The sequence below is a fragment of the Polypterus senegalus genome, chromosome 10 (genome assembly GCF_016835505.1).
Source record: "Polypterus senegalus isolate Bchr_013 chromosome 10, ASM1683550v1, whole genome shotgun sequence".
Classification (NCBI taxonomy): domain Eukaryota; kingdom Metazoa; phylum Chordata; class Cladistia; order Polypteriformes; family Polypteridae; genus Polypterus; species Polypterus senegalus.
Window position 1 is genome coordinate 668,555 of NC_053163.1, and position 61,422 is coordinate 729,976.

Below are 61,422 nucleotides of genomic sequence, written 5' to 3' on the forward strand. Positions count from 1 at the left end.
GTATCAATTGTGTGGTGTTCATAAAAGGTACATACTGTATATAAATCCACAAAAATCCAATAAAAAGTGGGAATAAAATAAGCAATAAATAAATCCGTTAAAAATCCAAGGTTAAAATGCAGACCACCTTCTCTTTCTCCCCGTCTCACCCATGGCTCGCGTAGGCAGCAGAGACTCAGCAGACCTCCATCTTGGCTGCCTCCGGACATCGCAGCCAGACTCTCCGAGGTCGGCTCTCCTCCCTTCTTCCATCGCGCTCAGGTGGTCGAACCTCAGAGGTTTAAGGTGGACACCTGCCATGCTCACCACACTCCACCCGAATGTTCAGTGGGCCGAATGAGCCTCTAGGGCACCACAGCCAACGCTCCTTCACAGACCCCAGCTCGTGCTGTCACCTCCTTCCAGGTGGCCAGATCCTCCTGCTGAGACCGCCTTTCACGTCCTTTACCCTCTATTTACCTTTTCTTTAGTTTCCCATCTTTGATTTCTCCCTCTTTCCTCGTGCCAACCCGTATCTATACACTCCTGTCTCTGTAGGCACAGCACTTTAATCACATGCTACAGGAAGCCAATGAAGGAATGAGAACGATCGCGCCTGTACGTGTAAGTGCGACTCGCTCAAACTACTTTATTAATTCCCCGCGGTCGTTAAATCGCGCCCATGGAGACGGACACGGCTCTGAAGATTTAAAACTGGGCCTTTTCTTTTTGAAGCCGCAGACCCGCTACACCACACCGGTGAAGACTCCTGCTCTGCACAGGCCTTCCTGAAATGCCAGCAGGTCGCGCTGCTCTATGCACACCAGGCCATGTTTTTGTGTCTTCAACTGTCCAGTTTTGAACTTTGACTTTGACAAAAGTAAAATTTGATTTTTTTAATATATTCTTGGTTTAAGTGTGCTGTAGTGGTTAAGGTTTTGGATTTCAAAACCCTGAGTTTGGGGGTCCAAAGCCCACTATTGACGCCGTGTGACCCTGAGAGAGTCACTTCACCTGCCTGTGCCCCGTCTGGTTAAACAAAAGAAATGTCGCCAGTTGTGTCTCAAATGTGACGAGTCTGACAAAAGAATAAACTCCGTTCAACTTCAGATCATGAAGGTAACGAGTCACACGTAATATTTTCAATCTGAACCAACAGAATTCTTTTTATCTTATTGAACCCACAATTCTTAAGTCGAGGCAAATCATTTCGAGTGACTGGGTGTAATTCACTTGTTTTATACTGAAGTCAATCTGTTTTTTAAGTTCTTACAATTTAAATGGTTTATTGGTCGTAACCTGTTTATATGCTATTAGAAATATTATGAAGCTTCTATCTGTGGCACCTCTGCAAGAGAACCACCTCTTTCAACCTTCACAAACATATGCAGTTTTTAATATCTGGAAAAAATTTGGAATTAACTTGCTTAGAGATCTTTATATAGACAACGTCTTTGCATCCTATGAACAATTACATTCCAAATTTAACATTCCAGCTACACATTTCTTTCACTATCTTCAAATCAGGAACTTTGTTAAACAGAACCAGCCCAATTTTCCTCATCTTGCACCCTCATCCATGCTGGAAAAAGTATTGCTCAATTTTAAGGAGTTAGACTCCATCTCTACAATATATAAAATTCTTTTCCAATCCCTTCCTTTCAAAGATCCAAGAGGACACTGGGAAAAAGATCTCTCAATTAATATATCAGAAAAGGAGTGGAAAGTAGCAATGCAGAGAATTCACTCGAGCTCCATATGCGCAAAGCATACAATCATTCAACTCCAAATTATATATCGAGTCGAGCACATCTGTCTCGACTAAAACTCTCCATAATGTTTCCAGGGCTGTGATGATCCAACCTGCGAACGTTGCAACCAAGTCCAAGCCTCACTGGGTCACATGTTCTGGGCCTGCACCAAATTAACATTATTCTGGATTATTCTAATGACCTCTCAGACAGCCTTGGACTCACAATCCCTCCTAACCCATTAACAGCTGTGTTTGGGGGTCTTCCAGAGGGGCTTAAAGTGGAGAAGGACAAACAAACTGTGATGGCATTCACTACACTGTTGGCACGCAGACTTCTTCTGATAAACTGGAAGAACCCAAACTCTCCTCTTTTAAGTCAGTGGGAAACCGATGTGTTATATTATTTGAAGTTGGAAAAAATCAAATACTCAGTTAGAGGATCCGTGCAGACTTCAAAACATGGCAGGATCTAATCAGTAATATTTTGAAATGATTTTATAAAGCACAGAGAATTTGTTGATTTAGGTATTTTTAAAAGCCTTAAATTTTACACCGTTTGGCTTGCTCTCTCTCTCAAGGGTGGGGATCGATCTGTTCTTAAGTCAGTTTTTCTTTTTGTAAAATCTTGATTGCTTTGTATGGATTGTAATAAAATTAATTAAAATAATAAAAAAAAAAGAAATATTATGAACATAACACATTCCAATGCTGTACTTTTTACATTTATTTAAAAATCTAGTTTAAATATTCAAGCATATTGCAGCGTAAATCTAAAATATATCACAAAAAAAATATTAAACATTTCTACACCTTTCTTGAAAATATGTTTTATTATGAGTTCATATACTTAAAATGAACAGTTGACAAACAGAGTTACATACTCCATTATAAAAGTCTGCTGCAGAAAATGACCAGACCTGGACAGCAACGTCCACTCCACTCAGGAAAGTCTTCTTCTTTATTGCAGTTGGAAAGCCAGCACGCTGGAAAGTTCGACCGGAAGAAAACACAAAGGGCCCCTCAAACACAGCACACGAACACCCTAAAATATTAGGTTAACTGAAATAAGATTTTTATGTTTATTTCCTCCACCATAACTTACTTTGGTACAAACATTTTTTTTTTTTACTTTGATTGAGATGTGAAACCAAATATTTCAAGCTACAACACTAAATGACTAAACTTAAGTTGAATGAACAACATCAATGTTATACTTTTTTCAGTGTTGGACGAAGATGTCGGCCTAATTAGTAAATTTACGTCACGTAACCTTTTGGTTTTTTATTTGAAATGATTGCTTCAAGCTTCTGTGCATGTTATCTAGAGCAGGGTTTCCCACCCAGTCCTTGGGGACCCCCAAACGGTCCAGTTTTGCTCACTCCCAGCACACTTGTACCAGGTAATCAGTAACTGGGTACTGAGCCACATGGGCACGTAACATCCTTGGACTCATTTAAAACACACAGGGGGCGCACATGGGTTCCTTACTTGGGATAATGCAGGAAAAAAAGTCAAATCGTTTGAAAATAACAGGAGAAGGTTAAGCGTTTAAAATACACAGTCGACATTTCTTATAAAGATTCATCTCACGCTAATGAATTTTCTGAACGACGAAAAAGAGGTGGAATGACGACGAGCTAATTAAACGATGAGATCAGATATGAAGCCAAATGTCCATCATGAACAACAAAAATCAGCCAGCGGACAGGCGCACGAAGACCCCTTTGAAAAGGAGCAGAAAATGAACTGTGCTGGCACAGCCTGGCAAAATGAAATAAAACGGAAGGACGGAAGGCAGCCTCGCTCGCCCACTCGACTCGATCTGAGGCACTCGGTCCCGCCGAGCGACTAACAGACCCCCAAAGTCCCGCACACACACACACGCACACACACACACACACACACACACACACACATATCCTGCCATCAGCGGATGGCAGAAAGTGAAACTAAACTGAAACGAAAAGAACGCGCTGGCTGCGCACCGGCCATGAACTTCGTGCTGGACTTGCTGCTCCTGATCGCGCTGCGGTGCTGGGGTGAGTTTAACAGACCCTCGGAGACCCCGAAATGAGGTGACGCTGCTCCGGTCAGACGGAGGACCTTAAGATATTCGTGATTTGTTGGTGGCCCTTCAGACGAGGACCGTGTAGGGCGACTGTCCCGTTAAATGTCCGACATGCAGGGGTAAGGCGAATCGTGAAAGCCCCCCCGTTGTGGAGGTCCAGCACCTGAGCCGTGTTGGGGTGGGCTCGGTACCGTCCACGCTGCACTTCCTGTAAAGCGCCTTGGCGTTCGGGCAGCTGGCACCAAATATGGCGAAGTCAGGGAGCTGGCTTTGCTATTTGTGGAACAGGCGGAGCCCCGCGAGTCTGAGATACCGGACCGTTAAACGTGACCTTGGAGTTCTTCTGATTTTAATAAAATGATGAGTTGTGAGTCTGACGGTAGAACTTCTAACCAGAAGGAGGTCGCTTTGGCCGCAGGGTGGAGAGCTAAGTGACTGACCACCCTGTTGGATTTACTTTAAAGACGTTCACAGCGACAATTCAGTCAGAGAGAGACGGCAACATCTAAAATATCAAAGCAGCAGACCTCTTTATAAATAGCGGGTATTCTGTGAAGACCACTGGTGGGCTATAGCGCCTTGCACTGGCTGCACACATCTGCTGCTTTTCTGCGCTGGGCTCCTGTCACCCCGCCGTCGTGAAGGTCTCGAGAGATCAGACTTGTACGATTTATTTTTAACAGTGATCTTACTCCATAAAAACGTGTCCTTTCCTGGTGACGTCCAGATGAGTCTGTGTCACAGTCAGTCACTTCTGCTTACCAAGCGTTAAGGAGTAGATGAAGCCCCTCATCAGCTCAGCACCGCCTCGGTGTTGAATGTTTGGGCTCAGAAGAATCAGATTTGTTTCATCACGATGGTTCACCCATTTATGATTTTTAACTGCTAGTGCAGTATGGTGGTGCGGGGGGTCCAGCTTGTCCTTCACATTTTCATGTTCCTGAGTTCAACTACTAGCTCAGCTGGTATTTGTGTGGAGTTTTCATGTTTTCCTCTACTCCATGTGATGCTCCTCAAAGGTCAGGACAGGCGTCCTGATTCACCTCCAAGTGAGCCCTGAGGTGAGACATGGCTGCTCCAACCCTTCTTGTCTGTATGTCTGTCTTTCTGTCTGTGTGTCTCCCTGCAGGCTCAGACAGCGCCCTCACAATCTCCGCATCAAATCCTTTCCTTTACGCTCTGAGGCATGACGCCGTCACCCTGCCGTGCTCCTTCTCTGTCACACCGGGTTTCATTGACCCCAAGAAGCTGACGGTCACCTGGTATCAGTATGACTTCCTCGCAGCAAGATTTGTGAATGGAGAGGCCACAGCGAGAAAGGAAGCCATCCTGTTTGAAAATGACATCCGAAACGGAAACGCATCTCTGCTGCTCTCATCTGTCATGAAGAGAGATGAAGGACAGTACAGATGTGAGGTCAGGCATGGAGGCGAGAAGCAGGAGGTCAACCTGGCACTGACCATAAGAGGTGAGTGGTGATTAAGAAACATCTGAGAATAGACAGGAGTGGCCGTAGGACTGTGGAGGACAGAGTCACTTTATTAATGTCACCCTGTGACACCACACCTGTCTGCTCAGCCCGTCCTCATCACTTCTCTTAATGGTCCTTCAGCTCCTCTCTGCCCTCATGCAGGTTGGCACACTAACTCTCTGTACCTTCCTGGACTGTCACATGTGTGAGACCCTTGTGTTTTCTCAGCCTGTCACTGGACTATCTGCCTGTCCAGCATCTCCTCATGGCTTGTCCTCCATTGCTTCTCTGCACCTTGCTCTTCATTTCCTTAGTCAGATACACTCAATTTTATTCAATGCGCTGTTGCCAGGTGTTACACTTTATCGGCACCTCCTCAAGTTCACGTGTCCCACAGACTCTACTTCATCCTATGAGCCTCATAGCTTCATTTGGTGGTCCTGAGCAGATGTCTCTCTATTCCTCTTCTCCTTGTTTGACGCTCAGCATACCCTTTCCTTTTCTTCCACAGCTCCCATACTTTGTTATCTCCACTGAGCTCTGAGTTTACTTAGACATTTTTATCTCCATAGTCTTCTTATAATCTTCACCTTTATGTCATCTCGCTTCTCCTACCTCAGGCCCTCAAGTATACTCAACCTTCCTCTTGTTTTCATGTTTGACAGATGGTGGCCTACGAGACCAGGACGTGCTCCATTTTTACTTTTCTCACGTGTGCAGGTTACGTGACTGAGGCCTGAAATGGTGGCCGTGTTCTTCACAGTTCTGGACCTTCACACCACCTTCTACTTGCATGTTCACACTGACTTCACCTTCATGTCTCCGCAGTTCCCCCTGAGGTCCTCATGTATCCAGAACGAGTTCAGCTTCTGTCTGAAAACTCAGTGACCTGCGCGGCCAGGAGTTTCTACCCCAAGGTCATCGCTTTCAGCTGGAAGAGAAATGGCAGGCGTGTTAATGAGATGATCAGCACAACACCGCGGCTCAATCCTGATGGCACCTACAGCTCGGAGAGCGTTTACCACGTCACGCCTTACAGTCGAGATGAGCTGATCTGCGTGGTGGAGCACGAGGCCCTGGACAAGCCACTAATGATGTCTGTCATATGTGAGTAGATGAGACCACCACGCAGTCCCATCCAGAGTTAACAAATTCTCAATCAATGTTGGCTTAGCTGAGGTAGTGCTCAGAGATCCCACCAGGAGGCCCTGTGACCCCTGACCTGGCCAGCGTGCTGTTCATAGCCTTCTCCATACAGAAGAGCTGCTCCATTAGGGTTAGACAAGTCATTATAGTGAGAGATCAGAGAATGGATGGACTGAGACCGCCATTGCCAAACCGATCACACCCATTCAAGTGGACTGTGGTGGCCAGGGTCACTAGTGACATGTTGTTGACATCGCGGTGTGCCAGGCAACTGCAGTGGGCAGTCGGCTTCCTCCTTCTCCTCCTCCTCCTCCTCCTCCAGTCTCCTCACTGGATCACCTCTCGGACCCTCACAGTCCACTCTCCATTTACTGTGAGTTCAGGAGGTATTCAGACCCCAAAACTTGAATGCATTTCCAATTTTATTTTAAATGGGTACATCTGCCATGTTTGCCCCTCAATCTGCACTTAACAATCCATCATGACAAAGTGACAACACGTGTTCAGAAAGGTTTACAAATTTATTACAAATCAAAAACTGAGATCTCTGCTTCCTAGAAGTATTCAGACCCTTCACTCAGTACTTTATTGAAGCCCCTTTGGCAGAAGTTCCAAATGTGGGTCTTCTTGGTAAGCCTCCACCTGGATTTGGGCAGTTGACCATCCCTAGCCCCATGAGACTGGATGGGTAGAGTCTGTAAACGGCCATCTTCATGTCTCTCCACACACGTTTCCAGGGGTTTGAGTCTGGACTTTGGGTGGGCCACTCAAGGACACTCAGACTTGTCCCCAAAGTCACTCCAGTGTTGTCTTGGCTGTTTGACTTGGCACTGGTCATTGTTTTAGTGACAGCTGAACTCTCACCCCAGACTGAGGTGGTTTTCTTCAAGGACCTCTCTGTATCCTGCTGTATTCCTCTTTCCCTCAGTTCTGTCCTGTCTCACATGTCTTTCACCCACCATAGATGCTGTTGAGGGGGATGGCGTTAAACTGCTGATGAGCTGTGCCTGATCTTCAACAGACGTAGTTCTTGGAGTTCTTCTCAAAGAGTTCATTGAGTTTGAGAGTTTGTTGTTCCCTGGACTTCCTGAGCCTGACAGGCAGAGTGAATTGTCGGACCTCCCATACACAGGTACATGTGGGCCTTCCTAGATGGCATCCAATCCATTCCATGGTCCAGAGGTGGACTCTACTCAAGGAGAAGCAAAGCCAGCAGGAGACACTTGAGCACAACTTGGTGGGCCAGAGCCAAGGGTCTGAATAATTCTAGGAGTAAGAGATTCCACTTTTGATTTCTAATAAATTTACAAAACTTCCTGTAAACTTGTGTTCACTTTGCCATTATGGGACATTGAGTGTAGACTGATGGGTAGGAGGGTGGCACGGTGGTACAGTGGTAGTGCTGCTGCCTCACAGTAAGGACACCTGGGTTCACGTGGGTTTCGTCCCACAGTCCAAAGACATGCAGGTTCGGTGTATTGGCGATCCTAAATTGTCCCTACTGTGTGCTTGGTGTGTGTGTGTGTGCCCTGCGGTGGGCTGGCGCCCTGCCCGGGGTTTGTTTCCTGCCTTGCGCCCTGTGTTGGCTGGGATTGGCTCCAGCAGACCCCTGTGACCCTTTAGTTAGGATATAGCGGGGTGGGCACTGACTGACTGATGGGTAGGAATGGCTGGTTAATTCATTTCTAAATTACATTCTACAACCCAAAGTGTGCGGAGAGGGACTTTGTGAATCCGCCGTATGTTCTTCACCGTTTCATGTGACAGCCTCCACAGTTTAGTGGGTGATTCTCCTAAGTGGTGGCACTGCTTGGGTGTCACTCGGCCCTGACCTGCGCTCTTTCTCTGTTTGTCTCTAAATAACTGCAGATGTGGGGAGGACCATTACAGAGGTCATGACCATCATTGCTGTCCTCCTCCTCCTCTTTGTGCCCCTCATTGTCTGCTGGTGGTTCTCAGGTGAGCATCTCTCCTTCTTCTTCATCTTCTTTAACAGGGTTGTGCGACTGTCTGTTGTTGTTGTCTAAGGACATCGTGAGTAAGGTTTTAAAGACAGCAGTCCAGTTGGAGTGAAAGCACGTGGAGATTTAAAGGTCCAGGTAGGTTTAAGGGTTTAAACGTTTATGATTCTTACTCTGTTGTTAGTGGCACCCAATGTGTTAACTGAACCCCTTTTAGCTTTTATAGCAAACACCACCCTAAAGCAGGAGAAGCAAATGAGTAAACGACGTCCAGTTGGGTGACGGGCAGGTCCAGGACCGAGATGAGGACTGAATGGCCGCCCTGTGCCATTCCTGTCCTTTATGGGAAGTCAGACCTTCTGGTCACTTTACTTCCTTGACTTTGTGTTGATGGCGATGGCAGGAGGTGCACCTCAAGGTCGGAGTCAGACCTCATCACTCCCTCGTGGTGTCACCTCTCCTCTGAGCCCCAGATACCCCCCTGCCCAGACCTCGTGGTCATTGACTTGTTCAGGGTCCTCCACGGTTAAGATGACCACCGAGTGTTTGATGTCACAGGCTTCACCTCAGCAGTTCCTGCTTTCATGACACTTCATGTCACTTTAGTCACCACTTACCTCTTTATTTAGTCCCCTGCCCTTATGCCAGGACAGACCTCGTCACTTCAGTTTTTGTACTTTTAATGTTTGTGTTTGTTCGCCTTTACATTTTCAGTTTCTCTTTTCACGTCTGATTTCGTGAGGTTTACTTCAAATGTCTCTGTATTGGGTCTTCTCTTCAGGTGTCACTTGTGCTCACGTCTTGTGCATTTGTGTTAACACGAGTGACCCTTAGGACACCCACATGGATGCTGCGTGTCCATCTCAGTGGCACCCAAACTCTCTCTTGCTATTCAGCTCACTCAGACTCTAAGGGCTCCATTGTGTCTTTGTGCCTAATGCTCTCTCTTTCTCTCGTCATATTTTAGTGTCCTTGTCCCCTCTTGTCCCTGTAACATTAGTCCACGGTGAACAGGGGGCAGTTCAGTTCACCCTCAAAGGCTGGACACTCCAAAATGTCACTCTCAGTTGCTTTGTAAATGACGAGGATGTCGGATGTCATGATAAACAAAGTGACTGTGAGGGTGGGCTCTCTTTGGACAACAAGGACCCTGCTAACTACACCCTGGAAAGAGGCCCTGTAAAGAAAGGCATCTGTCTGAAGGAGACCCCCATTACTCTGCGGTTTTTAATAAATAAAGCAGACCACCAGGGGGCAGTGCTTAGGTGTCGGGCGACTCACAGGCACACGAAGAGGAGTGTGGAGCGGTCGGTGACATTGGAACAGGTGTGTGGTAAGTGGCGGGGTTTGGCTGCCCAGGTCAGTTCCTACCCCTTTCGTATTCTGCGTTTCCTTCTCGTTTTCATGTATCACATTTGCTCGCTGACCGATGTTTCTTGTGATCCTGGTTTCCAGTTCGCCCTCGACTCTCAGAAATCGAGAATGTCACCGAGAACTCTGACACTAAAGTGAAGCTCCAGATTACAGCCGAGGACTTTCAACCACAAGCCATCAGCTTCTCATGGACCCTGGGAGAAGAGAGAGGGACCAGCGAAACACCTGAGATGATAGAAAACCCCAATGGGACGTTCAGCACTAGGAGCATCTGCTCCGTCCCTTTCTCTCAGATTCAGACTCCTGGATTCAAGGTCCTTGTGGAGGTTGAGCACATTTCAATGGCAAAGACCCAGAAGGTGGCCACTGGTGACACCCCAGGTAAACCTCAGAAGCTCAAAATGCAAACTCATGCCAGTCAGCCAGACTCAGTTTAACCTGTGGGCATCTTTCAGGTATCGACGGGTGCCCCCTGCTGGCTGACATTGAAGTGGTCAAATTTTCAGAGGTGGGTCAGCCCTGCACTCTCAGCTGCAGCATCTCCAAGTTCATTCCCAGCGCAATCACCGTGACCTGGCTGAGGGTTCAAGCAAAGGGTGACAATCAGCCTGTCACTGCAGGGTCACTTCAGTGGAACGCCACAGTGACCACAAGCAGCCCAGAGAAGCAGAATAACACTTATGAGGTGACCTCCGAGGTCCACTTCACTCCTAAAAGCATTTGTGAACTGCAGGAAATGGCCTACATCTGCAGGGTGGGACATGTGACGCTCATGAAGAAGACCATTGAGAAGAAAATGGCAAAGCTGAAGTTAAAAGGTGAGCCCAACTATCCTGTCATTTGTGTAGTTGTCATATATTTGTAGTGTCACATTTACACAGGACTGTCCTCCCTCCGGTTATCTTTGTGTCCGAGAGGTGTCACAATTCCAGGGTGGCCTGATGGCTCTGAATTTGGGGCCTTCAGATTGCACAGAAATGGTGCCACCTCAAGGAGCTAAAGATGGACCTCCATTGCCCTGCAGATGAGGCAGCCTCTAAACTGCAATGCCGCCCACCGGGGTGTTTCACGTCAGTCGGGGTCCATCCCAGCCCTCCACACCAGTTTGCTCCTGGACTGTTAGAGTCCTAGTGGAGTCTGATTTAGGATCATCTGCTCTGTCTAAACATGAGGGGACCAGGATGAGCTGTCATGACCAGTCTGCTGGTGCGGGTGGCACGTCTTAGACTGGGCTTGAAGGGGGCTTTGTGTTTAAGGTGTGGCCTGGCTGGCTGCCTGAACTGCTGAGGAGCCTGTTGGACTGATAACAGTGGCCATCAAGGTCCATTAGAGCTCAGATGGGTTATAAGAGACATGCAGGTCAATGTGATGATGATGATGATGATAAGAGGGCCAAGGCTGCGTATTTGCACTCAAGGATGTTTCTGGTTCCATCAGTTTATATCGCGTAACTCTTGTCACTTCCCAGGGAACTGAGCAACTGAGGAATAACTCAGCCAGGCTTCACTCTGCCATGCCCGCTGTGCTGAAAGCCATTAACCGACTGACGTCAAGTTTCCGTATGGTGTGGCCGCAAATCCATAAACCAGAACGTGTTTTGGCCAACATAAAAAGACAACTTGAAGCAGAGTCGGGTCCTTCTACCATCACCAGGGCACTTGACTGCACTCATATTACAATAATGAACCTGCCATTGTTAACCCCAAGCTGTGACATTCCATTAACGCGCGAGGCCATCTGTGATGCCAAGATGAGGCAGACAAATGTGGCTTCATTGATTTATTTTGAGACAAAGGAGGATTGGCCCATAACTTGCTAAAGGTGCAAGATGGCTGGCTGGACCCTCAGTGTTTCACATGGCTGGTGCCAATCATTGTAACTGCAGTCATGTCATTGCATGTGCCAGGTGACAGTGCCTATCTGTTCATACACTGGCACCTTCTGCCTTTCCCTCAAGCCCAGAACACAGAGGGGCGCACATGCTGTAGTTGTGGAGTGCCCGTGTCACATGCCCATGTGTGTCAGGTGGGTACAGGCTGCTCAAACAGCCAATGAAGGACTGCAGTGTGGCGTAGTCTGTATTTATGGCTGCTTCAGGGCTTCAGCCAGGCGTGGTGTTCACTGACACACATTTCTAAGATGACTTATAGAAGTAAAGTGCGTAGAACGTCGTGTTTTTAAAATCAAATTTTGTTTTTCTTCAACTCTCAAATCCATGCAGTTTTATAAAAGAGACCCCGGGACTCAGAAGAACCCACCGTGGGACCCAATATAAGCCACCTTCAGTCAGTTATGGAACACTAAGATAGAAAGCCACTAAATACAATCAAGGATATTTGTCTGTGAGAGAAACGTCACGGCCGGCTAATCCTGACACGATAACTGGGCACTGGCTCTCTACCCCTCATCACTCTGGCACTGCCCTTCCCAGTGTCATGGCATCTGCTGTCTCCTGTCATTGCAGGTTACCTGAAAGAACCCAAGCTCTCCGATTTACAGATCTTCTTCACGGAGCTCAGTCAGCCATGCACTCTGTCCTGCACCGTCACAGACTTCTACCCCCAGGAGATCAAGGTGACCTGGCTGAAAAGGGACACGAATGGGCAGACATATGAGGCGGGGACAGAAGAGTGGAAAGCCACCAGCGCCCACTATGGTCCGTCAATGAGAAGGAACACCTTTGAGTTGGTCAGTCAGGTGGAATTCCTCCCCAGAGACTTGACTGAGCTCGAGGACGTGGAGTTCATCTGCAGGGTGGAGCACTCGGCTATAAAGGGGGGATTCTTCGAGAAGAGCTCTTCAGGGGTCCACCTCCCAGGTAAGACGGCCAATGGTCACTTTTGTATACTGAGGGATTGGACAAGAGAGGTGGCCTCACTGGTGGCCTCACTGTGCCTAAACTGACCAATGCATTATGGTATTTGGGGGTGGGGTGGGGGGCTGTAAAGACTTTAAAATGGTGACAACCCATGGGGAGCAGACAGCGTTAGCACTTAAGGGTCTCGGGGAATTCTTGTGTTTCTCTCTGGTCTCAAATTCTGGTCTCACAGTTACCTCCAGTCTCCATACAGACATCCAGTCGCACACTTTAATCTCTTAAACAGCCACTTAAATGGACATCCATTGGCTCTGGGGGTCCCTGTCACCTCCAAATGCTTTGTGCACTTCTTGATGGCACCTTGCAGGTGTGACCCTGGAGTATGAAGCTGAGGGTCAACACCCCACACAGGTAGACTCATGGGTCAGTTCCCGGAGGGTTCATCCATGAATTCCACACAGCCGCTCGTCTTCCCAGCCCACTCTTTGATTAGAAGGTCGTGAGATTGCGGCTTATCTCACTGTCATCAGACACAAGGCAGGAACCAACCCTGGAGAGGAAGCCATTTGATTTGTGACCTCGTCACACCAACCCTCCATCACTCACAATGGGCCGAGCTCAAGGAAACTGAGACACGGAATGACAGGACAGGGAATTCAAGTCAGGCCTCTGGTGCTGTGAGGCAGCAGTTTCAGTTTCCACCCTCCACAGAATTCATTTTTTATGTAAATGTTTGCTGAATTAAAAAATATTAATTTATGGACATCCAGAAACGTGTAAACAGCTTACTAAATTGAGGACTAAAAAGTCAACGAGTGAAGACTTGGGACTGTAAATCGATACTCGCTGACTATTAGAGCACCTGATACAGGGCCTGGTGTGACTGATGTCTGTGTTGTCACTCAAAAAATATCAGAAAGGCCTGAAAAACCACAAAATCCAGGCTAGGGTTACACTGTGGTCTCAATTTACAGATTAGGCCTCACACTGATAGTCAGACCCCAAACTCACAAGGCAGGTCTTCAGCCTGCGTGTGCCCAAAGCTGTGAATAGGGCTATTCAGGCTCTCAATAAAGGAGAGGAAACCATCAACCTCTGGTCGATAGGACCAACAAAAGAAAGTTTAATTGTGATCAAAGATTATTTACTAAAGATTCTTCAATTAAATCATAAAAAGAGTAAATTAAGACAACAGCGGCAAACAAATCAATAACAGAACATTAAAGATAATGCAGTGCCAAAGCCAGAAAATCCAAACGAGAGGCAAAGATTCACAAAACAAGAATCTGAATCAAAAGTACAAAGCCAAAGCCGTGGTGACCTCAGCAGCTTTGTCTTTTATAGTGTCACAATAATTGACAAAGAGTCCAAAAAAGGTTTCAGCAGCCACACGTGTATTATATCCTGGCTGCAGAGTAGGATTAGATGTTGTACAGATGTGTACTGATCAGAGTCCAGATCACAACTGAGGGGATAGAGCAAAGATGGCGGCTTTAAAGGCCAGCATAGGAAGTGACGTCAAAAGGGCCGGAATCGGGAGGGTCCTCCTCCATAGAAGTGACGTCATCAAAGGGCTCAGAACTGGAGGTGACGTCATCAAAGGGCTTAGAAATGGAGGTGACATCATCAGGGCCGGGCAGAACGGTCTGCAGAGAAAGCGAGATAAAGTAACACTGAACTGCACCACCGCCTGGTCTGGCGTGGAATTACTCTCAGTCAGGCCTGTTAGATGGCTTCCATGCGCACGTGTTTGACAAAACTTAATAAACAACGGAGTAGTGTGGAAAAATCACATGAGCTAAATGTGACAAAGACAATGGAAAAACAAAAAGAGAATACACAGCATAACAATACAAACAATCAAGCAGGCTACTTGGGCCAGGGAGGAGACCCCCAGCTGAAACATGACGACCTGACCAGCGGTACTGACAACAGAATACAGGTGGGCTACAGAAGTGTGTGAGGAAAATGAGCACAAGTGGCCCCCAAATCGGTGATCTCGGACCCTCAGACTCACTGATCTGCTGTTTGCCTTTCAGGTTGGCTTCTGGTGCAGCAAGCAAAGAACACTGGAAGAACAGCAGGATATCTGAAAAAGAAGGACAAGGGGTAAAACAGCCAGGACTGGGGGTCCAGCACCTCCTATAGGGGCAGTTCAGTTTGAGGAGAGGAGTGCAGGTGTTCATCACATCCGGGACCCTCCATGAAGAGGAGCAGGCAAACACACACAAACATACTGTATATACTGTATATTGTATAGAGCAGGTTGGGAGGGTGTGCTAATTACAACTCGCTGCTGCACCCGTCACACAATGAACCACCTGGATTGGGACCCGAGGGCAGTGGGTGACACCTCAGCAGTATATATACAGTTATACATACAGTATAGAAGGACAGAGACTGAGCAACCGGATGGACACCCAGACAGACAGACAGACACTGAACTTCTTATTAAGGTGGTTAAGGGTGAAGGGCATTGAGTAGATACTCTCTGACTGGGTACCTGACATGTGGATTATTCATTAATGGGCATTTGTATGGCTGGCTGCTGTTAATGGTGGGTGTCCAGTCAAGTCTGTTATATCATCCACTTTGCGATTTCCATGTTTGGTGAAAGAATGAGAATAAAAACGTATTTCACTCATCACTACAGCCGATGTGCGCTCAGTGACAGGTAAAATAAAGAACTGCATGTTTAGGTGGAATGTTTCTTTAATCCTCCATAAATCACCTTCAGTAATTCACACCCGTATTTCTAACTTTAAAATGAAGTCATTTCATGATTATTATTATTAGTAGTAGTAGTAGTAATAGTAGTAGTATTAGTAGTAGTATTAGTATTAGTATTATTATTGGTAGTATTAGTATATCATTCAGTATTAATCTTTGGTGTAAAAGTGAAGGCCTAACTGATCTGCTTTGTCTTGGCAGGTTCACCTCCTGGCTGAAACTGGGGTCTGGTAAGTACAACTGCCTCCATTTTCTCCTCCCTATCGTCATGGGTGGGCTTGGTGCAGGTCTCTCGTGTTGGACACCGAGGTGGGACATCGCTGGTCTTTAAGAGATAACACAGCAGGCCGCACATCCAGTCCTGACCCCAGTCAGAAAGCCCCTTTACTAAATCATATCTGCATGTTGACATCTTTCCTTGACCCCCCAGTCCAGTCTGAGGTCCTCATTGACTACAAACCTTGTAAGATGCTCAAGATTCAAGGAGACGTGAAGCCCACCCACTGTTAGGAACTGGCAAGGCTCAAGACACTGCAACAAAAAGCCCCCACAAGTGGAAAGATCGGTCAAACTTTAGCTTTGGGGCAAACCAAGAATCTTTATATATAAAAGATTTATTCATCACAAATGCTCTTCTTAACTAAACATCTTCAAGGGGTACAAAGGCACAAAAGGTGGGTCTAAAACAAATAGCCACTCCAGTAGAGGGTCAAAATGCTGAGGAAAAGGGTCCAAAAAACAAAAGAAAATCTACCGACCCCAAAGGAGGACCCCTCAGCACCACAAGCACATCTAGGGGTCCGCTTGTTTATTCAGCCTTATAGGTCTGAGGGCGGACCCTTGACAGACATGGACAGGTGGCCCCGCCCACAAAATACACGGAGCAGGCCACAGCGGCAGAGCGACAGCACGATACACCAAACTGATACAAAGCACAGAATAATGTGAACAAACAGCAAAGTAACGACATTAAGAATCAAAACTAAACAACAGAGACATTAAAGTGGAATGCGGACCCCTGCTGAAACGAAGCCCCCCACCAGACACATAAACACCAAATTCACTTGTCTTTCCTTTCTGCTGGACGTGTCCACTGCTGGTTTTCGCTGCTCATTCTCCCACAATGTGGCTGAGATGAAGAGAAGAGCCAGCAGGAGTCAGTAAAAGACCACCCAGCCATGAGGCGTGGTGCCCACTGCTAAGGAGTGATGCCAATCACTTTAGGAGAAGCCCTGCACTGATAGACTGAGGTAATGCACATGCAGAGGGGTCCTCATCATCCACATGTTCACTTTGCTCTTCTCTTTCAGGTGCGTGTCAGGTGAGTGCCACTGCCTGGGGTCCGCCACCCCCGGACCTACTTCGCCAGGCAGAGGAAACTTCAAGTGGGCAGCTTCAGGACCCCGATGCACCCCAGCTTGTCAACATGACAGAACAGTGACACTTCAGGGATCTGAAGACTTCAGCTGGAGCCCACCCTACCATCACCACCGCAGTCCTGCAGACTGTCACAATGCTAAGAGAATGAAATCTCGTGTATCAGCAGCGCACATCAATAAAGCCATTTTACAATATCGTGGCTGGAGTCGCTTCATGGATTCCAACCCAAGGGGTCTGAAGATGTGTGTTAGATGTGGGGGTCTGCGGTGATGTGTCTTTTTCTCAGTCACATCTACATTTGTCTGTCTGTCCTTTGTATTTTTACACGGAGACACGGAGGGGCACCTTTGCCAAGTCTGGGTGACAGATGTGAGTCAAGCAGTCGGTGCTCCTTTCCCTGGTGACTGTCACTTGCCCTGCTCTTATTTTTTAAGCATCTGTGCAACACGCGACAAGTGAACAATCAGCTGACAAGAAAATGTAAAGCCAGTGGTCTCATCTGAGTCTGACCCTCCATAACGAGTGGACAGAATTTCTAATGGAAGACAAACGGAGAGGTCACAAGGCAGACCCTCACCAAATGTGCCCCAGTGAAAGTGACTCTTTAACACACTGTTTTGGGGTCCTTAGTATAAGGCGTCACTATTATACATCATCAGATTTTGACAGGTGTATGCCCCACCCCCCTGGTATTTCCGGTACCCACCTGCTGCCACCTGGTTAATGGGCATTTTCCTCCGCGCTCTGATCTCTGCCTGTTGTCGGGTGCGCTGTTTGACCGGCATCGGACCTTTTGTCAGTCGTGTGCAAGGAAAATGGTCGGCTGATCTTAGCCTTGATGCTAAACTGGGTGGCTGATCATCTTTATGATCCGAGACGGACCTTTGGGAGCCTGTAAGGTGTCATAAAAGGTAAGTCATCGATGGGGCCGAGCAGACATCCTGCTCCTATCTGCTTGCAGCGCCCGGGGTGTGTACAGAGAGTACAGAGAGTGTGAGTGACAGACCCCGGCGAGAGGACGTACAAGAAAACTTTAGAGAGAATCTATGACACACCCAAGGAACCTGGCAGTGCATATCAAACACACCCAGGGGCATCCCGTTACCTCACCCACCATGTTAAAAACCAGGCCCTTTTATAAAGCAAGGCATATTTCAGATACCAAAAGTTTTATTGAAGCAAATTTCCAAACATAGCAAAATAAGATCTGGTCTTCACTTTGAGTTACAAATTGTTTGCTATACATTAAAATTGTTTAAAGTATGAATAAAAGCTGGAGAAACAGCCGTAAAATAATCACACAAGCTTAATTGTATAGAGATTTGCAATTCACTTGAAAAGAAACAAAAACACAAGAAAATGTGTACATATAGGAGTACGCAAATGAAAATTCAAAACCAGGTCCAAACCCATCAGTGAGTCGGTAATACACCTAAAATAAAATGTTTAAGCCAGCGTAATGGAAGGATTTTTCTAAAGAGAGGAAGGGAATCAGGAGAGCAGATGGGCGTTGGTCGCTCCAGAGCAAACCCAGCTGCATTACTAATGTTTTGGGAGAAACAGCCGGGAATGTTCTAAGATACAGCCAAGGGTTATGCTGACTTGTTTTTCACTTCGAGGGGCTTCACTAGGCAACTCTTATTTTTGTGTGCCTTCTGGTACTAGGCTCCGTCTCCATCAGGACCAAGTGAAAAACAACACCACGTCCCGTGGAAAGGTGTGTACTGAAACTGATCACTTCTGCATACACTGCTTGCACGTAAGCCGCTTTGGGCAAGTACCCTCAATTAGTATATAAGGGAAGGTTTCGCCCTCAGTTTCTTTGGAAGCTCAACCGTGGGGAATGTGCACAGCTGTTTGGTATTTGGGAGTAGGCTAACGAGTTGATCCTCTGACGAGACTGACATGCGGGCTCCCTCAGTCTACTGGTCTAGGATGATAGCTTTGTGTCTTTTGATATACTGTAAGCATGAGTTTGTTTCTATAATCTATCGCTACTGCATTATACTGCATTATATGTATTTAAATGTTATAATTGATTAAGTAAATTTTATTGAAGTATCGGACCTCTTCTCTCTGATTTTTGCCCACTTATTCTAAAGAACCCCTTAAACCATTTTCCCGAATCAAAACAGCCAGCACATACTTTATATATTTATATTTCACTAAATTATGTCAGCCTATTTTCTCTGTTTGGAACAGAGCCGACCACATAACGCTGGTCTTCACAGGCTGAATCAGTTGTGCGTATCCATCACTGAGTGTCTCTCTCTGCTCAAATTCAGCTATAATATCATCCACATCAATCTTGATAGCTTTACAAAAACAAGGGAGATTGTACATTTTTAGCAAAGCACGCACACAGGACACAAGTCTATCTCTTCTGGCTCTTTTGAGCATAAATAAGCTCTGTCTATATGCAATAATTGGTTTAGAGAACCAAATCCTACAAATGTGTCCGTCTGGTATCCATTTTTTCTCTTGACATTCCGTATATTTTTCCCCTAAATGTTCCACAGAGCTAAACACATAAGCCCAGATGACTGAGCGACCAACTGTGGTCATGATGAATCTTTTTCTAGCAGATATAAAATAAGGAGAAGACCTTCTATAGGTTGTATTACGTGTCACGCTGGGCAGGGATCTGGTGTTCCTTGTTCTACTTGCTGATTTTCGGTTCCTCTGACAACAGAAACACAACACAAACAGGTCTTGTTTAGCATGGATAATGCAATTTGCTTAAGTTTCTGTAAATCGATTTTGGCTTTAAAAAATAACTGTAATGGTGATTAGAGACAAGTTCAAAAGCTGCTGTTCGAATCTTGGGTTTTGTTGCACGGTGCATCTTTTGTATAAGCTGAAAGTGTTTACTTCAGCAACAAAGTGCTTCAGACACTTGAGAATATGATTTTTTGTCGGTTTCACAATTCTTAACCCGCACAATGGTTTAAACATAGAAAACACCGTTTGAATTAATCTTTTAATACTGATCTGTCGACAGATGCTGGAAACACAAGGGTGCATCTCCTCAGAATCAGATTCTAGTAAAAGACAAGTGTGCCCATCCTGAGATTCGTCACCCAAACGGCATGCTAAACCAGACCCCGTTAATACGTCTCTTACACAGCTACTGACCACGTAAGCTACAACAGACTTCACACAACGCTTCATTAAAATCAATCTGGCTCTGTGACTGCGATGGCTGACAGCTGTTAGAGAAATTACACACAGGTCTTGAGACTTCAGATTTGAAGATGAACAAGCTTTTACACCGTGTTTAAAGACCTCACCGGCCATCTTAAAGTCAGTCTAATATGGGGAAAAAGAAAAAAGTTATATTCCCACACGAAACATACATATTCCTGATGGGATATCAGCACAACATAGAATTGTGGACATTATTTCAGAAGCCAACTGGACGTCTTTCTCAACAGAATCGTCATCACTGTTGGAGCAGATATAAGCCACACGTCTTAAAAGACACAAAGACGTACCACGTGTCATTACAGGAATGGTATTCCCTATTGATCTATAGATACATCTAGTCACACGTGAAATAGCCGTTAGGGTTTTTAAATCGGCCCTTCTGTCCGAGAAAAGGAAACACATCACTAAGGCAGGCATTCTTTCAATGTCACAAATTAAATCTTTAACATCTGGTTTTAAGTCATCTTTCTTTTTATTGTTAAGACCTTTCAAAAGTTGCTGAAAGCACTTCTTTTGTATACTACTTGGGCTCTTCGCATGTAATCTGTCAAGTTAAAATTAAATAAAATCAGAACCTATTTTGTACCGCCATTCAAATAGACTTAACAGAAATGTTCTTAAAGTCCAGACTCACCATGTCCAGGGTCGTGCCGTCTAGGCCAGGTGTGCCCGTCTTTTTCTTGTCAAAAGTCGTGCTGCATCCAGCTGGTGCTTCGGTCTTTTTCGCGGACTGCCGAGTTTCTCTTTTTGGCTCCTCCTTTAAAGAAAAAAAGTAAAATAAGTGTGAAAAGTCAAGAAAAAAAAAATGGCAATACACCTGTGAAAGCCAAGGAGTAAAAAAAAAGAAAACCATCTCTGAAAGCCAAGAACGTTTATAAAAGGCATCCATTCAAAATGTCCTGATTAGACTTCTCTGCTTCACCTCCACATTCTACAGACTGGTCTTCTTCTAAAATGATGACATCGTCATCTGCTTTATCGGTTGGTTCATTGTTGCAGAATCCATGTCTTGCTTCTTAAAACAAATCAGATGATGGTGTGTCGCCGAGACGGATAGATAGACAGATAGATCCTTTATTAATCCCCAGCAAGAACGCTCGACTGGCCAAGCGACACAGGGACACGGGTAAGCATAGCCGGTTAAAACCTTGCAAAAGTGGTGGACTCAGCCAGCCTACTTCAGCTCGGTCAAAAGAAATGTTAGCTGTAAACCAAGTGCCGGGGTCTCCTTCTGACCTTAATAGCGGCAGACAATGCCAGCCTGCTAGGTCTCAGTCACAGGGAGATGACCAACAGCGCATACCACAACATACCCGATTCTTGTTATGGAGGAGGCCGGAGGCTTTGAGTCCAATCACCCGTCTTTAAATATGCATTTGGGCGAAGCTTTTACAACGTTAGGGCCAACCAAAACGTTTAAAGATAAGATTTTTTTTTAGATAACCCGCCAACATATTTTAACCAATCAACAAACACTGGCCTCATGTAGAACTATCCAATGGAATTACACCATGCTGATTCGGGCATGCGCTGTGTGCATCGAGCGCATCACATGTTCATAACAGCCAATCAGGAAGCAGACAGGTCGGCGGGCTGTGAGGCGTCTAGGCATCAAAAAACAACATGGCGCTACTGTCAAAATGTATGAACTATGTTAATGGAAAAAAAAAATGTATCATCATATGAATTAAACAGTAACAGACAAAAATATCGTAACACATACAATGATGGCACGGGTATTCGGGCGGTCGTTTTTCTAAGCCAAGGAAATCGGGGTTCGCGTCCCGGCAGACAACAAAAGTAAGCCATGTACTTTTAAATTCTGTATATTAGCATGATTATGCATTACAGTGTTTTATTACATCATAGACCCATAAATGAAAAGGTAAAATGGAATGCTCTTGTTGTTATTCCTAATACGCGCCATTTAATGTATGATACGTCTAGAAGTTGGACACGCAGGGCAGATGGTCTTGTAAATAAATAAATAAAAATCTGGTAACGCATTAATTTTCATGTATATATAGGTCATGATGGTGTGTAGGTTTGATTAATCTTATTAGCCCTGGTATGATTAACGTGTGCCTTAAAATAAGAATAAGAAAAAAGAACCGGCGCATTTGATACGTATGTTGGGTGCAGGCGCGGCACAGATAGAGCTGTCATTTTCTGAGCCAAGGAAATCGGGGTTCACGCCTGGGCATAAGATCAAAAGTAAGCCCTGTACTTTAAAAAAAAAATGTGTATATTATTATGATTATGCATACAGTGTTTTATTCCATCATAGACCTATAAAGTAAATGGTCAAATGGAATTCTCTTGTTGTTACTCTTAATACGCGCCATTTAATTTATGATAGGCCTAGAAGTTGGTAAGTCACGCTGGGGCAGATGGTCTTATAAATAAATAAATAAAAATCCAGTAAAGCGTTAATATTTATGTATATATAGTCATGAATGTGTGTACACGTTTATTTAGTCTTTTTATTCCTGGCATGATTAGCTTGTACCTTAAAAAGAAGAAAAAACATTATTTTGGTGCATATCAACCATTTTATTAATTACAGTAACTAGGATATATTAAGAAATAAAATGTGTATATTTATCATGATTGTGCATTACGATGTCATTCAATTATAACCCCAATAAAATGAAAAAAGGTAAATGGACTTCTAGGTTTCTTTACAAATTTTACAACAGTTGCCACGGGTAAGACGCGTGTATTAACACCCGGGCCTAGTTGGAACATTCTAGATGTACCCTATTACATAAAATGAAGTAATAAAATTCATTGGAAAATACGTTTCACCGTCTCTAACTGATAACGGTGGAACATTCCAGAGGTATTACATAAAATAAATGATGCAATTTAATTGTAGCATCTGTTTTACAATTATGTTTTACCGTGTGTCCATAAACGATAACAGCTGATTACGTCATGTTAGATGGTTATCTGTCTTTTATATATATATATAATCAACTTGGACGGAATTACACATTACAATATTTTAATGCATTCCTGGAGCGTTGTGGCTCGCTTCTTGGATTCGGATGAATTTGATGCACACTTTTCAGATCGACATACAATTACTACCGAAACGCCCGGTAAGAGTTTTTATATATATATATATAATTATGTATGTAATTAGTGAAAAATAAATAAATAAATAAAAAATAAATAATAATAATTCCATTGATTTACTTCCTAATGGCTATAAGGATGTTTGTATGTACAATGTTAAATTTTTAAAATACAACCACTATCTTATTATTATTATTATTTAACAATGATTTTCAGCACGTGAGAAATTGCTTGAATCTCGATTAACGACGGCCTCACCGACAAAGAGCACCAAAAAGTCAACAAGACGCATTTCAACTACCCTAATAGGAACTGTGACGACGACCCGGCAGACTACAGGTATGAAAATAAAAAGAAAAAATGTTTGATGTTTAATGAATTATTTAGTTGTTAGTACCAATATGGCTGCTCTATTTTGTATGTTTGCATTCACATAACAAGTCAAAGCAGGCTGTAATCTCTAAACCCAGTTGTCCATGCATAGCGCTTACAGAACCCTAGTGTTAGCCATGTGCATCGCATTGGCGAATGCCCCAAGGCTTGCCAATGTGTGCCAACTGGTGATAAGAATTTGGCGGACAACACCCTAACGTGCCCGCGTTGACCCCTTGCTTGTCTCTCACAAAGCCCACCGATAAGAGCTTTCCTCCTCAAAGGCCTCAGAAATAGCGACACACGTCCAACCTTTTTTTCTAACCCATTTGACCATTTCTGAGGCCTTTGGTGATCGGCGTGTTTAATTAATGGATTATGTAATATTATTTATATGATATAGCTATTAAGATTGTGGTTAATTTAATTTTTTTCAGATATTGGGCAATCAGTTGGTAGCATTTCCAAAGGAAAGAAAACAGAGAAAGCAACAGCGAAGTCTGGGAAGCAAACCATTCATTCACATGATAAATCATTTAATCGAGAAATGGTTGATGTGTGCTATTAGAATTATTAATTCATTTAGCAACAGACATAAAGGTCTACAGTTTTTATCAAACTTTATCGAGGAGATATTATGTCCTCATAGTGATATTTTAAAAAAATATCTTCTGACGTCTATTTGGGCCATTTATGACTCTGACCACATTCCAGCACAGGAACTTCAGACAGCTTTCCAAAGATTGTATAGGCTGGAAAGCTTGATCTTAAAAGATTGTACAAGTCTGGGTGCCGGTTCAGGTACAAAATCTATATGACTATAAGGCATTATAAAATGAAACCTCATAACACGCTTTTAAATACCATCAGAAAGATTAAAAAGAAATACAAACTTTTGGCTGATAAGCGAAAAAGGCGACTGCAGTGTTGCCGTATACCCAGAATTCATCGGGCGAAAGATCAAACAGACGTGTCTCAGATGCTGCAAAGTAATACTGAGATAATTACAGATTCCTCTCTGCGGTTTGTAGTAACCATTGTGAAATAAACGCAGGGTGGAACAAGACTTAGAATCAACACATTGCTCTTCAGTAAAATTATTAACACTAAACGACATCTATTAGTGGATTTCTCACTAATTTGTGTAATTTATGTTTTGCAGGCGCTGTCATCCGCTTACTCAGTCAGAAAGACAGACCGGATAGTGACATTCTGCAGAAAGCTAGACAAATGCATATGCAATTGGGGTTTTCGGAAGATAAGAAAATATCATTATCAGATCAGATCAGATCATTATCAGATGTAGAAAATTTTGAGCGTCTATTAAATGTTTCTATAAAGGTGCTATACATGCATGAGAGTGCATGGAAATACTTCACAACGGGTCCTACGCCGACCGATAATAAAGTGATTTTTCTTCTGTTACACAGCGATCACTTTTTTGGGATTTTAGATGTGAAGAAATTTATCGGGGCTAATTATTTTTGTGAAATTTGTCATGCCGCATATTCTCACAAAGATCGCCATGTTTGTGCCAATACTTGCAGGGCCTGCCTCGATGCTTCTTGCATTGAAGTAACAGGCTGCTTAATGAGATGTCCGATATGCAAATCATCTGTCAATCAAACGAGTGCCTCGGTAAACACCAAAATAAATAAACATGCCAGTCGAGAGAATATTGCGTTAGTTGTCAGTGCTACACGACCCTTATCCACATTTGTAAACCGAGGTTATGTCCAAATTGTAAAGAAGCTATCACCAGCTGCGACAGTCACTTATGTTATATGCAACCGTTATTAAAGACTCCGCTATCAAAAAAATATATATTTTATGATTTCGAATGCAAGCAAGAAAACGGAATCCAGAACCGAATTACATATACGCTTTACACATGGATGGTAACAGAAGCTGGGAGTTTGCCGGAAACGATTGTGTTGAAAGATTAATCTCTACGTTTATAGATAAAAAGTTTAAGAATTACACTTTTATTGCACACAACGCAAAATCCTATGACAGTTATTTTGTAATTAGTCAATTAATAAAAGAAAAAATGAAAATGGATTTGTTAACGATCGGTGGAAAAATCATGTCGATATCAGTGAAAGTTTTAAACATCAGATTCATAGACTCTTTGAACTTTCTAGCATCAAAATTGTGTAAATTACAGCAGGCTTTGAGTTTTAAAGGGTCGAAAGGTTATTTTCCTCATTTTTTTAACACTGCAGAAAACCAAAATTATGTCGGGCCTAGACCGGCTGTAGAATTTTATGGTGTAGAAAGTATGATGCCAGACGAGAAGAAAGATTTTCTTTTATGGTATTCTAAACACAAGAATGACGTATTTGATTTTCAAAAGGAATTAAAAATGTACTGCCGTTTAGATGTTGAAATTCTAAGGTCGGCGTGTATCTTGTTCGGGCACGAGGTTATGGAGATCACCAAAACGACACGTATTGATTTAAACGAGCAGTTTCAGGCCAAATACAACATATTATCTATTGATCCTTTTCAATATGTTACTCTAGCGAGCGTCTGTATGGCAATGTTTAGACTTCAATGTTTGCGTGATTGCCATTACAAGACAGTTATCACAGAAAACAAAAGAGATACTCTAAATTCGTATTGGAAAATATTATCTAGACGGGTATGCAGAAAATAATGGTATAAAGATGGCTTTTGAATTGAACGGATGCTTTTACATGGTTGTTATATCTGTTAAAGGTAAAAAATCAGGGAATAGTGTTACAAACACGACATTCGGTTGGCTTTATTCAAAAACTATGGAAAAAGTTAACTACTTAAAAATGCAGGGGTTTCAGGTGCATCAAATCTGGGAACATAATTGGCGGCGTCTGGTTCGTGAAAACATCCGTGTGCAGAATTTCCTGAAAACCGCGCGACTGCCTCAGATTTTGAATCCCAGGGAATCTCTTTGGCGATCGAACAAATGCAGCACGTTTATACTACTAAGGTGGGCGCTGGTGAAATAATCCATTACTATGATTTTACGAGTTTATATCCTTATGTGAATAAAACCAAAAGATATCCAATCGGTCATCCAAAAATTATTTATAAGGATTTTGAACCATTAGAAACGTATTTCGGATTAGCCTCGGTGAGGGTGTACCCACCCAGAAATCTTCTATTCCCTGTTTTGCAGAATAAACAGCAGACACCCTGCACACACACTCACGAGGAGAGAGCTCTTACCGGCTGATGGACAACACCGGAATTGCATGCAGCCTTTCAGCTGGGATACAAAACTGAAAGCATGTACAGTATGAGATATGCTCTACTGAACTTTTATCAGAGTATATTAATGCCCATTTAAAAGCTAAGCAGGAATCTTCGGGTTATCCTGAGAGCTGTCTAAACACAGAACAGCGTACACAGTATGTATCCATGTTTTATGAAAAGGAAGGTGTACAATTCAGCGAGCACCTTATTAAAAAAAATCCGGCCAGAAGACAAATTGCAAAACTTTTTTTAAATTCCTTATGGGGTCAGTTTGCACAAAGACCTAATTTGCCACATACATCTTTAGTTACAGATCCAGAACAACTGTTTGAATTATTGTTTGCCCCAAATTATGAGGTATCTACTTGTGATTTTATTGATGATGAATGTGTGTACCGCTCTCAGAACCGGCACGATTATAATACACGCTGCATTATTTGAGAGGCAGCAAAAAGAAAAGAAAACAAATAATCCGGGGCGCGAGTGATCAACACTACTTTCCTACTTCACCGCTTCAATTATAGAGACACACCAGAGAAAGCAGGATCAAGCACAACTGATTATTGGCAGACAATATATAGGATCACTGTAACAACAAAACACCTAATAATATCGCGCTGCAGCGCTTTCCTTCACCACACAAATCATAACACCAACACTTGAAAACATACATTACTAATAAAGACTTGAACAAATGGAAACACAACAAAAAACCAATGGATTTATAGTCTTTAAAATCGTATCTGTACGAGCGTTGATCTCAGTCTGTAGTGGTGAATGAGACGCCGACCATATCTCTTGTTCTGGGAAACGTTCTGATTAACAGTTCCTTGTGCTGGCCCGTCAAGTCCTCTCCCGTATTTCTTCCTCCCGAAAGAAAAAATAATTTGCTTGGAAATGAACCCGGGTTCACCTGACGATATCCAAGAGGTGTTAATCCTTTCCCTCGTGCCTTTTTCTGTTATGGCCTCCTTCTCTCTCCTAGCTCCTCCTCTTCCCTTTTTTCCCGCCACCTATTTACATTCGGATAGCTCCTCCCCGTACAGTCTGTTGGCCCTCCAAGCCAGGTGCTCCCCTCCCTCTGTATAAAGGGCCGGCCCTAAACATAAAGGCATATCATAAAACCAGGTATGGGAAAAGGTACAAACTTACAGGTACATATCCATATTTCATGTGCCTGTGTGACTTGGACATACGATAAAGATCGTTACAGCACACCGGCCACTGTAAACATTTTTATTGCTAGTTTTACTACAGCTTATGCAAGATTAGAGTTGTATAATCTTTTAAACAAACTGAACGAAAGAATACTATACTATGACACGGATTCAGTTCTTTATATTTCCAGAGCAAACGAATGGGACCCTGAAATTGGATGCTATATCGGGGACTTGACGAACGAGGTACCAGCGAATGAATACCTCACTGAATTTATAAGAACTGGTCCAAAAAGTTCTGGCTATAAACTATCCAACGGTGAAACCTGTCTAAAAGTTAAAGGTATAACATTAAATGTTAAGAACATTAAGATAAGGTGAATTTTCAAAGCTTAAAAGAACTGCTATTTGACTACGCAGAAAATAAAAAACTGTCTTCAGAACATAAAAATATCAAAGTTGAAGATATTGGTGTTGTCAGGGTAAAACGCAGCTGGCATAGAAACCAGAAAAATTAAAAAAAAACACAAAAAGTTGTATATGACAAGCGCGTATTAACTATAAATTTCACGTCGTTACCTTTTGGCTATTGATTCTGAGATAAATACATAATCAGTAATGGACGTTCGTTTACAACACCCATTTTCTTGTATCTTAAGGGGGCCGAGTAACTGTGGAAAATCTTATTTTGTGAAAACATTACTAGAATCGGGGACTAAAACGATGTCTCACCAACCACAGAATATCCTGTATTGTTATTCCGTTTGTCAACCTCTCTATACAGAATTGATGAAAAAATTCAGACATATAAATTTATAGAAGGTCTCCCTGACTCCCTAAATGATGATGTGTTGTTGCCCCGTAATAAAATAAACTTAGTTGTTGTGGATGATCTCATGCAATCGGCCTGTAAAAGTAATGAGTTGGAATTGGGATTCACAAAGTATGTTCATCATAGAAATCTGAGCGTAATCTATATTGTTCAGAATCTTTTTTGCCAGGGAAAACAGAACCGAACAATTACTTTAAATGCTAAATACATTGTTTTGTTTAAGAATCCGAGAGACAGACAACAGATCTCAATATTGGCCAGTCAGATGTACCCCACAAGGTGGCGCTACTTTCTCGAGGCTTATGAGGATGCCACTGAGTCAGCCTTTGTCTTTCTACTGGTCGATTTAAATACTAACACTAGAGATGACTTTCGTCTCAGAACATCCACATACCCATCGCAGCGCCCAGTAGCTTAACGTGTTTAAAAAGCCCAAGGGTAAAAAAATGTGATTTTAGCATCCCCGGTGTCATTTGGTAAAAGACGTCATCCTGATCAACATGTCGTCCAGGATTAAACGAAATTTACAGCTCATGCGATTGCTTATAAAGGCAAAACCAAAACAGAGAAAGTCCATTTGTGTGCAGCTTCTGACGATTTAATTCTGGCTATTTGTGAAATTGCACTCAATGCAATTAAGGGTAGCTTACCTTTAAATTCCAGACGGATTGGCATTCTTAAAAGAAACGCATGGTTATGAAAAATCTGAGCAATAAAAAAGTTACTATTAAACGAAAGAAACGTATTATAAATCAGTCTGGTGGATTTATCGGTGAACTACTCGGCATAGCAATCCCTTTACTCACCGGTCTAATTTCGAATCGGTAAATGGAGCAGACTGAGAAAATGTATCTTGTACAAGAACAGCAACTGGGGCAAGTCCAAACACCTGTCGGTGGAGAAACAGATATGACAAAAAATACTATGCAAACTCTTGACCATGAAATGAGGAGTATTTTACAAAATAGCGCCCTATCACCGCATGAAAAAGTGGAACTGTATTTTCATACTTTGCAGCGATATCTGAGTCTATTGAGACAACGGAATCACAGAAGTCTACATTGACTCTCTTTCTACCAGAAACTGAAGCGCCATCCCAGACCACAGCGTTGCACCCGACCAATGACACGGGTGATATTGTCATAAGAGACGTTTTGGAATCCGTCTCTCAGAGACACCGGAAAAATCTGGAAATGCGGAAAATGACCCAAAACCCGTCCACAACGTTCATTAATGAAAGAGGGGAATTTTTATATAAAGGCACACCTGTTATTGGCACAAATATGGCTGATCTGATCAAGTTCACCACGCAAACACGTACATTAAACAAGAGTGGAAAACCAAAAGGTTGGGATTTATTCTTTAACGCTATGGCCGAAATTAACGTGCCCGGGTCCATTTTTCCGAACATGGGCGTTCGGTCTTTATTTCAAGAGATTAAAAATGATACAAAGCCGATTCAGACAGCCAATAAACAGCTTGGCCTGCCTGTGTCACGTGATTTTACAACAACGCTCGACCGGCTGAAACACCGAAATTACAGATAAGAAAACGGACAAACGGTCTTAAGAGAAGGTCAACTATTTAAAAAACACAGCTGGCTAATAGTATGAATAAAAAATAAACGTAGAAAATAGCGTTTTAATATGGCTGTTTATTATTGTGTATTATGACCATTATTAGTATTTTAATTTTAGATCATTTTGTTTGTGTCAAAACTCTGAAAATACTTTTATATCACTGTATTAATGATTAGAAAATTAAGGAAGCAACTTCTTTAATGTACAGCGTTTTATTATTGTGTATTATGACTATTATTAGTATTTTCATTTAGATCATTTCTTTTGTTTGATTGTATCATTTCTTTTGTTTGATTGTATCATGACTCTGTTAATTCTGTGAAAATACTTTACATCATGTGTTATTACTGTGTGAACATTTAAAAAAAATAATAAAATAAAATATAAACATACAAACCTTTTTAATTTTTATCTGTCTGATTATTGGATTATTCACTATAATAACCACAGACACTTTTATGTTGGTTAATAGTTCATTTATTTTATTTTATTTTTAAACAAAGGGAATACACATAATTGTAACATTTTTTTCTGCATACAATATTCTGCATATATAATTCAGCAAAAGCAAACACATGACTGACTTATTTCTGATTTCTGGGTAAACATGTCCAGTTTCATATTTTCAGTTTGTCCCTTTTATTTGATGAAAATATCTAACAACCATCTGGTCATTTAGATGAACATCTCCTGGATACAACGCTGATATCTGCTTCATGGTAAGGCCTTTGCTTTTTTGATTCAAATAGAAAATACAATGGTGACCACAGGTTACTCCTGTAACTGAATACGGTTATAAGTGATGCAGTTAGCATTAATCTTCAAAAATTTCATAATAACTTGGGGAAATATTTCAGAATCTGGGGAAATCCATACCAGTCAAAAAATTCAGCTTTTCCATGATCCAAGGTAAATGGCAATCCAATGCTTTCGGGTTTATCATGGGGATCTGTGTTTACGACCATAAACAGAGGTCTAGCAGCCAACTTCTCCTTGGGCAGTTGATCTGAAGGGAATACATCCAGAAAATGGCTGCGTGTCAGTGCCCCAGATACAAGGGTGGTCCTGAGCTGCTCGGTGTCCAGAGGCTGCATGTCTGAACATGTCTATGGCTTAACTGTAGTCGTAAATGACTTGCCGACGCATGTTAATTTCAATGATGTTATCAAAAACCGCACACACAATCATATTCACTGTATCTTGCAGCGGTTCAGCAAATCTTATTTCAGTCCTGAAGTTGCCTGTTTTGATGAGTGAATAGTGTCCTGGTGATTCCATATCAGGGCTTAGGTTGAATGCAGAAAGTGAATCCCCTCTAGTAAACTCTTCACAATCGACTAACAGGGCCTTATCTTTCATCCTCTTGTCTGCAGTTTCCACCAGTTGAGAATATTCTCTGACACAGCGACCATTAGTAAAATCAGGCTGCAGAGGCTGCTGGGTATCTGATCTCCATCCAGATAAAGAGCCATGAAGTTGATGTTGTTATGTTTAAAATTAAAGGGATTGTGTGTGAAGTTGCCACTGAAGGCCATTGTCCACAAATCCCAAAACAACCTTTGTCAGCTGTCCCAGAAACTGGTTTTACTGGTTGCAGACTCGACTCCCAGTAGGTATGCTGAACACCTTCATTTGAACCCGGTCGATTGGGTATTTTGCGTTGCTGGTCATCAAGGCGTCAGCATGGCTCAGTCTGACTCCAGGGTTGACTTGAACTCTCTTCACAAACAAAGATGCTGATAATATGGTGACCTTAAATTGATCACCATTGCTCATCAGACCAAAGTCATCCTTATTCCGTACAAACTTTATTTTCACATCAACCCCATTAATTAATAATTTTCTTGAAAGAACAGATCTGCATGGATGTGCCCTAATAAATCAACCCTGCGGCTTCTGGTCGAGTAAGCAGCCCTTTTATTGAACCCCAAATTTGCGCCATCCAGAGCAGTGACTTTGTGGTGACCGGGTGTGTCTTTGTAGAACAGGCCAGCTGAAAATTGTGTTTTCAGGGTCTCGTCTCCGTAATTTAGGACGGTTTCGATAAAAGCTCGATATGAGTAACAGTTATTACTCTGGCTAATCAGTCTGTCCCCGACGGTGATGTCCACCTGACTGAACAAAGAAGCAATCGAGTTGTTCCATCATTTTTATGTATTTTACAGCTTAAGAAGAGGAGTGTGTTGTTGAGGTCCAGGTATTGATCATCTCCAGCAATCGAAAACTCAAGTGTCGCACTTTCTGACAATGCGTTGAGAGGCGGCACTTCGGCATAGTAGCTTTATTCAATGCTGGTTTGTGTTGGTGACAGCTGAAATACGTCCAGTTCTGATTTTGCACATTCATCTGACGCACAGTGTACAAAAGCCATGTTTAGAATAAATCACCAGAATTCTGCTTAGTTCTGGATCTTCTCTTGGTTGACTTTCTTTTTCTTTTGGCAGAGTGTCGAGCTTTTTTCCTCTTTGCTCTCTTCCTGGGCTGTGCAGGTGGCCCGAGCAGTGCTAGATGTGGTGTGTGTCTTTGTCTTTTGACTCCTCTCTTTATAACAATCATACCAGGACCTTCTTGTTGGGGTGTTGTAACTTTATTCATTACAGCACCGGCCATGTGACTCATGACATCATCAGCAATGCTTTTCACTGCAGACTTGACATGACGTTTAGTAATTTCTAGCCCAGGCCTTAACAGAGGCACTGCTTTTCTGAAGAGAGCTTTAAAAATACCACCAATACCACCACCGTACTGGACTGGGAGACCATGAAACACCAGTAGACCATTGCCGGCTTGTGTCTTGTAATCAGATGTGTAGGTGCGAGGATCTCCATAGTTTTTTGTTACAAGCATGTTTAAAAATTGATAGATCTTGCTGGACGAAAATGCAACTTGATTATTACTTTACCATACTGGAACGGAACTGGTTTATTCTGGTCCGTCTTAATTTTAATCCTTATAGTATTGAAGCTTTGCACGGCGAGAGGTATGTAGTGTGGCTTTTCAAAAAATATGGTGACATTTGCACCATCTTCACCTTTTATGTTTACACATCTCAGTAATGGCGCATGCGTATCTCCAACAAGTTGTGGTTCGATAATATCTGTATACACAAACATGGTGGAAAAACCACCTGGGATATCAGCCGAGTTAGGTGACTTGTAAGACGGCTTATCAGGATCAAACCCGAGAATGTAAGACAGCTCCCCAGACACTTGGAGCAAAATGTCTTTATCACCATCAGGCGAACGGTTCTACTGGCAGGATTGTATTTAAGTACTGGTTTAGGTGATGATGGGTTGGTGTTAATGACATGATTCATTTCAGACAACAATGCTTCTGTATTCCTGAAATAGCCTTTGTTTAAAGTGTCTGTCCATTTTGTTGATCTTGTTTCCTCATTCATTAGTATAAAAGGTGCTGGCTGAGTGATGGAATTGAACGTTTTTGGGTAAGTCAGTTCCACCAATGCCACTTCCCAGTCTCTGGACAGTTCTATTGTCTTGGCTAGCTGCACGGTGAATGATGCTATCGTGTTCTTGGGAAAAGTCCTGGCCGATGAATTACTCGGCAGTGTCACATAAAATCCATTTCTGACTTTAGACATTTTTTTTTTTTTCTTGGTTTCTCAACTCCTTATGTCTTTCACTTCTGAAGCTTTGACCCAACTGTTAAATTTCTTGTCCCAACCAAGCCATTTTGCCAACACATGCTTGTTTCTACCACGCCTGCCCGTGAGTGGTTAGAATTTTCTGGATGCGGTATACACCTGGTTAGCATCGGGGCTTTATTTTTTTGTAACTCTTCTGCATAAAATCTCTCTTTAATTTCATCACCTGGGTAACCTTAGTTTATAGACAGGTTTGATTCATTTTAAAAGAGTCAACGATAATAAATATCTCATCTATAAACCACTGCTCATAGCCTTTTCGAATACACTTTTTAATTTTGAAACGCGGACATGATCACCTATTTTCAAAGTGCACGGAGTAGATTTTCTTTGCCCGGTCCTACCATAGACTGTTTTCCAAACACTCGGGGCATTTTCAGGAGTCACATCTACAGGTCTTGTTTTAATCGTGGTGTGAAAACTGTGGTTATAACTCTGTAGAAAGTCTGACAGGACGTCTATATACCGAAAAGTATTGGCATATGTAAAATATTTCCACATTTTGGACTTTAAGGTTCTATTGAACCGTTCTACTATGCTGGCCTTTACATCGCTGTTTGTGACAAAATGTACAATATTGTTCTGTCTTAGAAGGTTTTGCACCAATGTGTTATGAAATTCTTTGCCTTGGTCTGTCTGTAGCTTCTTAGGAACTCGGCCCTGTCTAAAGATCAAACTAAAACCCCGAGAAACTTCTTTCCCTGTCTTGGCCTTTAATGGCACAGCCCAAGCATATTTTGAGAGCACATCGATACACGTGATGATAAATTTATGACCATCATTGAATTTTGAGTAATAAGACATCTCTACCAAATCTGCTTGCCACTGGTCATCAATCGTTGAAACAATGGTTCTGTTTCTCTTGAACCTGAGCCGTACTGGTTTGTGCACACTGTAGGTATATTGGCTATTCATCCATTCCGATATGTTTTTTCGCTTAACATTTTTCCGACGACTTGATGCATTTCTCAACAAGCTGTTAACACCACCAAAACTGCCAGGCTCCTTGGGTGTGTCATAGATTCTCTAAAGGTTTCTTGTACGTCCTCTCGCCGGGGTCTGTCAGTCACACTCTCTGTACTCTCTGTACACACACCGGGCGCTGCACGCAGATAGGAGCAGGATGTCTGCTCGGCCCCATTGATGACTTACCTTTTATGACACCTTACAGACTCCCAAAGGTCCGTCTCGGATCACAAAGATGATCAGCCACAGTTTTAGCATCAAGGCTAAGATCGCCCGACCATTTTTTCCTTACGCACGATTGAGAAAAGGTCCGATGCCGGTCAAACAGCACACCAGACAACAGGCAGAGATCAGAGCGTGGGGGGAAATGCCAATTAACCAGGTGGCATACGGTGGGTAACGGAAATGCCGGGGGGCGGGACATACACCTGTCAAAATCTGATGATGTATAATAGTGACGCCTTATACTACTGTCCTGCGCCGCTCTACTCCGTCGGACCTCCATCCTGGTCTGCTGGCCAGAGCCCACTTCCCAAATACTGTAGGCGGATATTTGAACGAAACCGAAACCACAGCTCCAGTCCGGCGGAGTATGGAGATGGTGGGTCTGCTGCTCCTGGTCGCGCTGTTCACCCCAGGTGAGTTTAACGGACCGAGTCGGTCGGAACAGCCCGCGAAGTGCTCCGCTCAGAGCGCCCGTTAACGGGGTGACTTCACACTTTGTGTATGTGAACTTTGAGTGTCGCCTTTAACTGGGTCCTCCAGAGTGACTGCCGCGTTAAACGACGTCCATTCTGTCGCTCTCCGGTCCATCGCTCACACCCGGTACCGTCAGCGAGTCCCGCCCGCTCCAGTTTCTCCACTTTCACCGAAGCGCCCCGGCGCCAGAGCAGCGCTCGCCGGCCCGCCAGAGGAGACCAAACATGGTGAAGTTATGCGGCTGACAGGAAAGGAGGAGCTGACCAGCGGACCCTCTGTAGTCGCTGTGATCTGGGAGACCTCCAGTCGTTAAAACGCTCAGTTCCGCGCTCAGTTTAACGGCACTTTAACGGGGCTGAAGCAGCAGGAGACGTGTATTGCTGTCCCGTTTCCAGGGCAAGGTGACAGTCCCAGTGGCACGTGTGACCCACACGCCACATGTTAGCTTCCACTGCCACTCGTTCGCAGTGCGCTGTTTATGTGCACGGCCATTTATTAACACGACCGTGGCACGCATCAAACCTATGGAGGAATATTTCTGACAAAATTAAATAAATAAATAAATAGATGCGCAAATAAATAAAAATACTGTGAAATGTGAGCATAAATAAATAAATGTGTCACGAAATGAGAGCATAAATAAATAAATGTGTCATGAAATATGTTTTTTATTTATTTATTTATTTAATTTTGTCCGTAACATTCCTCCAAACGATCATGAAATAGGACTTGAAATAAAACTGTCACTTTCACTAGTCAAAGTTGAGAGGGTGGACTCTAACACACCCTCTAGTTACTGATTGGTGAATCGATAGCACCAGAATTAATTAGAAAAATACTACTGCTGATGAAATGGGTTTTGACGAAGATATTACGTACTTCAGAGAGGAAGATTTATAGGAAGAAATTGCAATGTTGTTACAATGTTTGCCACTGATCAGACTTGTAAAGTTGTTTGAAACAGTAGCTGCGAATATGCACCTGACTTTATACTCGTAAAACAAGAGTCAAATACTCAGATCAAAATATGTCAAAGTTCCAAAACTAATACAGCCGTATATCAAACTGGCTCATTCGCCTTGTGATCGTCTTCTCCGATACACCATATTGATCTGTAATCTGTCGTACTTTTAAACCGCATAACATAAGGTGTTCTATTGACTCAGCTGGAATGTCAAAGGATGGTCGTCCAGAGCAGGGAACTGCGTCACCTGAACTGGAGTGTAGTGGAGTCCGTTCCACCAGTTCTTCTATATTTTCAATAATAGTTTCATCTACATCGGAGTCTAAAAGGGCCGCCAACATTGCAATTTCTTCCTATAAATCTTCAATTCTGTCTTTGAAGTACGTGATATCTTCGGCAGAATCCATTTCATCAGCATTAGTAAGCATTTTTCTAATTAATTCTTGTGCTATCGATTAACCTATCAGTAACTAGAGGCTGTGTTAGAGTCCACCCTCTCAACTTTGACGAGTGAAAGTGACAGTTTATTTCAAGTCGTATTTCATTGTAGTTTGGAGGAATGTTACGGACAAAAATAAATAAATAAATAAATAAATAAAAAAGCAACAAAAATATATTTCGTGACACATTTATTTATTTATCCTCTCATTTCATGACACATGTATTTATTTTTGCTCACATTATTTGCGCATTTATTTATTTAATTTTGTCCGAAATTTTCCTCCATATCAAACGGCATTTCCCCGCTAAACCTCATCAATAATTTGAAAGCGAATCATTTTACAAATTCCTGGTGAGTTTTACACCCGCACGCTAATCCGAATCACTGACAAATTTCTAAAAGCAGATGGAAAGAACAGAAATAATTAGAACAGCGCGCCTGATCGTCAGTGGCAGGGGGGGACAAGGTTGGCATTTGTCCCAGGGCGCAGCATCAGGAGGCGCCAAATTGATGTTACGACGACATTTTAGAATGTTTTCAATTCTATGTTTGCATATTTGAAATTTGTCCGGGTACATGTTTTCCATTCTTGAATGCACTAAAAAGTAAATAATAAAAAAAAACATTCGCACACTCAGTCCGTCACTCCGTCAGTATGAGGAGATCTTTTTCCTGTTTTTTGTCTTTCTGATTTCGAAGCACGTATTAGTTCTTTATACCCAACAGACAATAATTTAACTCCTCCACTACTCTGACATGCTTGACTCCCACCCAGAAACATTTGTGACAAGAGGTGGCGCGACTGACATGTGGCATTAGGGTATCCTTGTCTGTCTAAGATGTTGCAAACACCATTTCTGTGTGCCAAGTGATTTGTGTTTATGTGTTTGATAGAAAATTGATTGGCTGTGGTGACGTATTCTAGTAGATGGCTGCCAAAGTCTAGACGTTTTCCATCATATTTTCGTACGAATAAATTGTAAGTAATGCAATTTTTATAAATATATAATTATTTTGCTTTATATTTTGCTATATACTTTCTTTAAAATCCTTTTTAAATGCAGAAAATGATTTTTTTCTTACAAAAACTAAATGACGGCTTTAGATTTTAAAGAACACGAGGCGGCGTCATCATCGTTATCAGAGTTGGTCTTCAGATTTTACTGACTGTTGGAACCTCCATCGCCAGTCGTGAAAGATCTTTCAGTAAATTTAAACTTATCTTGTCCTACCTGAGATCATCCGTGAAACAGGAAAGACTGCCAGCCTTGGCTTTGCTGAGTGTGGAGCGGGGGGTGACCGACAGCTGGCATTTGATGAGCTAATCGATAAATTTGCAGCAGCAAAGGCGAGGAGAAATTAATAATTCCATTGAAAGCATTACACATCAAACTATTTGTTTTTCTTTATTCTAACTTCATCCATCCATCCATTTCCTAACCCGTTGAATCCGAATACAGGGTCACGGGGGTCTGCTGGAGCCAATCCCAGCCAACACAGGAACCAATCCTGGGCAGGGTGCCAACCCACCGCAGGACACACACAAACACACCCACACCCACTGGCCAATTTAGAATCGCCAATCCACCTGACCTGCATGTCTTTGGATTGTGGGAGGAAACCGGAGCGCCCGGAGGAAACCCACGCAGACACGGGGAGAACATGCAAACTCCACGCAGGGAGGACCCGGGAAGCGAACCACTGCGCCACCGTTATCAGGTTATTATATTATTATATCCAATGCAATGTTTACGTTTTTGCAATGTTATATTTGAATAATATTTTATAATAATTATATTTTCGAACTAACATTGTTGTCTTAATTATTTTACTTCGTTCTGTCTTTATAAATTTATCGAAACCTTGAAAATATATAAGTGCTTTAAAAAATGAAAATATTAAAAAATTTAAAACTATTTAAAATAAAAATATGATTTTTTTTCTTAAAATACTATTATTTTAAATACATTTTAAAAAAAATAATTTCCCTTCCCCATTGCATTTTGGCAAACAGAGGGAGCACGAAATCTTCAGTTGTCGCCGGGTGCTGAAAGCCCTAACTATACCTCTGCTGATCGTGGCAGGATGGCATTCTGTCTCAGTTTCTAATCAGCAGAACAGCGCGGTGCCACGGCTCTCATTGCCCTTCCTTCTCCAATCTAAGCACTAAGCTCAGCGTTTCTCAACCTCTAAGTATTTACGACCCGAGTGTTCATAACAGTTTTAATTGCCCCCAACATTTTTTTTGAAATGTAGATGTGTATTTTATTCTACCTACTTAACTTTTATTGCCATTTATCTCACTCTATATCTATTGTTCTAATATCAGAATGTAGTTTAAGTTCATTTGTTTTGGTTTCAACAGATTTTTTTTTTTTCATATTTTTGATTCGTTTTTTTTTTTTTACGCCCCCCTTTTTGTTAGTTTGCACCCCCCTAGGGGGGCCCGCCCCACAGGTTGAGAACCACTGACTTGGCTGCTTTCTGTGTGCCATTTGCATGTGTCCCCCGAGTCTACCTGACAAGTCACTTCCAGATGAGCCGTGACATGTGACATGGCTGCTCCTCTTCTCATCTGTCTGTCTGTCTGTCTGTCTGTCTCCCTGCAGGCTCAGATGGCATCCCGAGGGCCTACACATCACAATCAACTGTTGTCGGTGTGAGGAATGAAGCCAGCATCCTGCAGTGCCTGTTCTCGGTCACTCCGGGACCCATTGACCCCAACAGTGTGGGTGTCACCTGGTATCAGTATGGCTTCCCAGTGGCCATGTTTCAGAATGGAGTGGCCTTGGAGAGACAGGACGCCTATCTGTCTGAAAGTGACATCGGGCAAGGAAACGCATCCCTGCTGCTGAAGCCCACCGCCAAGAGAGATGAAGGACAGTATGACTGTGAAATCGCCCACGGAGGGAAGAAACATCTGGTCAGTATGTCTCTGACCGTCAGAGGTGAGTGGGGCTAAGAGGGGGTCTGGAAAGGGGGACAGAAATGATGTAGAGAAGAGCTGCTTTATTAACAGCGCTGTGTCATTCTGCACCTGAGCCCCTGATCTGTCTGGGGGGTCACGTCTGACCCTCAGCTGTCCATGGGGTGAGTGCCCCCTTCTGTAAAGGAGATTTCAGGTTAGTAATCAGCTACTGGGTTATGCCAACTTACAAGATGTAAAACTCACCTGTAACAAACACCTTTACCTAAACCCATCCTCTGGTAATGCCAGGCCCTGTTGACTGGACGGTCTCATGGCGCGTCACTTTACCTCTAAAGGTGTGGCTCCCTTTTGGATTTCTCGTGTATTCTAACACGTGGCACATGTACAGCGCTGAGCGGTCAGTCCTGTCCCTGAGCGTTACACCACACCACCCACTGCCATTAACACAAACTTTACCGTCATGTCTCCGCAGTTCCCCCCGAAGTCGTCGTGTTTCCAGAGCGGGTTCAGCTGCGGACTGAGAACTCAGTGACCTGCGTGGCCAGGAGCTTCTATCCCAAGACCATCAGTTTCACTTGGATGAGAAACGGCCGTCCCGTCAAAGAAATGAACAGCACAGCACCTCGAATGAATCGGGACGGCACGTACAACTCGGAGAGCGTCTACCGCTTCACGGCCGGAAGTCGAGATGAGCTGAGCTGTGTGGTGGAGCACGAGGCCCTGGAGCAGCCGCTCAGGAGATTCATCACCTGTGAGTAGACGAGCTTGTGGACTGCAAACCTAAATTACAGAAGTGCTTCGAGGAGACCTGTGACCCACATGTGGTCAGCGTCATGTCCTACGTGGCCTGGCCTGCTCCCTTCTGGTAGGGTGGCTCATTATAATGAAAGCTGGCAGACGGCTCCTTCACATGGCGCTCATCTCATTTTCGACGTTTTTAGAACGTTTTTCATGTGCGTCATTTAACTCTTTTACTGCCGATGTCACCACTGTGCCGTTCTGACATTTTGTTCACTGTCATTTGGTGAGGTTTTGTGATGGCTGTCGCCATGTTGTTGCCCGTTGCTGGTCACATGTCATCTATTTAGCACTTCACAGGTGTAATGAGCGATTCTCCAAAATGGTGGACTGTATGATGGCATTTTGTGCTGACCTGCTTTCTCTTCTATCATCTCTAAAAACCTTCAGATTTGGGGTGGACCATTGCAGAGATGATAACTGTCATCATTCCAGTGCTCGTCGTCTTCATCGTTCTTCTCCTTGTATGTTGGTGGTCCTCAGGTGAGAGCTTCTCCTTCTTCTTTGTTTTCTGCTTCTCCGTAATTGTGTACAAGTGGCGGCTATGGTGGGCCCTCACATGGCTCGGGTCAGTCACACTTTTAAGGTCTCCAGCTCAGGTTCATATTCAATGCTCTCTCTGTCCTCATGTTTCAGTGCTCCTGTCACCTCTTGTCCCATCAAAACTAAATAAAGTCGAGGGGGAGCAAGCAGAGGTTCACTGCACCCTCAAAAGCTGGACACTCAAACTGGTCACTCTGCAATGGTTTCTGAATGGCCAGAAGATCTCATTGGACCAAAAGGGCCCCCCAGCTTACACCCTGAAGGGGGGCACAGAAGAGAAAGGCAATTGTCTGAAGAAGACCACCACCTTGAAGTTCATGGCAAGTAGAAAAGACCACGCGGAGGCCAAGCTTAGGTGTCGGGCCACACACCGGCTCACCAGGAGGAGTGTGGAGTGCTCAGTCACGTTGGGACAGGTGTACGGTAAGTGGAGGTCCATGCATGTGTGCCAGGATGTGTCAATGCCAGCCATTGACTGGCATCTCTTTTCTTCTGCTCTCCAGCTCGCCCTCAGCTCTCAGATATCGAGAACATTTCTGGAGACTCGGACGCCGATGTGAAGCTCCAGATTACAGCTGAGGAGTTCCACCCTCGAGACATCAGCTTCACATGGACCCTGGGAGAAGAGATAGTGACCACCGAAACACTTGAGATAATAGACAACCCCGATGGGACATTCAGCACTAGTAGCGTCTGCTCAGTCCCGCTGTCTCGGGTTCAGACGGCCGGATTCACGATCTCGGTAGAAGTCGATCACATTTCACAGGGAAAGCTACTGAGGACGGCCACCAGCGACACCCCAGGTAACACCAGTGAGCTCAGAAGTTCAAAGTTCAAAGTGCTCACTGTCACTGATTTACCTGTCAACTCCTTTCAGGTATCGATGGGCGCCCCCTGCTGTCTGACATTCAGGTGCTCAGGTTTACAAAGCTGAATGAGCCCTGCACACTGAACTGCACCATCTCCAGGTTCATCCCCAGTGCTGTCACGGTCACCTGGCTGAGAGCTAAAGCGGAGGGTGGACAGCAGCCTGTCACTGCAGGGTCACCTCATTGGACAGCCACAGTGAACACACCCACCCCTGAGAAGAGGAATAACGTCTATGAGGTGACCTCTGAGGTCCAGTTTACACCTAAACAGCTGTCTGAGTTTGAGGAGATGACCTACATCTGCAGGGTGGGACACGTGACCCTCATGGGGCAGCTCACTGAGAAGATGGCTGAAAAGCTGGAGTTAGAAGGTGAGACTAGTTATCCCGATGTCGGTGTCTTTGATTTTATTTGCACTGTTATTTTTATACAGGAGTGTCCGAACTACCTGTGCACCTGAGCTGAATGTGCCAATGAATGTGACAAAGCAGTTATATTGGGGTAAAAGAAAAGGCGTCAGTGCGGGCCTGAAGGGGGCGCTGATATACCGCATTCTATTAGCACAAGGGAAGCCCACTGCAGTGTGTTTGACGTGGACCACTCGGGCCATTGGAACACAAATGACATGAAAATGACACGCATGTTAATGGACGTCCCAGTTGAAGTTTGAATTCTGTTAAGAGTGACATGATGGACGACTGGTGACTTCGGCGGCCCCTCTTTGTGAGTTTGTGTGGTCGACCACTTCACGACTCAGCTGCTGCTGCTGCTTCCCCTTCACAAAAAGCGCATTTAAAGATCCAGTAGAGCAGAAATGTCACTTACTGACTTATGGCCTCCTATGACAGTGACACGTTTAATTTCACCTCATGTTTGTCATGGTGCTTGGTTTGATGTCCCTGTTAACACCTGACCTCAATAATATGGAGGGTATCCACGTACATTTGGCCAAATGGTGCCTTTTATTCACTTGAAAGCTGCGTCTTATCTAAATAATGCGATGTTACACAGCACACAAATGTAAATATTATGAGCTGTGCCCAGTAGGGGGCACCACCGAGCCCCTAAACCCTCAGACACAACTACATGGCACATTCCTGGGTTCAAACACAAGACACCTTCACAGACCTCCAGATCCACAATAAAATGCTTTCTTGTCTCCTTCCACATCTCCCTTGTTGTCTCATCCGCTCTCCTCCCGACTCTGACTGCTCCATAGGAGGAGACTCGATCTTTTATGCTGGACCTGGAAGTCTTAGAAACGCTGCCAGGTCATGTGGAAGGCCTTCAAAGAAGGATTACGTGTACCTGGCAGCTCCTTCAGGTGGCCCACAGGATCCTCGACAGGGCTGTCCCATGGGACTGGAATTCCCAACGTGCCCCCTGTGGTATGATGCCACCATGTGTACTGGTCCATAGACTTCTTCTGTTCTTCTGAGCAGTTGTCCTATCCTGGTAAGGAACCAGCGCCCATCTCAGCTGGCATGCCATTCCATTTTCAGCCTTCCATTACGACCCCCTAACATTCATCCCAGTCGGGTCGTCAGCCAGTCTCTGTTCTTCTGTTATGGCCTCCCTCCAGGGCAAGAGACCATCATGCATTCCCAGATGTCTAATGTAGGGACCGAGCACAGGCCAGGAGTGTCCCCCTCAAACTCATTCCAGGTGTCCGCCTTCTTCTTTCATTGCAGGCTGTCACAAAATGCCCAGGGCGCCAGAGTTAAAGATCCACTTTGTGGAGCTGAGCCAGCCATGCATCCTGAGCTGCACCATCACGGACTTCTACCCCAAGGAGATCAAGGTGACCTGGCTGAGAAGGGACAAGGAGAAGACTCAATGGGAAGCTGGGACACCACAGTGGAAAGCCACCACTGCCCATTATGGCCCGTCAATGAGAAAGAACACCTTTGATTTGGTGACTCAGGTGAAATTCACCCCCATGCAGCTTTCTGAGCTCGATGACATGGAGTTCATCTGCAGAGTGGAGCACTTGGCCCTTAAGGGGAAGTATTTGGAGATAAGCTCTGCAAAGGTTTATATACCAGGTGAGCGGGTCACTTAAAAGAGGCAGTCAGGGAGATGACCTGGGGTGACCCTCAAAATGGGGACAGCATGCGGAGTGGGGACAGGGACAGATTCTGATTTGGACCTCCTTCAAGTCTTACTCACATCTGATGAGGATGTGTTTGAGAGAAGGAAGATGTCAGCAAACCTAAGAAGGGGCCAGTGGTCACTAATGAGGTGACACGTTTGAGTGTCAGGTCTTAAATTCCAGTTTCATGTTCTCCTCCAGTTGCCCCCGAACATGCATTCAGACCCTCCAACATCTTTGTATTGCAGAGTGACAGACAGGAGGTCACCACTGCCTTGAATGTAGTGGTGAAACCTCATGAGGGGCTTAGAGTCACCCTGGGTGGTGACATGTTTTTTGACTCCCACAGGCTCAAGGTCCTTGGACAGGCCTGGAGTCCCCTGGAGGTCATCAATCTTTACAGTTAATTCTGTTAATCCCCACACTTCTGTCCAGCAGTCCATCTTCTAGGCCATCTTTTTCATTGGTGAGTGTGTGATGATGAGGTTTATGTCACTGTCATCGGACCTAAGATAGGAGCAAGCCCTGGGTGGGACCCCAGTTGACAGCCTTTCACAGACCCACCTACACCCACAATCAGTCACACGGGGCGAGGCACAAAGCACAATGACCCTGCTGGGAGCTGAACTCGGGTCACTCCACTAAAGCCTTCATCACTCTTCACCCTCCAGAGGGGTCATTTTTTACATAAATGTTGAGGGATAAAAATGTGTCACCAAACGTCACTCTATTGAGATCTAGAAATGCTGAAACAAATAAAGAAACCTGCGCCGAGACATCAGGGTGTTGTAAATCAGTGACTTCCACCTGAAATGGCTCCTTTCAAAAGTCATTTAATTGCAAATGAGGGGCCGGTGAAACGGTCACTTGTTCCTGCGTCCCATCAGAGCCCAGCGGCACACGTGAGTAGGAAACCTGAGCAGGAGGCTTAATGCTTCAATGAGCGACTCGTGACTTTGTGACCGCCCGCCGCTTCTCAGACTCACTGATTTGCTCCTTCTCTTTCAGGTTGGCTCCTGGCCCAGCAAGCAAAGACATTTGGAACGACAGCTGGATATCTGGACAATAACGAAAAGGGGTAAAGCATGTGATGATCCGGGCCTGGGGGGTACCCTGGTTACTCGTCTCTCTTTCTCAGGCTAAGGGGTGACAGATGTTGAGGTGTTGGGGACCTCGGGGCCCTTAAGGTTCACCCTGCACTTCCACAGGTTTGGTGACCTCTTGCAGGCCATCTGTAGTTCACATCCCAAACCCCTAAGGTGACACCTCCACCTGAACCTCAAGAAGATAAAAATCAAGAGCAAATAAAAATGAAGGGATTGATCTTATTTATTAAAGATAAAGAATAAAGGCAAAAATATACAGCAAGTAATAAAAGAAATCATCTTGTAAAAGAGTCGGCAGTGAAGACACCGATGAGACCTCCGTGTCACCCTTACATTCTGTTTACATCAGGAGTTTCTGCTTCGGGTTGTTCAGATCCTCCTCCTCCTCCTCAGGAATGTCTGGCCCCCCGGACCCTCACGTCTTGTGAAATGAACCCGTTCTTTTGATGTCTGACAGTCCATAGCACGTAATTAAAATACGCAATTCTTGACATTTGTAACATTTTCTAATTTCAAATTCTATGTCCACCTCCATTTGTCGTAATCTTCACACTTATTAACTATTTAGCGCTTCGTTAGAAGTAAACAGTCGGTGCGTAAGCGTCACAGCTCACAGTTCAGCTTCTTGCACTGCGTTGAAAGTCGCCATCCTGATTATCAGAGATGGCATCGAGACCCGAGAACGCTGAGAGTGCCAGCTCAGTAATCGACTTCTCGGTGCCAGGCCTCGTATTCCGACTATGGCTTTGTTTCGGGATGGGCGAGATTTTGATCTTTGTTTGTTTCGTGATGTCCTTTTCTGCTCTAGATCTTTAATAAAGAACAATACATAACTCTCTGCCTTTTCCCTCCTAAGGCTTTAGATTCTGTAATTCAACTCGTCAACAGCAAAACACAAAACTTAACTGTCGTGAGAAATCTGAGATCAAAAGTTCAAAGCCATAAACAAACTGGGAACTGGGAAAAAAACCCTGGCCCACAATAACGAGAATGATAAGCTTAAGGAGTTTTATGAAAATATTAACGAAAATAAGAAAAGGTGAATAGGAGGTGAAGCGGCTTTGTCTGAAAGGTAAGCCCAAGTGCATTCAAAGCCAAAGGACAAAGTCCAACAAACACTCGCGCCAGTCCAGAATGAGGGGACGAGGACAGAAGAGGAAACGAACCCCACAACCTGCTTCATCTGGCCTGAACAGGGTTAGGGTGGTCCGCCAGCCGCAGCATTAGGGGTCTCAAAATGAACTGTGCAAGGCACAAAACAGAAAGGACAAAAAAAAAAAAAAAAACTGATGGATAATTACTTTGTAATTCAATAAATCAACACTCATATTAAAAAAAAATAGAAATGAAAAGAAAACCAAAACACGTCTGATAACTTCAACCACCACAAACAACATTACGGGCTCTAAACAAACTGGAAACAGCGAGATGAGATTAAAAGGCCGGTTACTCCACCAAGTGTCCCTGCGCCTTATGTCTGCCTTATGTGTGGATGTCTGACATTTTGATGTGATGCTCTTTTCATAATTTGCTGATTTTGAATTCTATTCTTGTATTATTTTATTATTATTCTCTTCCAGTTGTTTCTCCCCTATTTAAGATGGTGGCACAGTAGCTTCCGTATCCAAATTTGTGGGTGTTTTATTCTTTTTTGGGTATTGTCAGCTCAGACTCCTGCTCTAAAGTCTTCATCTCTCTCTCATCTTTGGTCTTTTCCTTCATTTTTTTGTAAATCGCGTCCATCATATTGAGATCTCAAATACAAATTCCACAGGTCTCATTTTAATTGAACTCGTATCGTCATTAAAAGCTGTAAAGAGTCTTCACTGGCGCCCTCACCCGCCTGTTGACAGGCTTGGAGTTTATTTTGTAGGCTATGTCAGCTTTTCTGCTTTGGTGTAGAAGGTCTGACTCCTCTTCTCCTCTTCACAGGTTCACCTCCAAACTCTACTTCGGGCCTGGTAAGTATGACTGCCTCCTCCTCTTCCTCATCACTAATGGTCAGGTGGGGATTGGGGTCTCTGTACAGATTCATTTCAAAGTGACATCAGCAGGGGGTTGGTGGGGGGCTCACCTCCATGAGCTCTAGAACATTCTGCAGGCTGTCCACCTTCTCTTATCTGTGACCCTCTCAGATGTTTGTCATTCTTCTGCTGCTTTACAAAAGCCAACGCACCTCAGTGTCAGTTCCTCATTTACGAGACTCCGCTCTATAAGTCTATAAGCCGTGAAGTCCTCAGTGACTGACTGCTATGTGCCACTCGTCACTCTTGACTCAGACGCATCTGAAAGTCACCCACTAGACACACAAACATTAAAATGACATTTTCCTTCCTGAGTGCCACTCACGCCCACATCCACTGGTCATCCTCTAATAATGTGGATGAGAAGTAAGTAAGTAAGTGACCACACAGCAACGTGGCCTGGTGCCCGCTGGCACAGAGAGAAGATAATCACTCTGGCACTCCCAGGGACGTCATCCTGCACGTCTTTATCGTCATTTGCATTGTGCTCTTCTCTTTCAGAAAGACACCAGAGTGCCTAGTGGTCCTCAGCAGCCGGACTAAGCAAATCAGGACGAGGCTCCAAGTGGACGGCCGCATGACATGACGTGAAAATGCCAAGGAGAATGATGGCACCTTAAAGACCTCACTCACCTGGAGCAGGCTGGACCATCAGAGTCATGGACTGTGACCCCTAATACACTGAGCACTGAGTGTGGCTTTGCAGGACCACTCAGTTGGTTTCAATTATTTTCTTTTCCTCCCAGACTGAACTTGAAATGCAATTTTAAAAGTTTTCTAATTCAAGATTTTCAAAATGAACAGAGAGCTGAGGCTTCTCACTGGAGCGTCCACAACAAGCTGGACTAGTTAAAAAGTAGGATATCACTTTGAAAAGAAACGGAGAGAGAAGATGACGGAGCAGTCGGAAAGACTCGGGCTGCAAAGTAAAGAGATTTAGGAAGAAAAGGCCTGGGTGTGCCAAAGTCTTAGGGGACGTGTCCCATCATGGCATCTGTGACAAACTCTGTGTGACTGGTGACCTCAAGAACACACCTTGGACCGGCCAGGTGAGACCCCACAATGGCACAACTCACAGACACCTACGGGCAAATCAACAAAAACAACTTCTACCTGAAACACATTTGGAAAAAAAAAAACATCTAACGCATCTTAACATTTTGACATCAGGCCAGTAAAGGAGAAGAAGAACGGAGACGAGACGCTCCACTCACCCCTTGACTGGCTTCATGACAATCGCATTCCATGAAATATCAAATTATCTTCAGAACTCTGCCACTGATTGTTAAGGATGTTCATTCCAACCCTCCAGATGACCCTTTGTCTTGTCCAGGCGTCTCCTCCTCTGCTGGTCTTCTCACTCATTATTTGACTCCAAGGCTCGCTTATCCTTCCTCACACACCAAATGGTCTTCTTCAATCTCCTCTCTTCTTTTTAAATGGACTCCCATCATTTATTCTCCTTTCTTATTTGACTCTTCTGTCCCCATTGGACTGATGTTCACTTAACTCCTCTGCTGTCCCTCTGCTACAAGGACATTTTTTATTTTGTTCTGCTTGTTCTTCCTATTGTGTGGATTGTGGATTTATATTTTATTGTATTTCTCATTCTTTACATGCTGAATTGCAGTGCCTTTGACGTATTGTGTGAGGTGCCTTTTAAATAAAAACGGAGTGACCGTTGAGTTATTCTGTCAGCGCCAGTGGTCCCCTGGTTATAGTTCTGTTTTTATCTCGTCATTGTCATTTCAAGATGATCTGAGAAGTCTTTGAACGTTTTTCATTTTTCTAATGGAGGAGAAGTTCTATCGTTTTAAAATGGCCACATGTGCGCCGTTCTTGCTGTCGCTCCGATTGCCTGGCTTGGCCCATTTCAGTGTCCCAGTGGTGATCACTAAGCCTTTGACTTTTTTATTGTTAGGACACCATCGGGACAATAAAGCTTTTTATTAATGCACTTTGGCATTTAAATTATGTGTAAGCAGATAAATAATGGCATCATAATATAAATAAACATGCAAATCAATCAAATAAAAGACAGAAAAAGTATAAAAAAAAGTATCAACAGAAAAAAGCACATATTCAAACTGACAATTATAGCAATGAAAGAGAGTGAATAAATGAATGAATGAAGACACAGATGTCCAGCTCCAAGTATACGGTACGGCACACAAACGGCCCCACTCCCGATGCCCGTTCTTTCCCATCCACGTCCGGCTGACCTTCCTCACTCACAAACTTAAACTTGTGTTACTAAGCTGAGAGCGCACGTGCTTTCTACTTCATACCCTCTGGCCGTAGAAAGCATCTTAAAGACTTTCGGGTAAAACGAGTATCTCTTAAGGCGATGCTGACGTGTGCGCGACACCCTCGCTTCGAAAACTCCACGTCCTCGCCCGGCCAACAGCCCGCTCAAGCAGCACGAATGCGGCCAGTTTTTCAAGCTGGACCGGTGCGTGTTAGTCTGAGCCGATTATTAGACAAACCGCTGCCGGCAAGTCCAGCCTACGACTGCTTATTAAGTCGGGTAGTCACGCCCTCGCGGCCTTTCGATTGGGAGTAAATTTACATACCGCGCCCATTCCCTCCTACTCCCCGCCCCATCTCCGCCCTTCAGAGTAATGTCCCGCCCCTCAACGCGGAGGTTTCAGAAGTTGCTGCCGCCGCCGTTGCTGTGGAGGCTCGTGAATGAGTGCGTGTGGCTGAGGCTCCTCGTTCTGTAATGAGCAGTGACAACAGGTAAGAGAATGTCCTTTAAAATAGCGACTTCGCTCTCCAGTGTACTTTCGCTACGGTTTTTATAGTCAGAACAATCTAAAACAGCGCGGTCAGGTACTGAAAGTTGACTGGAAATATGAAGGGCACCTTCTTGTGCAACCTCTTATCATTGTATGGTCCACACTTTAATTCAACTCGAATTTATTTATGTAATAATTTCACGCGTGACGTTTCCTTTTACCTGATCGCTCGTTGATTTTTTTAAATTAGTTTTCTGTTTTTTTTTTTTTTGTTTTGTTTAATCTAATAGGCATGGGATGAAATGACTGCCGCTCTGAGTTTTCGAGTTACAGTGGCGCAGTGTTTAATGTTACAGCAGCCCAAATTCTGTGCCCTGCGTTCAAATCTCACTCCTGGTTGCTGCCATTGTCAGTTTTGCATGTCCACCCCAATTCTACGGGGGTTTTCTCCAGAATATTATGAGGGGCTGATGAGTTTCTTTCCATATGCACATGTACTTCAGATACTGGATGAAGCCTTGGCACCCTGAATTGGAGTTGGTGACTTTCAGTTCAAGCTGACTGTTAAGTGCGCATTTTACAAGGAAATTCTCACCTGCAATTCTGACTTCCTCGGAATGGAATGGTAACTTGGGTTGAGTTGTCAGCTGAGAAACTGAACCGTAAGGAGAGGATTTAAGTTATAATTTGGAACCATAAATATCGCACTGAATGCTGATTGTAATAAAAGCCTGATGAAGACATTCACCAATGTTCTCCTTTAGGTCCGCCTTACAATGAACTTGCAGCTGCTCCTCCAGTCCACAAATCACATGACTGCAACTCAATCTGCAGTGCTTACAGAAAATCCTTTGAAATTGTCACTTCTTTTGTTTTGTTTTTAGCTTGATTTACACATTTGGCCTTACAGCAGTCAATATATATATATATATATATATATATAAATATTAAAAATCAATAAAAAATCAAAAGGTACAATAATAGGCTTGGAGAAGTGAGCTGTGGCCTGATCTAAATAGCTGGAGTTTAATAATTAACTAATCAATACTTGGAGTCATGTTTTCCTTTAATGACAGCCACCATTTGGAGTTCCCTCTACCAGCTCTGCCCACGGTCATACAGTATGTGGGCACCCACCCTGCATCTTTGGGGGTTAGGATTTGGTGTCGTGACCCCACGCTGCCTACCTTTAGGACATAAGTCATTTCACGTAGACAAACCCGGTGGAGATGAACCTTCTTGTGTCTCTGTTCAGCTCAGCTCATTATTGTTAAAACCAGCCAAGCCTTTATGCCACCTTGGGATGGCGATTGATGACCAGCGGTCCTTCACTGACCATAGTGCTGCGGTCTCTCGGCCCTGTAGATTCACTCTGTAGACCCCTATCTGATGGAGGTCCTGGCCCAGGCTTTGGTCTCGTCACATGTGGGCCATTACAACTGGCATGTGTCACCAAGTCACTGCAGATGATTGACAACACAGTGGCACATGTGGTGGTCTTCTAGCCAAGGTGGCCGTCAAATTCCTGATGTCTCCCTACAGAGTAGTCAATGGGTCAGAACCTACTGACGTGGAGACACTTGGGAGCTCCTGTGCTCCTTGTTGCCCACTCAGGTCTGCTGATGACCTGCCACCTCTGTGTGGCATGAAGTTTCAATTCAGACTCTCTTCATGTGGAGCTCCAAGATGGTGGGCCGGATTGTCCCCCCACCACCCCCTTTCTAAATGCTGACTCCCCCAAAGTGTCTGAGAAGCGTTTGAAGGATCTCCTGTCTGGTGAATTTCAGACTAAGTGATGTCAGATGTTAGGTTTTGTATTTTGAATCTGAGTTCTTCACGTGTGATGATTAATTTTGCTCCTAAACTGTTTTCTCGATTATGTTGACCTCTTTTGTAAATCGGTTTGGAGTCTGATAATCAAATTATGTAAATGTCTAAAATGTGGAAACTGTGTGACTGCTGCCCACTGTCTGAGGTCAGCCCACCCACCACACTTCTGGGTGTCAGTCCCACGAGGAGCAGAGTGAGCCGTAGACGTTCAGGCTGAGATTCACGGTGGGCTCAAGTCAACGATGTTATTTTCTACATTCATTCACTTAAATCTCCACAGTCGCGGGCTGCAGATGATCTCAGGTCACCGTTCAGCATTAGTATTAGGTGGGCTTACTTGCAGGCAGAGGTTCAAAGGTCAAGCAGGTGACCATGGAAACGAAGCTCGACAGGAGACCACGCAGGGTCTCTGTCAGCCTCCTTGTCGGCAGTGGTCTTCTGGAGTGCATGAAGAGCCTCTTGGACTGAATGGCTTCTTCTTTCTTTTTCAGGTCCTTTTGTTGAGTGGCAGATGAAGAAAGTCACCGTCTGTATTGTGAATTTTCCACCGAGTCAGAGTCGCAGACAACACAGCGTCAGCAGCCCGTTTCTTCACCGGGCACCATGAGTCACTCGAGCCGCAGGGCCACCAAGGCCACCAAGAGCAAGTACTACAAGATGCGGCTGTTGATAGGAATGTGCTTGATGGGCCTGCTGCTGTTCATCGCGGTCATCGTGGCCTGGAGTGAGTATGGCGCGTCTCTACGCCGGGTGGAAGTAATCAAGATGGAGCTGCTGGAGCTGACGCGGAGTGGCTTTCGCATCAGGAATGAGACGGGCGCCTTCGTCTTCCGTATGATCTTCAGGTGGGTTTCTGAACATCTCCATGTTAGACTTGGGATGAGGACGGCGTCATTCACAGTGCCTTTAATTTAGTAAGGACAGAATGAACATCACACCATTGTAGGCCAGGTCATTAAAATATATGAATCTATGGCATTAATGCTGAGGTCTCCTGTTGTCCTTGGCTTAGCTGTCAGTCCATATTCAACATGCAGTCTACTCCCATTTAGCTTCCTTCCAGACGTTCAACCTGCTAATCTTCATTTAACACCCCTAATTCAAAAATAGACCCTCAGTCCGAATCCTGATGGTTTTTGTGTGTCGAGTCAACTCTGTCTTCACCTACACACCACACACCATGTGCCACGTGTTGTCCGAGGTTCAGGAAAAGTTCATGTTGATGGGTCTGTGCTGCTCTTTTACTTTCCATCATATATTAGATACAGTTTGGAGCAAAGTATTGATATCATGAAAAGTGATCAGGTTTGAGTTTTCAGTGAAAAACACATTTTGAAATCCCCAGAAGATTTCTGGAAAGACATCTGCCAGTGCTGAAAGTATCGTCACACCATGGAGATAACTCAGAATGTTGTGAACTTGAGACGTGGCGTAAGCATCCAGCTTTGTCTTCATGTTTAAATCTGAATAATCCACACAAAATGCCTTGTGAAGACGGACTAATGGCGAGGCCCGAGGTGACACCAAAGGTTCTTATATGCCAGCCGTAAACAGTCTGCCGACTTCTTGTCTTATCACTTCCTGTTTCTGGGGTGACATCCTGTACTTCTTGGGAGCTCATCAAGGTTTGCTTGAATGCCAACGGTTCTGTTTCAAGCTTTCAAAGTTCAATTTTTAAAGCTATGAGATGAGGACCCACAACTACAGAGACATCTGAAATTTTAAAGAGAGGCTCAGACTTGAAACCTTTCTTAAGAGCCTTCTGTTATGTGCTTGACGCTCAGCATATGTCGCCAGTGTTCTTTGTACTTTTTCCTCTTATAGAATTGTTTGTCACTTTCGATGATCAATGAACAGGATACTTACACTCGACTCTAAACTCTGGACATGCACGTCCCGTATCGTGGAGATTAAGCCTCATCAGACCATAAGATGAAGGTTCAGGCCTCAGCAGTTACACGAAGACCCTGGTCTCATGCATTTCCCTGCCTCTGTCGTTCCACAATTCTGTATCCAACATGACTCTGCTTTTCCTCCTCTTCTTCTTCTTGTTATGATCTTCCTCATCTCGTTATTGGCCTCTGCAAGTTGCTTGATGCTCAGCAGATGTCACTGGCCTTTATTTTCTTTCTGCCCTGTCACTTCATTTCCCTAAAACATTGTCATTAGAAACCCACGCGTGCAGGTCAGTTTGAAAAGGTTGCCACCACCTCTAATTTTTCGCAGTGCCAGTACCTATCAGGTCATAAGTTGTCTGTCAAAACTCAAGTCCTAGTAGCTCGTAGTAATTGTGTGACAGATGGCATTTCATTTGTAGGTTACTGATTTTCAGGACTTTGAGGGTATAATATGCCTGTAAACCCAGAGAGATGGCCTTTTCTAGCCATTCTCTATGACGTTATCATTTTCACTCGACCCCTGGTAAATCGAGACCCCAACAGTGACATGTCCTGATGTACAGGAATGGGGTGAAGCGTTGGCCTCACTTTGTATGGATATTCTGTGTTATTTTTAATGTATCCCCCCACTGACCTCTAATACTCCTCAGGGGCTACATAAGCTACAGGTGGGTGGGTCATGGGCAGTGCCCACCCAGAAGGGCTGTCTGCCCACCTCATTTTTAGCATATTGTCACCTATAGTTGCCTTCCTTACATATTCAGATGCCCACCTCAGGATGTTGTCACCCGCTGACCACTGAGATATTTTAGGTCGTGTCACACACTCATTCTGTTTAAGCCCTGAAATGTGAATCTTCTTTTTCACTGATCTGGTTTTCATTGTTATTTATCTTTATTGTTCGTGGTTTCTGTGTGTTACCTTGTAGTTTCTTGTGTCGATTTTCAGGACGGGATTACTGGATCTCGAGTCGTGTACCAAAGAGAACGACGTGCTGAACTGCACCCGCACACTTCCCGGGACCGTGAACTTCTCCCTCCGCGTTGAAAAGCCTCGGGAGTCGATGATTTGCTACCACCTCTTCTGGAGGAAATCGATCGTCAGGCACACCATTGAGCATCGCATGTCCTACAGCTTCTCGTTCTTATATGGCGGAGCAGAGAACAACAGCCAGCACTGGCCCGTCTTGGTATCAGGGGTGCAGGCCCCAAGGGCCTTTGTGACGGCGGACCTCTCCGCCGGGCAGCCCGGCTTTGGCAGTGTCCTGCAGAGGTACTGGCTCTCCTCCAATGGGACGGCAGTCAAGATCAGCGAGTCAGTTCCCTTCCACTTCGGTTGGAATGCGAGCGAGCAGCAGCTCTACTTCCAAGCTCGGTATCACGACACGCCTTACAAGCCGCCCCCCGGTCAGCAGCCTTTCCCTCACCTAAGATATCACGTGTGTGTCGGTTCAGACATCACCTCCATCCACAAGCACATGGTGAGGAGTTACTTCGGCAAACCCACCAAGGTCCCCGACAGCAACGTCTTCAGTTACCCCCTCTGGTCCACGTCTGCATTTGCCAAATCCAACGTCACCATGGATGCGCTGAAGAATCACGTCAATGATATCAAGTCAAAGAATTTCAATTGCAGTCACCTCGTGCTGCACGATGGCTACACCCTTTATTATGGTGACTTTGACCCGGACCCTGCCAGGTTCCCAAAGGTTTCCGAGGAGTTCAAAACGTTGAAGGACGACGGCTTCCCCATTTCCCTGTGGGTTCATCCCTTCATCAACTACAACTCTTCCAAGTTTGCCGATGGAGTGGAGAGAGGCCTGTTTGTGCGAGAATCCACAGGAAAGCTTCCTGCTCTCGTGCGCTGGAGGAATGGCATTGGCGCCCTGGTGGACTTTACTAACACACATGCCAGAGATTGGTATGCATCCTTGCTAAGAAACCTGACCACTGAAGCCAAAGTGACGTCCTTTAATTTTGTGGCCGGAGAAGCCAGTTATCTCCCATTAACCTTCAACACCAGCGTCCGGATTGAAGACCCAAACACCTTCACCCAGCGCTTTGCCGAGTTGGCTTTCCCTTTTTCGGACCGGGCCGAGTTACAGGTTGGCTACCACACTCAGAACATCTCCTGCTTCTTCCGCATTCTCGACAGGACTTCCAACTGGGGTTACGGTCTAGGCCTCAAGTCTGTCATCCCCTTGGTCCTCACCCTAGGCATTCTGGGATACCCGTTTGTCCAGATCGGCACAATTGGGGGGAATGTGCCTCAGAGTCTAACAGACAGGCGACCTGATCGGGAACTTTACATTCGATGGCTGGAGCTCGCGGCCTTCATGCCCGCAATGGAGTTCTCTGTGGCCCCCTGGGAGTACGATGACAACGTTGTTAAAATTGCCAAGAAGTTCACAGCTCTTCACCTGGCACTTGTGGCTCCCATGGTCCTGGAGCTTGCCAATGAGGTTCTCTTTACTGGCGACCCTATCATTCGGCCCCTGTGGTGGATCGCGCCCGATGAGCCACCAGCCTACAAGGTCAGCTCCCAGTTCCTAATCGGAGAAGATTTTATGGTTGCCCCCATTCTAGAACCGGGGAAGAGGGAGCGGGACATTTACCTTCCTTCTGGAAAATGGCGCAGTAACAGGGATCATATCTATAGCAGGACCCCAAGGCTGATGACCGACTATGAGGTGGAATTAGACGAGGTGGCCTATTTTACTAGGGTGACCTAAAATTTCATGAACTGAAGTCAGACCATCGTGAGGGAAATAAGTTGGCACAGCCCCTGGTGAGTCCACATTTTTGTGTCATTGGTGGTCTTTCTTATAGTGAATGCAAAATGGCTTTGACATCTCTCACTGGGCACTCTGGGGTCACATCCCTTGGACATGTCACCAAGAAACAAAGCGTGTCACATGTGTGGTTTTCTTCAAATGTGGTGGACATTCCTAAAGGTTTGACTGTTTGTGTTCTGCTCATCATTTGACCTGCTGCTACTCAGGACCCATGGAGAACTGGTGCCAATCAGGCAGACTGGTGCCCCTGGGATTGCACCCGTCCTCCTCCATACATCTCATGTGTCCAGGATGAAGGGCAGAAGGTGGAAGTAGGACACTGACGGTCAGCTGGGATGACTGAATCCACCCTAACCTTGGTGGGCGTCCTTTCACAGTAATGTCCTGTAGGATCTGAGTCAGCTGTGAAAGCTACGTGTGGTATGGAGAGAACTGGAGCAGACATGCAGTGAAGCCCAGTTACCAAGAGGACTGTGGCCATGTGGTCTCCCCTGTTGAGGTCCCACATTTGCTCTTTCTGTGAGTTTATGGATTATTTGTTATCCCTCAAGAACATGAATACCTGACACATTAATAAAAGCAAAATGGTTCCAACTGGCTTGTGGTTAAAAACTGAAAACTGGCATGGGTGTAAATTGAAAAACCGCCAGTCTGGTGAATGTTAGAGAGAGTCCATAGAGTCCCTTGTGAAAAATCCTTTTGTTTTCAGACCTGCGTAATCTGCTTACCCGATTTTTAAATTGAAGTGCGTTAATCAAGACTTGATCGCTAGGAAAGGTGAAGACGTCAAGTACCAAAGGCAGGGGATAAGCATTTGGACACTCGGCCTACTTGGAGTCAAGAAGAGATGGAGCGTCCAATCATTGGATTGTGTTTGTGTATAATAATCGACACCAGACATCATAAAGGTTTGGGGCAGCCACCTGTAGAATATCGCTGGCTGCCAACGGTTTAGATAAGAACAGAGCTGTTCACAAGACTGAGTCCAAAAGAGAACTAATTACAGTAAGTAGAAGCAAGATGGCGGCTTTAACGGGCCATAGAGGAAGTGATGTCATCAAAGGGGCCGGAACAGGACATGATGTTGTCGGGACCAGAAATGACATCATCAAATTGGTGGGACCGGAAGTGACATCATCAAAGGGGTGGGACTGCGTGGGATTTCTCTGAAAGGGTCTGCAAGGAACTGAGAAAGACAGTCAGTGCACCCCACCACCCCCTGGTCTGATGTGGTATTACATTTACTCAAGTCCTTTAGCTGCCTCCTACTCGCACGTGTGTGACAATGTTTAAAGAAATCTGGTCATTGCTGTCTGCTTTGAGGTCCCCATGTGCTGTTTCTGCAGTTTCTGTCAGTTTTATCAATCAAAACAAGTCACGTTGTAACACATCATCAGCTCATTCACTGGGGGCTTTGCTACCTTCTGCTTGTTATGGGTGGCTGCAGCCATTTTGTTTCTACCAATGACATCCAGCGCTACTCACTCAGGGGATTGAATGAGAAGGGTCCAGCTGCAGACCTCCACAATTCAGCGGCCCCACTGGACAGCCAGTCGGACTGTAGGTTGTTGTTGTTACTCGGGGGTCATCACTCACTGACGTAGAATACAACGCGACACACTCGACGATGAAGCGGAGCTCAGGTGGCCTGCAGCTGGAGTCTGTTGGATGAACGCTGACACGGCAACTTTCAGCCTTGCATTGTTCCTATTTAAGATGGAGGTGCAGCTTTATTCGCGTGTTGGATTTGGTCAAAACGATCCAACTAGTTGGTATTTGTTAGGGCTGACGGTTTTAATAGCAGCTTAGGATTCAATGCCAAATATCAGGTGATTATTATTATTATTATTATTATTATTATTATTATTATTATTATTATTATTATTATTTGCAGCAACAGACCAGGCGGTTTATAAAAGCTGGTGTTAAGAGTTTGTAAGTGACGAACTTTGGGTTTGAATTCAAATTCTCTGCACACCTTATAATTCAGCTTAACGTTGTCAATTCACATACCTTGCAAGTCTTTGGACAGCAGAAGAAATGGACGCAGACACAGGGAGAACATGCAAACTTCATGCAGGGAAGACGCGAACCCAGGTCTCCTTACTGCGAGGCAGCATCAGTACCACTGCACCACCGCACCGGCCATTAGGGGTTTATGTTGTCGCGACATGCTCAACGACTCGGCAACGCACAGAAGCAATTAAAAGGCTAATAAAATGTTAGGTTAAATCATTTAAACTGTTCAATTGAAGTCACCAGATGTTATGCTCAGACATCACGATGCACTGGTAAGACCACATCTGGAGAACTGAGTGCAGTTCTGGTCACCGCACCACCAGACGGACAGAGCAGCACTTGAAGCTGTGCAGAGGAGAGCGGCCAGGTGCATCATGGGACTTGAGGACATGTCCTACCGTGGCAGACTCAGAGAATTAAACCTGAGGAGATCTCATCCAGGTCTTCAAAATCCTCAAAGGCATTGATAAGGCGTTGGTAAAGCTACATCATTCATCTTAAGGGTGAATCGGTTGATCGAGGACATCGGTGGAAATTCAGGGGGATTTGTTAAAAAGTGAAGCCAGGAAGATCTTCATTACTAAAAGAGTTGTGGGACCGTGGAACAAACTACTGAGACATGGAGCTGAAGGAGAAACCTGGACAACCATTAAGAAGAATCAGGATGAGACATGGGGACAGCTTAGCTATGAGCTGAACACACGGGCCTGATGGACTGAATGGTCTCCTCTCGTTTGTCAGATTTCTGCAGTTCATATATTGGTTCGCCTTGTTTGGCGTTCATATCGCTTGTGGTCTTCACCTGCACAGACCACCGCCATCTTCTTGTTCTTGTTGTTCTTCCAGTTTTATGGCAGGCTGACGTCATTTCCTGGGTTGTGTTGCCACCAAACTTCTCTTTCTCTTCTTTTCCTGAACCTCTTTCTATACCCCGATCTTCTCAAAATCCATGACTCTTCCCTGTGTTCTTTAATAACATTGTAAATGATCTTAATAAAAGCCCATCTTCTGTGATCAAGTTGATTATTTCTCTTAAGTTATTGGATGATTTCCCCTTTTGATTGAGATTTTCAATTACATTTTGACGTTTACTCTTTTTACTAAGCAGCGTAAAGCTCTGTGATGTTTGTGGCCATTTCCATCCTCATGTGTTCCAGTGTAATACCAGTAAGTCCGCCACGGCCCGACCGCAGTTTATTTGTCATTGTCTGGTAACTCAACTTTATTGTGTCCTTGACTGTTGCTTTGAAGTGACAGAAGTGTCCCCCTTATTACTCTGCTGCCATGTTACTTGACACTCATTTAGCTTTAGTTAGTTTGTTATCACATTTTAAATTTCATTTTTATTTTCTAAAGGTAATTCTAAGTCTACTTTAGCTTTACTCAGCGCCCTTTGTGTCAAATTATCAGCAGTTTCACTTTCCAGTTTCTCTTTCTGTCTTGGAATCCTAATTCGTTTTAGTGACAGCTCATTCAGATCTAAATCACTCCATTTCTGTTGTACTTCAAGTCCTCGCCATTAGCTGATTTCCAAAGCACACAGAGATGATAACAAATCAGTTAAATCGGCTACTTCGGAATCTTTTTTTTCAATTATCCAGTCAAGAGCCAAATAATTTGCTGTCATTTTGGCCGTACAAACTGACCTGACACCCTGATATGAACTTCTTGCTTAATATTATATAGATATTATATATATACATATATATGTACCCTTCTAATGGCTCTCTAAAAGTCCACGTATCCTTCATATAGTTGTGACTTCTTATTAAATTTGTGTCGTTTACCAATATCTGGCCTCACTAAACCCCAAGGTGGCCAGGGTGTCACCGAGTGTCACTGTGACCCTAATCTGAGGCTGATGACATCGCCCTTCCCAAGTGACTCCTTGTCTTCTTAGACAGTCGAGGCTGGTGGGCTGTCAAGAGGCAGGCAGGATCTGTTAAAGCCCACTGTGGCACTTCTTGAGTGATTTTGGGCTCTACACAAATTAATTGTATTGTATTGTATTGTATGTTCCCAGCTGTCTTTCGACATTTCATCAGTTGGTGATTATTATGTTGTCTTAAAACAGCTCCGATCAAAGAAACGTCTTGTAAGGCTGAGTCTCTGCCAGCAGTGCATTAGTAGACGTTACGGCGGCTCTGCGTTGTCTTCTGTCTTAACTGAGATAAGCAGCCCAGGGCTGAGGACGCCAATGTCAAGACAGATAGAGTCATCACCGTTGGCTTTTTCTCCTGTTTATGGACTCTGCCTCAGTAAAGTGAGGTGAGCCCTTTAAGGACGTGACACCGGGCCCGAGTCTGACGTCACTGGTAATCTCCAGTGTCTTGCTTGACATCCATAAGCTCACATACAGGACGTCTAATCAAAGACCAATCTGCCTTAAGTGCTGCTGTCCTGTCAGCCCCCATAACTGTCCAGAAACTCATCTAATCAGGCTCCTTATAATATCTGGAATAGAGATTTTACATTTTAATTTATTATCGGATGTCATTGCCAAAAATCTAAACTCATTCTTCCATTCTGTTGGAAAATGATCCCTACTTTACAGAATTTTTCTAAATGAGAAGCAAACTGCCACCGTTTGTGCTACTGAAAATTGAAAACTTACATTTAAAACAATAACAGAAAAAATCACATAAACTAAAAATGACCTGAAGTATGAAAAAAGAGAAGAAGCAAACAACCAACCACACCCTGCCACTCGTATTTGTTTGATTTGCACTTTGCCAAAGTCCTGTGGGCATCATCTGTCACTACAGCACTTCACTGAGAAAGAAGAACCTGCCGAGTCCTGAGTGAGCCACACGTACCTAGAAGGTGACAGTCACCAAACACCTCTGGGCCTCGTCTGTCTGGAAATGCCAATGGCAGCTCGGGTGCAGAAATAAGATGTCA

General features: G+C 44.3%; 2 protein-coding genes, 1 long non-coding RNA gene and 1 gene segment (V, D, J or C); all 4 read left to right on the top strand.

The window, feature by feature from the left end:
• Window positions 1-3,207: 3,207 nt before the first annotated feature.
• LOC120536428 lies at window positions 3,208-16,874 on the top strand. Its single transcript, XM_039764771.1, has 11 exons — window positions 3,208-3,771; window positions 4,930-5,268; window positions 6,100-6,378; window positions 8,287-8,376; window positions 9,346-9,711; window positions 9,834-10,133; window positions 10,208-10,570; window positions 12,217-12,570; window positions 14,610-14,679; window positions 15,502-15,530; window positions 16,611-16,874. Exons 1-11 carry the CDS (start codon window positions 3,666-3,668, stop codon window positions 16,739-16,741), a joined length of 2,427 nt encoding a protein of 808 aa, XP_039620705.1. The 5' UTR covers window positions 3,208-3,665; the 3' UTR covers window positions 16,742-16,874.
• Window positions 16,875-17,457: 583 nt separating this feature from the next.
• On the top strand, window positions 17,458-29,470 carry LOC120536429. The gene is made up of 3 exons (XR_005635112.1): window positions 17,458-17,591; window positions 23,185-23,307; window positions 23,778-29,470. It is a non-coding gene; the product is annotated as an uncharacterized LOC120536429 (long non-coding RNA).
• Window positions 29,471-35,123: 5,653 nt separating this feature from the next.
• Window positions 35,124-48,945, top strand: LOC120536430. The segment is given in 11 exon segments: window positions 35,124-35,414; window positions 39,491-39,829; window positions 40,283-40,561; window positions 40,999-41,091; window positions 41,245-41,574; window positions 41,655-41,954; window positions 42,029-42,391; window positions 43,712-44,065; window positions 45,121-45,190; window positions 47,151-47,179; window positions 47,744-48,945. Coding segments are annotated over 11 exon segments (2,223 nt in total).
• A 956-nt stretch (window positions 48,946-49,901) lies between these two features.
• On the top strand, window positions 49,902-58,866 carry LOC120536431 (myogenesis-regulating glycosidase-like). Of its 2 annotated transcripts, none has more exons than XM_039764772.1 (3): window positions 49,902-49,981; window positions 52,302-52,655; window positions 54,657-58,866. In XM_039764772.1, the coding sequence occupies exons 2-3, from the start codon at window positions 52,414-52,416 to the stop codon at window positions 56,437-56,439; spliced, it is 2,025 nt and encodes a 674-aa protein (XP_039620706.1). In that variant the 5' UTR covers window positions 49,902-49,981; window positions 52,302-52,413; the 3' UTR covers window positions 56,440-58,866. The 2 variants fall into 2 exon arrangements, with proteins under 2 accessions (XP_039620706.1, XP_039620707.1); XM_039764773.1 differs by lacking the exon at window positions 49,902-49,981 and adding an exon at window positions 50,571-50,642.
• Window positions 58,867-61,422: the final 2,556 nt, after the last annotated feature.

Coding starts and splice junctions, on each gene's coding strand:
- LOC120536428 (XM_039764771.1), top strand. CDS start 3,666: ATGGCAGAAAGTGAAACTAAACTGAAACGAAAAGAACGCGCTGGCTGC. Junction 3,772..4,929: donor GATCGCGCTGCGGTGCTGGG/GTGAGTTTAACA, acceptor GTCTCCCTGCAG/GCTCAGACAGCGCCCTCACA. Junction 15,531..16,610: donor CTGGCTGAAACTGGGGTCTG/GTAAGTACAACT, acceptor CTTCTCTTTCAG/GTGCGTGTCAGGTGAGTGCC.
- LOC120536431 (XM_039764772.1), top strand. CDS start 52,414: ATGAGTCACTCGAGCCGCAGGGCCACCAAGGCCACCAAGAGCAAGTAC. Junction 52,656..54,656: donor GTCTTCCGTATGATCTTCAG/GTGGGTTTCTGA, acceptor GTCGATTTTCAG/GACGGGATTACTGGATCTCG.